Below are 61,355 nucleotides of genomic sequence, written 5' to 3'. Positions count from 1 at the left end.
ATCCTTCTGATGCAAGCAAAAAGCATGTTTTGTTTGTATGACATCAGTTATTTATTAAGTATTAGTCCTAGTCAGCTCCAGATGAGAAATATGCATGAGTTAAATCAGGGTTCCCACTCTTTCATGAACACCAGATTCAAGGACTTTCAAGGACTTTTTAAAGTACCATTTTATTAAATCAAGCACCTTTGAAATTCACACCCCCAGCAAATAACATGAAAGTCCTTACTGTACTTACCATTTCACTTAGCTACACTTAATATTTACATAAAGAAATGTCAGAGTAATAATGATGTTTTGAATGTGTAGGTTTTATAAATTTAAACCGTTTTAGACAGTCGTGTTTAAAGGACTTGAAATTCATTAAATTCAATACTGCTAATATTCAAATGCAGTTTCTGAAATATTGATAAAAAATGCATTACACTGGTTTTTGCTGTAGTTCTTGTACTAAATTTAAGAGTTTTTAAATTAAGAATGTCTCAATTTTTTAATTAATAAAAAGCTGCTAAATGTTGTTATAACATTTATTAAAATTATTTTGTAAATCTCTTTTTATTGTAAATCCCATTGAATTTGCACTTTCCCGGCATTGAGACTGATAGCCTAATTAGCACTGCTTCTAGCGCTAGGTTAATGCGCTAGACTTTGGGATTGGGTTCCCGCAGGACGCAAATCTCCGGTTAGGGTAAAAACCCCCGCTACGCGAGATTTGCCTATTTAAATACCCCGCATATTGATAGCGGCTCACTGATGTGCGAAAATTATATGCCATATACGGGAGCAGGACACACATTGCAGGAACGGTAGGGTACAACGGGGCTAAAGGCACACCTTAAGAAAAACTGTGCTATTCACTGAGCCTAAAATATGTTATATTTCAAAACAATAGGTCTACATACAAAATAATAAATACAAAAATATGTTTGTATTGACTATTAACGGAGCAACTGATTTTGTGTGAAAATAAACAATTCAAGTTATTTGTTTTGTTTAAAAATCCTATAAATGTATGAGGTGGCAAGAGGGGCCTTTTACCCAACACGGGGGAAGAGGCGCCCCAGCACGGGGTAAAAGGCCCACAGAGGACCATAGATACAATACCTTAAGCTAAAATAATGTTTTTTTTTTTTGTTTGTTTTTTTAAAATAATGTTTAAGTTAATACTTGTTAAAAACATTCACTTTAGCAGAGTTTGTACTATTTTCTGCACATTTTGAAAAATATAATTTATTTTTTGTTCAGTCTATGCATATAGGCGTTTTGTGGTATATCGCCGAAAATAACTTAAATTACACTTTCAGTTTTGATCGTACAGGTAAGAGCAATACATCAATAAAATCTGTAAAGGGTCTACTTTTATTTGTATACACACATAATGAGAAAAACTTGGGGCATTTATAAAAATAAAGAAAACAATCAGAGTGCGCTGTCTGCAGCCTTTGTCTGCGTGATCTTCATTTAGAAATACGTTATTAAAATGAACTGAAACTTAACAAATACTCTACAAAGAGATATGAGATATATTTCTATAGAAATCTTGACATGTCTACTTTTAAACTAAGCAAGTCTCATCGACAACAAATATTAAGTAATAAAGTAATCCATATGAAACCAACGCGATGTCCAGTCTTTTACGTCTCCCTTCACTAACTCTATGCGACCACGCCCAATACTGATGCGCGGGTCGGGGTTTTTTCCAACCCGCGGGTCCCGCTTTTATGAAATTATTTGGCCCGCCCCAACCCATCCCCGCAAATAAAGTAAAATTTCCTTACCCGCGCCAACCCGACCCGCAGGTTATGAGGCAGCCTATTATGATTCAGCTATCAAACTGCCCAGCTATTTCACTTCAGCACCGCATCTCACACACACACACACGCGCGCGCGAGGATTAGCGCATGTAGCCGGTGAAGTCTCTATCCACAAACAGACGTCGTACATCGTCTGCAGATATAAGGTTTTTCATTGCACTTTAACAAGTAATCTGAACGGCCTATATGTGTGCACTATATTAAACAAGCCCTCACTAACTGAGTTTAATGCCACAGTTAGTTATGTTAGAATGCATCTCATTCTTGTTTCTGTGGCGGTGCGTCAAGCTCGTCATGAGGCGCGTGGTCCGGAGCGTTGTATGACTGATGCATCAGTTCAATTCAACACTACCTTCAAACATATGAACTTACCTGTTTGTTTATGTCCAATATTAGTGTTAAACTGTTGGACTTCAAATGAAATCTACTCTTGATTTTCAACGTTCACTGACTTTGCAGAACATTTTAGACTTATAACTTCCGTGCGCAGATGCGGCAAATTTGTCACAGGACCCGCGATATGACAGTTGCGTCCGACTACATATGAACTAGCCATTTTAAATACAGTATTTTTATATTTAACGTTAGTTTATCGGTATGTTTGAAAGTATTTTTTTTTATTTTTATTTATTTATTTTTTTTATTATTGGTGATTCCGGCTCTCTCTCGGGCACCTGCGCGGTTTAAAACACCAAATAGTTATGCTATGACAAGAACAAAGAGTCTCTCTTGCTCCACCCATGCACGATAATAATATCGTGTATCGTCGATCTGATCTGATTTGAAAAATTACCATATCGCCCAACACTACACTATGTTTTTTGTTGTTGTTGTTTTGTTTTTAATGACCCGCCCCAACACGCCCCGCAAATAAAGTTACAATTTCTTTACCCGCCCCAACCCGACCCGCGCATCACTACGCCCACGCGCTATAGATATATAAACATCCATGTGAAGCGCGCGGCGCTTAAACATTATTAATATCATGTTTTTAAATATGATGGTTTCATTCTAAACATGGTGATTATCTCCAAGAAGGACACCCAACATAATATGGTATTTAGCATCTGAATCTAACCATATCATGTCAACAAATGGAAAAGTCAGCAGTCTATTAATTATCATGTTAATCACGCTACACGTTTTTGACAGAAGCACATATCGGACAATTTTAAAAATATCTGCATAAAAAAAAAAATGATTTCAAATTTAATTTAAGCACTTTCAAGGACCTATGTTAGTTTTCAAGTACTTTCCAGGCCTTGAATCCATATGTCTAAAATTCAAGTACTTTCAAGTACTTTCAAGAAGCGTGGGAACCCTGTAAATGTGCAAAAAACCATCTGATTAACTTCATAACTGATTATTATAATATTAAATACCCATCAACACTGAGTTTCTGTTTCTGAAATGACAGTCAGTCTCGGCCCGCCTTCAGTTTCTCTGTCATTGTGTCATCATGTTTGGATCCTCCCATGCACGGGGGGCTTTTGGCCAGGCTGGGGTTGCTGCTCCATTGCTGGGGCGTCTTCGCCTGGATGGCAAGCGCATGAATGCAGCTGCTGAGCTCCTCCTGCAGGGTCTCGTTTACAAGCCGATGACGCTGCAAGAGGGAAAGACCCTCAAACTGAGGACTCACCACCAGAACTCTGAAGTGGGACTCTGAACCAGCAGGCACAGCATGCATGTGACTCTCGTTTATGACCTCCAGATGCGCAGGTTTGAGGGTCTGGGTCAGTTTGGCCCGTATTGTGGTCTCTACAGGACCCATGTGAGGCCGGTGATGGGTCAGCTGTCTGGTTAAGGTAAGTGTGCAGGTGGAGGGACGCAGGCAGCGAAGAGCACTGGACAGCATCAGGCACAGACCAGAGCAGCTGCAGGAAAACATCAAAGATCAATCAGAAACTTCTTTTGGGAAGTGTTTGTTGAGGTTGTCATTAGGCACCCCAAACACAATTTGCATTCTTAAGGATTTAAGAACTAGAACTAGATGCTTAATCGTTCTGTAACATACTTATAATAAGTCTATAATAAAGAGATAAATCTGTCAATCCTTTTCCTGTAATATATTTCTATTTGGTTGACATCTACATCTATATATATATATATATATATATATATATATATATATATATATATATATATATATATATAAATAAATGCTTGTGTTGTAATTTTAAAGAAGTATTTCTATAAAAGAGTATTAAATACCAGGCTTTCAGAAATATGCTCTGTTCAAGCTCAAACATTTCAACTTGATTTACAAAATTGCAAGAAAATAAGCAGGAATAAAATAAAGATCTAAACGTAGCTTAGAAAGGGTTTTGGATTATTTATTATATTACATTATATTGTATTACTATATTAATTTTTGTGGTTTTATCAAAAAGGATGATTGTCTTTTAATTGAAACCAACCAGCTAAAACCTCAAAACATTATAATTCATCAAATCTATCCACTGCCATTAGTCCTGCCATATATATATATATATATATATATATATATATATATATATATATACATGATCAATCAAATACCGAAATCATTTCACGTACCTTTCACCTCCAGCGTGTTGTTTTTGTATAACGCACAGGAAGTGATTCCAGTAGATAGTCCTTCACTGTGTAGAAGGCGGGCGGCTGAGATGACATTACTGCCGCCTAACGGCTGGACAGAGAGTTGCGTCAGATACATGAAGGTGATGGCACTGTTCTACAGTAGTTATAAAAACAGCTTTATTTTATATATTACATAAACAACCTCGTTTTCAGAAAGCGCGCATTTTAATTTGGCGCCAAATAAACGTTCGAGAACAGAACTCGAATTCGATTGAGGGTGTAGCTAACCACAGCCGTTTTAATTCGACATGTCTAAGCATTGATTTCATAATATACTGTTGACAACACATAAATACTGTTATACTTTCAAATTTTGGCCTACATATCAGAAGTAAAAATTTTGATTTGTTGAGGTTGTCATCTGGCACCCCAAGCACAATATCCATTCTTAAAGACTTAAAGGGATACTCCACTCCAAAATGATAATTTTGTCATTAATCACTTACCCCCATGTTGTTCCAAACCCGTAAAAACTTTGTTCATCTTCGGAACACAATTTAAGATATTTTGGATGAAAACCAGGAGGCTTGTTGTGACTGTCCCATTGACTGCCAAGTAAATTACACTGTCAAGATCCAGAAAAGTATGCAAGACATCGTCACAATAGTCCATCTGCCATCAGTGGTTCAATCGGAATTTTATGAAGCAATGAGAATACATTTTGTACAACAATTCGTCTCCTCTGTGTCTTTCCACATCACTGTAGTGCAGCGTACGCTCTTCTGTGTCAGCTGTGCTGCATGGATGCGCTGTTTTCGTTCAAATCAAAGCGTAAATACAAATAGAAAACGTATCCTTGTGTTGCAGCTGACACAGAAGAGCGTATTCAGCGTATTCAGATATTCTCGAAAATGGCGCTACAGTCTATCTATCTATCTATCTATCTATCTATCTATCTATCTATCTATCTATCTATCTATCTATCTATCTATCTATCTGTTTTGTTTTATTTATTTTTTTGAGCCAGCAACCAAATGTTTTTATCTAGATGCAAACCAGGCCTCGGCTCTTCTGCAAAACATTGGTTGTGTTTCACAAACGAAAAAGCCATATGAGTTTAAAACGACATGACGGTGAGTAAAAAATGACAGAATTTTCTCCAGCATAAAGTTTGTCTGAGTGGTGCATGAAGAACTCCAATAATCTGTTCAAGCATTATACCATTTGTTTATTATTTGTATGTATGTTTTAAATCCATTGAGGGACAGTTTTAACTGCACAAGCGCAGTCCGATCCCCAGAATACGAGTCAAAAAACAAAAAGTAAATCTCTCACAAACTAATACAGAACCATTTTGGTGAGGATGGAATAGTTTCTATATTCAGCGATAATGTCAACATTTCCATTCTCATGTACAAAAAAACAAATCACAAAATGAACAACATACAGTAGTACTCTATTTCTCATGTTCAACATTTTTTCTTGTTGTTTTATTATTCCATATATTTATTCATTTACATACAAACATCTACAATCTCTACAGCACAGTACAATGATAAGGTGATAAACTCTCTGTCACATTGAAATTATGGCAATACACTGAAACTGACAAAAGCATCAGAAGACCTATGGTATATTTGTAGAGTACATGGATGTCGGCCTGTTTTCTTCCAGCTGCTGTTTCATCGAATGTGGCCAGCGGATATTTTAGTGTGCTTTCTTGCCCGATAGTTTGGAGGCAGAGCGAACATGTTTACCACTTATTGCTTTGATTTCTTTTTGCACACAAGATTGATTGTTGCTAAGTGAACACGTTTAGAAATACAAAAGACCCTGTAACAAAACCCAAAAGTCTTACAGCCAGTACGCAATCTTAAGTGAGGACCAAATCCAGGACTGCTTGTACACAGATAAGTCATAGCTTCACTGAGATTAGTTACTGTAATTCACAGAATACAACAGCAATAATGACATACTCATTTGTAATTCAATGAAGGGAACAACAGCTACACACTGGAGATGTGACCATATGAAGGGTTTCAAACTGCTGGACTGTCTGGAAATGTTTTCGATGGGCAATTTGGACAGTGACAAAGAAACAAAGTCCTATATATAACAGATGACTGGATGTGCGTACAAATCAAATCTTTAATAAGTTATCTTTTTCAAGCATTCTCTAAATTGCGAAGAGCTTTCGGCTTGTTTTAAACATTTGCAAGAGCATTAAGTGCGTCCCATCTGAGTAAAACACCTGATTGAGAGATAAGTCTCAAAATGGTTTGTTTTTCATATCCTTTTTTCTGCTTGGATCGCCACACCCTGCTAGAATGGCGATGTATTACAAATCACGTTTTTGTCTGTGCCGTGATGATGTGAGATCTGCCAGTACAAACCAGGAAGTACAAAATATTTGGCAATTAAAGATTCGCACGGTCACCACATGGCACATGTAAAGATTGTCACTACAGCATCTGTGACACTACTGGTGACCGACGGTCACGGCAGGGATGCTAGCTTCTAGAACAGTTGAATTTTTAAATTATGTGACGCGTGGCCCTGCGCAATGCCACTTTATCCAATTGAAATGCGCTGTAAGGCTGTTATAAACATTTTGAGCGCTTGAAAGTTACTATAGTTTGTGTATATTTAAATCTAAAAATGGTTGGTTGTATTGTGTGTCTACTCTGAGCACATAATATGGCTGCTATCCTACAAAATGGCAGTAAAGAACATTGAATGAAACCAAAAATTGTTTTCGTGCAAGTGCTGGCTGTTTACAAGCAACAGGGCAAAAATATAGCTTCCAGCCAGAGGGGGTTTTGTCTTGTCTGATTTTTTTTTTTTTTTTTGCTTCAGTATCTGGTTATTTAACCAGTTTTCCATGATACTCCATGGAGCTAATATTGATTGTGCTTGGTAAAATGTAGCAGAATTGGATAAGTTGCTTTTGCTTCCCATCAAATGTTGCTTCATTTAAAAAAAAAATAATAATAATAATAATTAAATCCATTGGGTTTTGACTTTCGCTTCTTTTTGATGCTATATTCAGTTTCTGCTACCAAGTCACCAAAGAACTGAACATCAGGTCAACAATGATACAGCAAAAAAATCACCCTGCATGTGGCACTACATCTGTTTCTACAGATACTCAAAGTAAAAAATACTATAAAATCAAACTCTCATAAACAGTTATATAAATAAATACAAATATTCAGAGAACACTCAACATTTCACATGCAAGCACACATACTTCCATACTAACACACACACACCCACACACAGACGAATAGCTCTGTTTCTTTACAAGAACACAAGAGAAAACGTGAAGGAGGGCATTTGTGTGTGCTGCAAATAAGTGTATTGACTTGTTCAGTCATTTTTTTATATATTTGCTTTGAGAAAAACAGATAAACTGTATATACATACATCAAATGGAATCTAAGACATTATGTTGATACTAGTTCAACATTTGAACATGTAAATATATTTTTTTATATATATATTTAATAATAGTTTGAGTGTTCAAACAGACAGACTTGAATTACAGCTAAATTTTATATATTTATATTCAATACATAATTTACATAATCATCAAAATAAAACTATTGTTTTTGACAGTTGAATCAAATCACTTTGTGCTTCATTTATTTATTTAGTTTTCCACATGTGTTAAATGGAGTTTTTGTATGAAAACGGGGCGAATGTTACGTTCGTCTCAATGTTTGCGCACATTCAAAAGCGACACAACTGAAGCTACTCTGTGGATCTCAATAGGAACACAAACAAAATATAAAACAATAATGCATAATATGAATAATGGCATACTAAATCATTCAAATGAAATCCCATCATGTCACTTAGCTCATATTTTACATCATGTCCAAAGAATCATAGGTAGAGTAGCATAATACAGAGCACTTTCATCAGTTATGTTCACTATCATCACGCTTCATTTCATGCACAACACCGTCAATAATCAGACATTTTGAAAGAACAGCCGAATTCTTCAGATGGAGTAAAACCAAAAATGAGCGAACCACTGTCTATAGTAATGTGATGTCAGTGTTAATGCATTAAAACATCTAAAAAGTGAGGAGTGCTTGCAGATAATTGCGGCATCACACACTTTTTAAGTTCTTGGGACACAACGGATTAGAGTAAAGCAACAACAATAACCATCACCTGTCCATTCAAATATATCTACCTACTGATTTCACGGGTCCTCAGTGATGGTTTTCAAATCACGTGATGGCTTGGATAAAGATTAAAGGGGAAAGTCAAGATTAACGTTAAATTTCACATTCATTCCATAACGCAAAGCTGGAATGTGTTTAACATGGCAGTTTTTCTACACACGCACACATACACACATGGTCTTCCTGTGATATCTATACATGTAGATCTGAATGAAATCAAATTAAAATGAAATAATAATACAGTTGCACATATTGGAGGAATGAAGATATCTGTAAATGTGGGATTTGTTTCGGCTGCTTCCAGCACTGCTCACTCACGGACAGGGTCAAACTCAAACGCCGCCACCTGCATGCTGGAACGCTGCACTATTGAAGCACCTGACCGCGAGTCTCAGGGAGCTTGAGGGCCAAGAAGCTTCCGACTGCCAAAGCCCCCGACGCGAAGAGGATGGGCACTGCTTTAGTGATGCCCACGAACGACTGGAAGATACTTATGCCCAAAACTGCAGCTAACTTACAGAGGGCGTTCAGAAACCCGAAGGCAGTAGTTCTGTGGAAAAAAGGAGAAAAAGAGTAAAAATGACATAAATTGGATCATATATTCATCCTTCTATCTATCTATATATCTACACTACTGTACAAACGTTTTGGGGGCGGACAAATTTTTTAAGATTTTTGAATGAAGTCTCTTATGCTCAACAAGGCTCCATTTATTTGTGCAAAAAAAAAGTAATATTGTGAAATATAATTCGAATTTAAAATAACTTTTTTTTCTATTTTAAATATATTTTTAAATGTTATTTATCTCAGACTAATTTTCCTCATCGTTACTCCAGTCTTCAGTGCCACATGATTCTTTAGAAATCATTCTATACTTAAAAAAAAAAAATAATGGTTCTGTATTTGTCACTGATGGTTCCACAAAGAAGCTTTAACAACCATGGAACCTTTCCATTACACAAGTGCTTCTTTACAGTGGAAAAATGTTCTAAGAAAAACATGGTTCTTATGGTTCTTAAAATTTGGAACCATTATTTTTTAAGAGTGTAATATGCTGAAGATCCATTTTTTGTTCAGGATTCTTTGCTAAATAGAAAGTTATTTGAGATCTTTCATAACACTGTAAACACTTCTGAAATATAACGGTTGTTCAGCGATTCAACTCTAAGGGGTGCTAAAGAGCACATATTGTTTAGTAGGCACTGTCAAAATATTTTCTTAGAAATAATGCATAGCACTTTGTGGCAAAACCACTGCCCTAAATTATGATGTATTTGATATGCACTGCAGTGGCAATGCAGCACAGAATTACTGACATTTGATCTATTAATCTTTCGAATCCTTTTGCACAGTATGAAAACATTTTCATTAAAGGAGAAGAGAATCTTGTTCTTATCAAATTCCTTGACCAATATATGTTGTTAAGTGTGGTGCAAGTCCCAAATACGTAATGAGATAACTGTTTAATACACATGTGCAGAGAGAAAAGGGGACAATGGTGATAGATGCACAATAATCACAGAAATATGAGCTTGGCCCACCTCTTGTCCGAGGGGTACAGCTCCACCGTTAGCACATCCAGGGCATTCCATGACGCAATGCTGATGCCCCCAAATAGACAGAGCAAGGCGATCATAGCGGATTCACTGTTTCCAAATGACAGGAAGAAGCAGCTGACACAGGAAATCACACTGGAACCCGCTGCACCAGACGACAAGAGTGAGAACAAATGTTTATTATTTTTAAAAAGAATTTATATTATTCTGAGCTCCAAAAATTGCACTGATGCAACTTGTTTTTCTTACCCAGCATTCTTAGACGTCCAATCTTGTCCATGAGCAGAGCTGACACAATGTTCCCAGGCAGGACGGCAAGTGTGCCAAGGAAGCTGACGAAATAGATCATGTAGGCGTTGTTTTCATCGCTGAAATCCAGCATACAGCCCTCTTTGTTATGCAGAAAGGTGCTGTTGATGAGTTTGCTGTTGATCAGCCGGTACTTGAACAAGTCTAAAAACAGATGAGGGCTCTTGTTAACCAATGCAGCAGCTATTCCTCCATTACACCAGTTAAAGTCAGTAGGCGTTTCTAGGTCAGACTGCCGTAAGAATCGATAGGGTGACCATACGTCTTCTTTGTTCCAGACATGTCCTTGCTGTGACTTCTAAATTGCCGGGGTTTGGCTTTGTTTTCCTGTTGACATGCTCTCTGCAGTTTTTATACATTGTATGTACACATATTTGCATTGCTTTGACAGTTCTCTGTAGATTCCACCTTTTTACATGCCATGATTGGTTGATTATGTACAATGCCTGAACACTATTGGTCAAACCACTGTTCAGTCATTACCTTCACAAAATATGAAAACCAAAACCTGGACATTTTAGTCAACTTAGAAATCACAGCCTAGACTTGACTGGGGAAAAGAGGACATATGGTCACCCTTGAATCAATAGATAGATGACATTTTATGCATGTGGTCTAATGGATTGAGCTACTTCATGACACAGAGGACAGAAAGAAATTGCAACTGCATTTTTTATATTTGCCTCCATACTAAAACCTTGTAAGCTGTCTACTGCCTTCAAATGGTCATTCACACAGGATATGGATATTATAGTCATTGCCATCTTGGATTAATTTATTAATTTAGCTCACTGCAGTGCATTCTGGGATTTGCCCTTACCTTTTGAAAAACAGCTTTTTGCATGCCTATGAACTTATAAAATACACCCTAAAGGAAAAGTCAAGTCACAAGTCAATGGGACCTGAAACTGCTTGGTTACAAATATCTTCTTTTGTGCTTTACAGAAGAAAGAAATGCATACAGGTTTGGAATGACATGAGGATACATAAATTGTGACAGTAAACTATCGAATCCAATGGAAGTCGCTTTGGATAAAAGCATCTGCAAATGCATTCATGTAAATATTACAATGCTGTCTAGGTGGGCAGCGTACTAGGTTTTGGAACAGAGCCTTTGTTTCTTAGTCTCATCATTCATTTGCAAGCTGCGCAGAGAAACAATCCTAAACGCCCAGTATGACTGAATCAGGAAAAGCAGATTGTCATTCCTTCACAGACAGGCAGAGGAAGAATCTGAGCTGGTGTTGCTAGGATACCTGAAACCTTTTTTAATGCATTCAATAGCTCTAGAAACTGGAGCCATTTTAACCAAAGAAAAACATAAGAGTCATACGAGTGTCTTCTTAGAAAGGATCAAAGCTTTGAACGACTACAGATGAAATCCAAATATTTTATACAACTGAATGTGTAAATCGCACTAGACATTCAACGACAGCACTATATTTGTTTATAGCTAGGAGGGTGTAACCTGTGGTCTTCTCACCTGTGTTGTAGAAGAGGGTGGAGATGAAGGTGCAGTTTTTGAAGAAGGTGTTGCTTGACGTGATATCCTCAAAGTAGCATTCCTCAAACAGGGAGTCTTCAAATACCATAGACTTCATCTTCATATTTAAGAACCTTTAATGACAAAGAGAAAAAAATACACAAAGAAATTGCTTAGAAGTATTCAGATTTCCTTTAGCTTCTACAAAGTGGCCCAAATAAAAATTGATAATGTAAATGTAATTAATGCTAAAGCTGGTGCAATCACCAACACACACATTTTGTTTGTCCTGTGGTAAACATGAAACATTATACATAAATAATATTAAGCACCAAAACAAACAGAGAAATACAGTAATATACAGTACAAAGCAAATAATAAACATAGCATCATCTCAATTCATCTGCCATCACATGATTTTTAGCAACACACTCTGGTATTGTCTTTCTAAAAAAGATACATTGTGTGATCAGGGTTGTTATTGTAACTAAATTTAAAACTAATAACATTTTTGTTAATTGAAATAAAGCTGAAATATAAATATTAGATGAAAACCTAAACTTAAAGTTTAAGCTTGAAGTACTAAAATGACTAAAACTAAAACAAAAATTAAGTTACAGTATACAAAAATATTTGAAAATATGAAATAAAAATGCAAAAAGTACAAAAAATGAATAGAACTTACATTAAAATGAAAACTGAATATATTAGAGATGCACTGATCATTTCCGATTTTTTCATTGAATAATGAATAGATAATAAATCATAAATTGGTTAGTCTTGACTGGCAGCACTGCGCTTTTAAATCATCAGTCACCGTTTACACAGAATGCAATAAAGTCAGAATCATTCTCGCACAAAATCTGAAAAGGCTTTAGTGCTTCACTTGTTATTTTTGCTGTTGATGTTTTAATCAGGCTTCTTTTCCGGTCGGGCAGGTAAAACTGTCTCTCACCTGCTCCTTTTTAAAAGTCTACTTGTCCCAGAATCGAGCCCTGTGGTTCCCCCACTGTTTCTTTTGGCCCTACACTTATTACAAATTGCAATCTTTGTGTCTTTTTCACTCACAGTGAAGAACTTCTACGTAATATAGTAAATTAAAAGCTAATTTACAATATTGCTAAATGGTATAGTAGTATATAACTGATAATAAAAACAACACTGCATATGCTGCTGCCTTAGATTTAGACATGAAGAAGTTGTATTCACACATATGATGCCTTAAATTGCTGTCTTGGTAGGCAGCTGACTAGGTTTTTGAATAGAAATAACATTGCATGGTACTAAAATGTTAATAGCAACCAATTTTCATTTTCCTAGTTGAATTCTGCCATAAATATAAGGAAAACAGAGACAAGACAAGGTTGTTATGTAATTCTATCATACTTAAATTGCATTTAATCTGGAATATGTCTTTAAAAAGCAAGCAAAATGCCACAATTCACCGTTTATACAAAGGTCAGGCCTATTTACTGAAATATGTTTGGCATACTGCCTATGCCAAACAACATGCTTACTTGTTGTTGAAGTACTCTCCATTCCGGTGGATCTGGTTCTCCAGGGTGAAGTTAAAGGTCACATGCTCCACTTTCTCTTTGATGAAGACCTTTGTGCGTGAGGAGTACTCTTGTTTCTGCAGGTATTTGATCATGTCAGGGAACCAAACAGTCAGCCCGTAGTAGCTAAAGGCAGAGAGCCACAAAACATGAAACAATGCAGAGGCACAAATCAATGGATGGGTTGGAAAATGCATGTAGTTCGGTGTAGTTTACCTGAAGGACATGGAAAACCACACAGCCATCATCATGTAGGTGGTCCTCCGGTACTCTGGATTAAACACTGTCAGGAAGTTGCCCCACACCTGAAAACCCAAGATAAACAATTGGAACACAGGATTTTAAGTTCAAAGTACTGTACTCACTTCATTGTTTACAATTTATGGAACCTATGCTGCAAATATGTGTCAATCAGAATTGCCATGTGTCACTTTTTTATGTTTTTGAAAGAAGTCCCTTAAGCTCATCAAGGCTGCATTTATTTGATCAAAAATACAGTATTCCTGTCTCTTGATCCTTCAGAAATCATTCTAATATGCTTAATATAAATTGCTGAGATTTTTTTTTTTTATTTTTTGTTGAGAAATTTTTCTTAGAGTTATTTTATTATTATTTATGTAGTGTACTATTAAAGTTTTTATTAATGTTTTAAATTAGCTTTTATTTTTATTTTCAGTTTTCTTTTTAATTTTATGTGCTTTTGTCTTTGTTCTTTTTAAATATTATTTAGATTTAATTTATTTATTTATTTCTGTTTTAGTTCAGTTTTAAATTTTATTTACTGTATTTCCAGTAAGTAATTTTAGAGCTTTAAAGTAAATGTATTTTAGTTAGTTGCCAAGGCCACATTTCTAATTTCTCTTTAGTTTTTCATGTAATATTTTATTTATTTATTTAGTTAGTTTTTTTTTTTAGTTAACAAAATTGGTTTTAATAGTTTTAAACCTTGCGCTGCTTAATATTTTTGTGGAAACCACTTCAGGATTCTTTGATGGATAGAATTTTCAAAAGAACAGCATTTAAATATAAATCTTTTGTAACATTATAAATGTCTTTTCTGTCACTTTAGGATCAATTATTGCATGTTTGCTGAATAAAAGTGTTAATTAAAAAAAAATACAAATCTTACTGTCACCAAACTTTTAAATGGTAGTGTACAATCAAATGATGACTTTTTGACTGATACAAAATAAAATGTGTAAAAGTATAGAATATGTACTCTGTAGATCATTTGAAATTAAAAGTTCATATGGTAGATGTCATTTTAGTGACTTTTGCTGTGATTATCGTACTCTACCTGATGGAAGAGGTTGGTCAGCTTGATCCTCCAGCGCTGATGCCAGGCTGTGGTCTCTCCACCCATGTCAACCAACTCATCCATCTGTTTCACCGTCTTAATAGTGGTGACCTGGGGATTTCACAGCATGCTTCAAAATGTGCCTTAATACTTCAGTGATATTCTCAGTTTTGTGTGTTAATTGGTTGGAATCTGCTTATGAATAGCCTATATTTACAACTTAACAATGAGAGGTGAGCCGTGTCTAATTAAGCGGCAATATTAAGATTTACAATGCTAATCACTGCAGATTTTAAAAGGGCCCATAACAGTTATAAAAATGTCCTTTACGTTACCAAAATAATTTACATCTAAATAATAACTTTATTCACCTTCATTAAATGTGCATGAACGCCAATTTGACTCCAGTTCGGTCAGATAAATGGAAACCCATTAGCGTGGCTGCATAATTAATTTCTAATTCATACTGAGAAATTTAAATTTGAGAGATTTCCACAGATCACTTCCGTTCTAATGTTATTGTTCTTTCTGATAGTGAATCATTTGGTACTCACAGAGAAAACCCTCTCCGGGTAGCCCTTGGCCCTCATGTTGGTGTCATGGACCTGTTTCAGAATCATCCATGCTTCATCATGTTTTCCGTTCTGTTAAAACACACACATTGCAGCAAAGTCATCTTTGATTCACAAACTTATTCTGCACATTTTTTTCCTACAGCATGAACCAAAAACACAAATGCAAGCTGGGATGTGGGACGTCACTAACCTCCAGGAAGAAGCGTGGGCTCTCTGGCATGGTGGTCAGCGCAGCGATAGCGGCGACAGACGGGAACGCACACACCAGCACAAACACTCGCCAGCTATGAAACTGGTAGGCTGAGCCCATCTGGAAACTCCAGCCTGGTTAAAAGGAAAGGGCATACATTACTCAACTAGTTACACTGAATCAGGCTCAGAAACAAACTTTTGCCCACTGGAATTGATTTCTGGGGCATTTTTTACCTTTGTAAGGGAAACTTTTACCTATTAAATATATCTGTGTTGTCTTTATGTGTAAAATTTCTATATTTATTCATTTATTCAGTCCAATTAATCAATTAAAATACTATAGGTTGTTATTCTCGTTAGAATTATTCTCGATATAGATTAAATTCTCGTTAGAATTATTATTATAAAATTATAATTATTAACACCAAGAAAAGTCAACGGTGGCACAGAAGCTGCATCTGACGTGGCATTTACAGCATGTTTAATGATGGTTTATTCTGTTAAAAGCTGTAATTATTGCATAATATTATTAGTTTAGTGAATTTTCAAACAGCTGAAATAAAGTATACAAATTATACCAATAAAAAACAGGAACTAAATGAAATGCCCTTTCATGCATTTTCACTTTTTCTTTTCTTTTTTTTACTTCATGACAGTCGTAATCGATTTCGTTTAATTGAGCAGAGGTAGTTTTTGTCCCAGTACAGTATCAAGGCTCCAGACAAAAAAAGTAGTTATGGAGCCACTGGCTCCTTTAAGAAACAAAATTAGGCACCAAATTACTTTAACATTTCAGTCTTGTGCTTATGTCTCATCTTTTCTTGTCTTTATTAGCATTTAATCCATATTGTAGATGTCCTGGGAACTAAGGTTCACTTAAAGTGGGAACTAAACGTCTTTTCCAAACTGAGAACTATGTACAGTAAAGTCACAAAGAATTGATTATTACACAGAATCTGTGCCAATATCAGGCCCATAACTATGTCAGCATCCTTTGTTCTTTGATTGTAGTTTGGGCTCCTCCTCAATGCATCCTATAAATGTTGTCATATGTCTTGCACACATCCAGTCTGTTAGCAATTTTATAGAAGGTGTTGAATTTTATCTTTAGCTCCTTGCATTCTTTCTTATCATGTAGTAGTAAATATGGCGCATAAATGCTCCTCTTTATAATTATTTTTTCTAGCTGACTGATAAGCTTATGGACGCCGAATGGTTATTCTGAGGTAAATGATTGTTACGAGGCATTGCTTACAAGCTTTACTCGTTTTCCGCGGTATGAAACACTGAATGAGGGATTACATGAGACATTTCAGTAAGATGTACTTTAGGTTATCTTATAATATACCTTTTGATGTCCATTCATATTTATTTCGTACTATACAGGTAGTAGTAAAGAGAAAGATATGAATGGTTCACGTGCCGCTTGAACTGTGGCGAAATGCTCATGCGTTTAATTAAAGAGTGCCAAAACAGTATTTACTGTTTGAATTTCATTATGAATTTGGCAGAATTTTAAAGCTGATACTTTGATAATTAAAAGTTAACAGAGCACAAAGCTTATTGCGATAACTGGATGGCAAGCACGCTACAAATAATATGAAGTTCACTCATTAACAAAACACAGCATGTAGACTAGAGATCTTGATAACAAGAAATCATATTAGTATCAATTATAAACAAGAATTGTTACCGATATTGTTAATGTCAACACAGCTGACAGTTTTACCTGTTGTAGTTTGTTCAAGTTGTTCATGAAATAGACTGCTTTTCTGCACTTTTACTTCACACGTCTCTCCGTCATTTTCGTTCTCTCTCATGCCACCACAACTGGAGCCTGCTTTTAGCAGGTGTGCCCTCAACGCTGTTGTTCGGCAGAGTTGAGGACTGTTTTTCCTCTAAAACTTTGATGTGCATCGTCTCGGTTTATTACATCAACATAAACAAAAGATGTGATCGCAAAACTATCAGGAAAAAAGGCATAACATGCACATTTTTGAATCATAACGTAAATTTATAGACATGCCAGTGACGATCTCAGCAAAAATATCACTCGCAATTTAATATTTTTGGTGGCAAATGTGACCGTTTTAGGCGCAGTCTGGAGCCCTGAGTATCTTGAATTTAGGGGGCATTTTTATTGATTTTGGTGCCATTTTTACCCCAAGCCCCTATTAATTTCTGACCCTCCACTGAATGCACATTTACAAAGTCTTAAAATATCAAAAAGAATTCAAGATATCAAATTGTTTCTTTTTTTTTTTTTGACTGTAAACGTTTTAAATAGCCAATGCTAAAATAACACTTAATTTACAACTAATAAATTATGTAGACTACAGTCTTTCTAATTATGACACTCAAGTGACTGACATTTCTGATATTCATGGCAAATAAGCATTTAAAATCATGCCATACTTTTGAAGATAAGCTGATGAGATTTATAACCACTTTTCATATGGTCCCTAAATCCTTAATTGGTGGATTTACTTTCAGTGACACCTGCATCTTAAATTACCGGTTCAGTCCCCTGTGGAGTAACCTGAAGTTAAAGCCCTGCTCAAGGGCATGGTGGTGATAGTCAATGTATCTACAACCTTCCAATTAATCATTAAGCTACAGCACACAACCTAAACAATGTAAGCAGGATGGTTACCGTAGTGGGGAATGATGGCCCAGGCCATGGCAGCAGCGTAGATGCCTCCAATCATCCAGAACATGCAGAGCCAGCTCAAGTGCTCACCACGCTTCTCTTGAGCCAGAAACTCAGAGTAATACGAGAACACAATGGGAATAGAGCCACCGATCCTACAGCATGAAACAGAGGGACTCCAGTATTAGGATATTGTGCATCATTTAGAAATAATTTAATATCTGATTTAATATTAAAAATAATAGTGTAATCTTTTGTGTGCCATTACAATTTTCCGAACTTGAATTGAGCTAGTAAAAATTCCAGGAAGTAGAATTAAAATAGAATGAAATAATAAAAAAAAAGGTAACTGCAGTTTTTATAACTGTTTTATTTTTTACGTTATATATTACCAGTAAACATGGCCATACACCTAGTATATATTTCCAGAATCATTAGATGATAGGTATATTAATAATTGGTGTTTAAAAAGCCACCTACAGAAATGTGTATTTAATTGATAAAATATAATATTTTAATAAATTATGTACATTCAGAAAATGTGTTCTTACACCATATTTCAAAATAAGTTTATAATATACCCTGGGGGAAAAAAAAATTGGTGTACAATTTAATTAGGATTTGCTAGTTATGAATCAATTTTCACTGATTTTTAAATAAAAAAAAATTACAAAGAAATGGCAAGTAAAACATTGAATTAAACATGAAATTTTGAAGTTGAAAGACTGATAAAGTATTTTCTTGTAAACATACTTCATTAACTTCAAAATATATATTTTTAGAGTGTATCATAGTTGTTATTGCTAACAAAATCTAAAACTCTTAAAAAAATAATTTTTGGTAACTGAAATAAAGTTGAAATAAAATAAAAAAGAAAAATAGAAATGTTGCCACTTGCCAGCTAATGGACATGTTTTTTTTATTTTTTATAATAATAATACATGTAAAACAGACTGTAGGTAGTGTGAAATGTGCATTTACCCCACACCGGAGAGCAGACGACAGAACAGAAAAGAGCTGTATCCTTGGACAAAGGAGGAGAAGAAAGCAAAGACACTGTTGATGGAGAGAGAGATAAGAAGGGTTTGTCTGCGGCCGATTCTGTCAGCCAGACCTCCCCACACAAAGGCACCCACCATCATACCCAGATACACAATTAGACCTGCGAGAGAAAGACACAGAGAGACAGGCCGATCAATAACCATACCAGCGTCCTGTCCCAATCAGACAGTAAATCAAAGTGACCGATGTTGGGTAAAATAACATTTCTGGAACTGGAAATGCTGCTAAGTTGTGCTTCTTTTATAGAATGGAACCTTTTCATTGTTTTGTGCCTGAGAGCTCAAATCCATGTTGTCTTTTGTTGGTGTGCGAGGACTTCTTTGGTTAGTGATTTCACATTAACAACTCTTTCACAGCTCCAGCACCAGGTCACGTGACTGCGGGTGTGAACACAGACAGGCGTCACCCGGCAGCACCACAGCAGACTGCTGGCACCGCTGGCATGGGTGTGCTGCCTGCCACGGCAATCAGAAAGCAGTGAATCATCCATGGATGCAATATGAATGACCCAAGGAAAATGATATTCCTCAGATATTGCTCTTTCACATCTGATTAACATCATTTCACACCTTGGGTCTTGTTGGCGAAGCTAGTTGAGTGCACCAGCATCCAAAACACAATGGCTCTGTTCCAAAATCTAGTGAGCTGTCTAACTGTCTGCAGCCTATATAGGCAACATCCTCCTAACTGAAATGGAAACCTCTATATTGACAATGACATAAATATTCTGCTCCTTATGTGATTTGCATGGGAGTAAATGTAGGCTATATTTTAAAATATACAAAAAGAATGAACAGAAATATATCACTAATATAGATGTTATGTATGTATTATATTATATATTATGTCTGTATTAGTCATACATTTAGAATTTATTCAGAAATATATATAAATATATAATTTATATTAGTGATATATTTTGTATCCATTTTGTCCTATAAATAGTCCAAAATATTTTTAAAAAATTACATTTTGCATTCACCCAAAAGACAGAAAATGTATTTTCTTGGCATTTTTGCCATTTGAAAGAATAGACAAAATACAGTATACTGTATATTAAATACTGTATATTTTCTTGTGTGCATATATTCTACATGTATTTATGTATTTTGGCCAGAAATATCATTAAATTATAAATGTATATATTTATTAACTTATCATTATCATAATATATATATATATATTTATATATATATGTATATATATATTTAAATAGAATAGATAGATAGATAGATAGATAGATAGATAGATTTTTTTAGATGTTTGAAAAAAAAAATCTATTTAAAGCATATTTCCTTATATATTTTAGCATTAGGATGAATAGATGAATTTTTTATTTTACATGTAAGCATTCATTTTTTACATGTATTTTGGCAAGAAATATGGCATTAACATAAATCACCTCTTTAAATGTTACGATAAGTATATATATAAACTGTACACACATATTGGGTGAAACATATTATTTTTCATTTTTAACTATATTGGACTACATGTAGTAATACCTTTCAGTATTGAATGAATTGCATTTATGAACATTTCTCTTTATTTCACCATCAGAACCAACAGCTATACTCTGATGAGCATCTGTGCTGGTGTCTGGTGTTTCTGCAAGATCTGCAGGTGTTTAAGATGGTGCTGCAAATGTTGAAGTAGCATTAAAGTTGACTTTGTGAGGCAGCTGTCAGCACTACTTTTCTCTCACCTTGGCCTCATAATGGGCCGCTATGGCAGACAGCCGTGATGATGAGCCTTGATAGGCATCACTGCAATGCAGCACAGGGGTCTGTTATCTCAACCCCTCCTCTCCAGGGCCCATCGGCTTACACTGCACAAACCCTGCACAGGACATGCCCGCGGCTCTCAGCACCTCTGACTGAAGCGTTGTGTCCACTGGGCAATGCATTTGCAGAGAGGAGTAACACTAAAATGGGACATTGGGATTGAAATATGACCAGACTGCTCTCTTATTAGCAGCAGAAAGTTGTGTTTGAAATCTGGGTTGAATTTGATGGGATAAAAGAATGGGTAATGAAAATCAACACAAAGACAATGGTGAATCTGTCAAAGCATTTACTGGCAAAAAAATGTGTAAAAGTAAAAATAAATGTTTACACTGCCAAAAAAGAAGAAAAAAAAAAATAAAAATTGGTAACACTTTACTTGTAGTCTTATATATAATGCATTAGGAAGTGTTTTTAAAGCATTAAATATGCACTGTAATGCACCTTATAATGTATCGTATGATCTATTTATTGTTACACCTTTAGAAAGTATTATGCGTTACCCTGCATTGCACAACACCTGCATTTTTAGGTTTTCAATTAGTTATATATGAAAAGATAGTTTTTTTTTTTTTTTGCATATTTTTGTTGTATTAAATGCTGTTTTAATTTAAAGAACAACTTCACATTATACAAAAAAAAAATAGTATTGCTTTGTTTAGTGCAGGGGTAGGCAAGTTCGGTCCTGGAGAGCTGCAGTCCTGCAGAGTTCAGCTCTAACCCTAATCAAACACACCTGAACAAGCTCATCGATGTCTTCAGGATTACTAAGGCTACAGGCAAGTGAGGGTTTTTTTCAGGGTTAGAGCTGAACTCTGCAGGACTGCGGCTCTCCAGGACCGAACTTGCCTTCCCCTGGTTTAGTGTATACTATAGACAAGGTGAAAGGATGGTCATATTCTCAATAATATTCCATAAACAATGTGTACAGTGCTTGAATTCTATTGAACTCTACAGCACTTTATTCTGAATTCTGCACTCATGCAGGCCTGTTTATGACCTTTATAGGCATTGATGCAGAGAACATTTGCTAGGGAGACCTGAACAATAGAGATGACAACACTGAACACATGTGCTGTGTGATTTCACACAACTCACTCACCTGACAGCATTAATAAACACGGTCGCACTCGCGGTTGACCACGTGTCTTGAATTTAAAGGAAGGTCTGTGTTTTAAGCTACTGCTGCTACACTGATGCTACACAACCCAGCCAATTAGGGCTAGGTGATGTTGAGTGGGCGGGGCCACCTGCATTATGTCACAGGGCTCTCAGAGAAGAAGGAGAGGGGATGGGCGGGGCAAGTGCCTAGAGACAGCTGACCTCCGCCTCCTCAGAGAGAGAGAGCAGAGGGGGAAGGGCGAGAGAGGAGGCTGTGATTCTCCCGCACAGTGACAGGAAAGCACACAGGCTCCAGGGTTGAGGAAAAAAGAGTGAGAAAGCGGGGGAGGGGCCGGGAGACTATTTATAGAGGCTTTTTTCCTTTCTGCGAGTGTGTCTATGCCTCACAGACGAGAGGAGCGCGATGGACTGTGGCAGGTTTGTGTATTCTGTTCTTCAGTTTCACCTGAACTAATGTGCCGTTTGGCACCCGGTGTACTGGTGAGAAATAGGCTAAATGTGTGCTGTCAAAGGTACAGCACCATCACCTTTAGTGCAAAGCAAAAGAGGCAGTCTATCTATCTGAGCCACTGTAGAATCCATCCATCCATCAATTCAATAAAAATCAATCAAACCATAGAATCTCCCTTACAGCTTATTTGTCATAACATTTAATATGGTGATTTACTTTCAGTAGTATTTTAATTAATAATAGTATTTAATCCATCTTATTTTCATACTACACAAAAGAATAATGCATTTTTTTCTCGTTTAGGCCTCATTCATAACATTTAAAGCCATCAGCAGAGAAACATGCAGGTTGGCTGCTGGATGCAGTGAGCAAAAACAAACCCTCCGCGGGCCATTTCATCCCACACATCCACGCTGTTGGATTTGATTGGAGAGTGTCATGTGCAGCTGCGTGTGCATGGAAACGCTTCAGCACTAGGACCCAGCAGAGATGCAGACAGCTGCATGAGTCAGGGCTGTTTTGTAACGGGAGAGACGAAGGGTCCTACTCCCCAATAACACTCACATACACACGCTCAGCTGAGACCCAAGCAGAGTATATATATCAATGAACAAGCACTAACATGAGCACACAAGCTCACATTAGAACCCAATAATATAACAGTGTGAACTTTACGAGAATAATCACATAAAAGATCATTTATTAAAAAGACAACATCAAGAAACATAATGAATATGGTCTAAGAACAGCAACACTTGTGTGCATGAATGAGCAAAAATACCTAAATGTTTGTGGACATTATATAATGATAATACTTTGTTTTTTGGATATGTAACATGATATTCAAGGACCAGAATATTGTATCATAGACCACAAGGAGTCATAACAAGCTATGAAAGCACACTGTGCTGTTCAACATGTCTATTGTCAGTTAATTATAGCTCAAATTGCGTCAATGCTGCGTCAGGTTCGACCAGGATGGAGAATGGTATATCCTTGCTGGATGGACTGACAGATGGTGAAATGGGCACAAGATGACAGTGGAAACTGGCCTTAAGATATAATTTGTTTATATGTTACAGAAACCTATTTTCCCATGACCACTGGACAGAGATCTTATACATTTCTATACCTAATCTGGTTTGCTGGTCTTAGTTAGTCTTCCAGCTTGGTCAGGCTGGTTTTACAGGAGTTTTAGGCACTTTTTAGACCAGATAAGACCACCAAACCAGCTTAGGCTGGTTTAAGATGTTGCAAAGAATCTAAACAGTAGTATTATTGGTTTTCAAAAATTAAAAATTGCAGGTTCTGCTTTCCATAATGCATTTCCAAAAATGCAGATGGTGATTTATATTGCCAAGCTCAAAAAAGGGCCATGAAATATCATCAACAGGTAAAATATCATCAGCCAATTTCGTTGTAAGGAAAAGTGTAACTTGGACCTTCTGCTTAACATTTCAATTTGTTTCACAGAAAAAGACAATCATAAAGGGTTGAAAACTTGTTAATTTTTGAGTAAACCAATCCTTTATCACCATGAAAATAAATCCATTGTCATTACATTTATTTGCAATACATTAAGGGTTTCAATCCTAAACATTTTCCAAAGTAAAAATAATTTAAAAAATAAATCAGCAGAAAGTTTACTTTTCTCTCTCTCTCTCTCTCTCTCTCTCTCTCTCTCTCTCTCTCTCTCTCTCTGTCTATATATATATATTATTCAAAATCTTTTAATCAATAGTTATTTAAATTTTCCATTGTTTTTATTTCGGTTATGCCATTCATAATTCTTCTTGGGATTGCAGTACTTTATATTTATGAATTTAGCAGACTTACAAAATAATCATAATATAGTGATCTTTCCCTTACCACAGTACACAGCTTTGTCTTTTTGTCTAATTTTCAAATACTTTTTTTTTTTTTTACTTAAATCAAATTTTGTAGTGTTTTGATTCACATTGTAACTGGTTGGTTTGGTTCATGGCTTGTAACTCTTTAATAAAGATATAATTCTGGTGAAAAGTGGATGGGCAGATTGGGCACTAAAGCACTTTATAACAGAAACCACAGATAAAAGCTAATGAGCTGTTTCGACTTACCCAGCATGCCTTTGTTGGGCTCAGACAAACACATGTCTTTCTCAGCACTGGGAAGTACGAAGCCCACCACGAAGATCTCCACACCATCAGCCATGAGAGCCAGACCCAGCACGAAGTACAGGGTCCACTGGAAGCGGCCGTGGCCACACTCCTGGAGGATGGTCTCGTACTGCTGGGCCAGCTCCTCCTGGTCCTTCCTCCTTTCCCCCTCATACTGCGCCTTGTCCCGGAACTGAGACTGTCCCACTCCATCCACCTGTCTGTCGGCCTTCTCAACAGAGTCATTTCTAGGGATGCCCTGGTATTCGCCCTCGTAGATCTCATCATCCTCATCGTGGCCTTCTGTGGAGTCGCTGTGAGCTCCTTCGTCGTCATTGGCCCTGCTGTTGCTGCGGTAGTAGCTGCCATCCTGGGCCTGCACGGGGTAATCATCATCATCGTCTTCCTCTTCGAAGCGGGTATAAGAGCGTTTGGTGTACTCATCAGTCATCTTGTCCATATGGCGGCCCACCTTTTTACCTGCTTGCTTTTTGACCACTTTTGCAATGTCCTTGGCACCTTTAATGAATGCCGTACGGTCTCTGTAACCCTCCTCCATGGTTCAAAGTTGTGCGTTGATGTAAAGAGTTCTGGAACTGGGTGTCAGGAGCTGCCTGTTAGCATGTAGCAGAGTGAAGCTGGGCTGAAGAAGTTCAGGACCTTGGACAGCACCTTCTAGAGCACAGAACTCTACACAGCAGTCTGAAAATATACAGGAACACATGCTGTTATTTAAGATGAAAGACTGATGTATTAAAGCATTACTTTACAACATTAACACACCAATTTACAAATATATCATACATCACATAAGGTGCCTTGTTATTAGGTATGGTAAAAATATGGTCCAATGGTCAATAATGGTAAAATTATTGGGCAAATCATCAAGTCTGTCATGAACATGTCCAGATAAGATGATAAGATAAGACAAGACAAGACAAAATATTTTTTATCAATTAATAAAAATCTAAAAAAAAAAAAAAAAAAACTTTAAAATGTATAAAGTATAAATAAAAAGTTTAACATTTTAAAGTATTTTTACATAAGGCTTTTAAAGCATTTATGCACATATAAATTAAAATAACTCATGGCATAACAGTAACTATTTTATGTGCTTAATTGTTATGAAAATAATGTAATAATGAAAAAATAATAATACAATAAGTAAAAAAAGCTTAATTGTCTTAATGTAAAATGTAACTTCAGCAAATACAATTATTTGTTTTTGTAAGATTTGTCTTTTTGATCTCACTCTTTACTGAATCATACAGGTAGTCTGTATATTCTGAAGGTCAAAACCAGGCCTATCAGCTGCTATTCTAGCTAATCAACCATCATTTTTCAAATTGACTTGATTTGTATGGCTTTCTGCTCTGTGCAGTTTATCTGTTCATAGCAATGCACTTTTCTCACAATATTAAATATATGATATACAAGCTAGAAAAATGGTCTACTAGGTCAGAAACCAGGCATCTGCTGCTATTCTAGCTAATCAACCATCCAACCAGCTTAAATCAGCTAATGACATGCTTAGACCATCTAGAAATTATGCGAAACCAGCTATTACACTGAGCTTGGCTTCGGCAGCATTTTCAAGCATTGATATTACCTGAATAAATTTGATTGTGTTTAATCAGCTTTGTGATAACAGCAAGAAAGTAATACACACAGAATTACAATTCTTGTAAACTAAGAGCACAATTACAAATGACTACATGGATAACACTGGCAGCATGTAAATAGGTGCAGCAGCTCACGGTGACCTTGTTTCGTCCAGTTTATATTCGGGAGGAAAACATTTAAGAAACCAATTGAGCCTCCCTGAAAAAGGGCGATTAAATAGTTCCCGAGGGAAATTCATAAAACCATCAGCCTGTGTTGTCTCATACAATATGTTGAAATTGGTCTGGATCCATTTATTGCATTAATAATCTAATATACATAATTGAGCCAAATTAATATTATCTCAGGGGTACTTAGGAGCTCTACAGCACAGATAAATATCTGTACAGAAATCTTTCACCGAACACACCTGAAAGGGATGAGATTCAGGGTTAGGAAACAAGAACCAGAGCTGATGATGACAACACATGTAATATGATTTTTGAACAAATAACACTTATGAGCTGGTTCTTTTTAACTAATCAGAATGAGTGAGTCAAAAAGATTAAAAATCATTCTTGTATTTTGAATTTTTGACTCACTGAATCATTCAGAGAGGATCCTGATGTACTCAGTAAATCAGAAGTCATAACTTTTTATCATGTCTAACTCTAATATAATATAATATAATATAATATAATATAATATAATATAATATAATATAATATAATATAATATAATATAATATAATATAATATAATATAATGTACAAATAACAATGTGGAATATTTAATTTTGCTGTAATAAATGATCAGATTTAATAATATTATATAAAAATATACATGTATTTAAGATATCTATCTATCTATATATATATAGCTCTCTTTCTTTATCTATCCATCCATCCACCCATGTATAAAACATACATCAGAAGAAAAAAATCTGTTACATAACCATATGTATAATAAAACCCATCAAAGAAATTGGAGGAATTTTGGAACATTTGGAATCTTTAATTTTGCTGTAATAAATGATCAGATTTATTTTAATAATATATTATAATACAATATTTATATACATAAAATAAATTAATGTTATATAAGTGACTAAATAAAATTAAGTGGAGGCAAAAAAACACACACACACACACACACACACACAGACATATTGTTTGGATATAGGCCTATGTATACAGAGTTAAATAACGATTCCCGTTCCTAATGATGGCACTCTTCTTTTTTGTTAACTAAATGTAAACAAGTCACATTCATTTTCACATTCTTATCTAATTTGCCTATTCTTTTCTCTCTCTCTTGTTGTGTATTCCTCTCTGAATAGAGCTCATCAGCTGGGCGGCCACCTCTCAGCATCCACATCACCCCGTGTCTGTGAAGATAATGAGCCGGCAAGACATTCAGCCTTCTCAGTGACAGACAAAAAAAGGCAATCTGGGATATCTGTCAGTACTGCTCTACTCAACACCTCGGACCAAGTCCTATTACGTTATCAGGGAACTGATAAGAGAAAACACAGAAACAGACCACGCATGTGGACTGCAGAGATGTAAATGCCAATAAAACAAATTGACGTGCTTCTCTTGTTACTCAAAGCAAACACTGCATAATAGAGAAGTTGGTTGTAAAGCTATAAATGTCTGTAAAGGTGAATCTGGGGTGCTATGAGCTCATCAACGGATGCGATTGGTCCAAGGGAGAAATGGCCCAGTTGGCGGCAGCAGGCATGGATCTGCCTTATGCTGTCCTGTGTAGTCGTTTCATTCTCACTCATACAATCCCTGCATGTTCTCTCTGCATGTGCACCTTTCTGCCAGTAGAGACCTGCGCTGCCATTGTGAATTTTTTTTTTTTTTTTTTTTTTTTTTATTTGTTGATTTCTGGGATTATTGAACTGCGTTTGTTTTGTGAATTTCCATGCAAGTGGGTTCTGATGAGTATTTAATCGATATCGCGCTGACAGATGAGGAAAATCATCAGAATCACTGCCACACTCAGGGAACTAAGATTTCATTCAAAATACACAAATATTCAAAATACATACATTTCTTTCACTTACTCAACATTTACTCAGACTCATATCATTCCAAACCTTTGAGACTTTCTTTCTTCTGTGGACCACAATGGATATTTTTGTAGTCTTGTCTTGGTTTTAGTGTTTATTTTATTTTATGTTATTGCATCTCATCTCATCGAAAACTGGTGGGGTCCAAACAACATTGGATTAATGGATTCCTTTCAAAATATGTTCCTTCTTCTTAAACTATCACTTTATTACGCATTTTTACTGCGTTAAATGGTTCAGTTCAATCTAAATTTAAATTTGGACATAATTTACCAGGGTAATTATTATTAACTAAAACCGTTAAAGCATGTTTTGCCAAATAAAATAAAAGTAAAACAGAAACATAAATATATTAAACCTAAATGGCAATAAAAAGAAAATAATTAAAATAAAAGCTAATATTAACAAACTATAATAGTACTGTATATAAATAATACTACAATAACACTGTCATTTACTAAATTTTGTATAATTCAGTAAAACACAAATTACAATGAAACTTCCATACAATGAACGTACTTAATGAAAGTACTGTAAATGTGGTTGCCAAGCTCCAAAAAGTACCACTAAATCAGTCAACACAACTTATTTCAGTTTCAACACAGCAGCTATTTAAAGTCTTCTGAAACCATATGATAACTTTATGTGACAAACAGACTGAAATTTGGGATGTTATATGCTCCACTTCTCAGCCATAACACCGTCAAAGAGATTTGAGAGCTATAAATGGGAGGTAAGAGTTCAAGTTTCAGTCCGATCCTCACACACATCTACCATAACCATTCTTCAATACATTCAGGTGAGTAAATGATGACAGAATTGTTCATTTATAGGTGAACTATCACTTTAGGAGCTCTCAATGACATTCAATGTCAAACCAATAAACCTTTAAATAAGCCGAGTAACTAGTCCTGCACAGGCAGAGCACACAGGCTATGCTGCAGTATGGTTTCACAGTTCACAAATACATCTCATCTCTATTCAGGTCTGAAGACGGGACACCAATAGCAGGAGCAGCGGTGTGTGTGAGATGGCTCTGCTCTTGGTGGAACACTTGCGTTTCAATTAGACTCGTACAGGAACACATGTCAGCGCTAAAGAACAGGGCCTAAAAGCTCAGTGAACCAAAGCCTGGCCCAGAGCTGTCAAATCTCCTCGCTGATACACTGCCCTGTGCAATATGAGATTAGAGGCCTTTTAGATGTGATTTAGGACTGCGGTAGATCAAAAATGGAGTAAAACACAGACAAAGTAGACAGTGCCCTTCTTAAATACAGTAATAAATGAAATTTCCTCTATATCTGCTATGAATCAAGAGAGATGGAACACTGCAAAAATACTTTCCTTTTATATTTCTTTATATACACACTATATATTATGGGAGCTTGTTTCCGCCAAGGAATTACATTTTTTTTTAAAAGTAAAAAAAAAAAAAATTAAAGATTGTGACTTTTTATCCCACAATTCTGCCTTTTTTTCTAAGAATTGGGAGATATAAATTTGCAATTGCAAGTTATGAAGTCCAATTGTGAGTAAAAAAGTCAGCTCATTTCTGACATTTTCTTACAATTGCGAGCTTATTATCTCGTTATTCTGACATTATAACTTAAAATTGCAAGTTCAAAATTATGCAATTCTGAGAAAAAGGTCAAGCTTCCATAGTGTTTATTTTTTTAATTATATAAATATTTAATTATTTTTGGATGCACAATTATTAAGCAGCATGACTGTTTTCAACATTGACTATAATAATAAATATTTCTTGAGTGGCAAATCAGCATATTATAATGATTTCTGAAGGATCATGTGACACTGAAGACTGGAGTAATGATGCTGAAAATTCAGCTTTGCATCACAGGAATAAATTGCATTTTAAACTATATTCAAATAGAAGATACTTATTTTAAATTATAATAATATTTTGGAATATATTCATTTTTGACTGCATTTTGAATAAAAAAAAAAAAAAAAACTTTATAAGCATCGAAATCTTACTGACCCCAAACCTCTAACAATACTAATAAATAAGTTTAGTATTAAATACATTTATTTAGTTAAACCCATTGTACAAGATCCAAATAGATTTTAATCTGACATTTTCTTTCTCACTGAACATCTTGCTGCACTTGGAAATATATTAGATAATGAAAGTAAAACAGGCTGTAAACCGTGTTTAATGTTGTAGTTAAAATTTAATTTTGAAGAGGTTGCGACACATCACTAAAAAAAATGTCCTACATCCTCATCTTTATTCTTAACATCTCTTTAGGATCAAGCTGATTGTGAATTAACTCTGATATAAAGGGTGGGCAATGGCTTCGCCTCTTGTTCACCAGTGATGAAAGACCCAATTATGTAATTCAGTTTTTGAAGCCGAGTCGACGCCAGCGGGAGTGTAGATCATCATTCAGTGAGAGATGACAGCAAAGCAGTGCATCAGCTCGAGTGTGAGGAGGCACACGGGATTGCACTGGAGAATCTCAGTGTTTGCCATAATAAATCACAAATGAAAACACAAACTCTAACAGTCCTGAGGGCCTCATTTCTGTTTTGTAGGAAACAGCACCGTGGATTATGAAGTCATCTTGTTTGGGTGTTTCCTGGTGATCTGATATTGTGCTACAATAATTCCATCAAGTGGCTAATGTCAATTAAAAAAACCCTCACACAGATGTTTAGAAACAGAGCACTGATGCTTTGCTGGGTCACATCTTTGACAGAATTTTGACATTCACTGAAACAGGGTTTGTCAACCCAAAGTGAAGGCTGGATTTTCTCTTTCTTTACCAAAAACATGCAAATAAATAGTCACATTAAGGATCATCTGCACCCATGACTTCATTCCCATAAAACATCAACCCACGTCATGTTTCTCTCTGCAAAATACACAAGCAGATGCCCATTTAGCATTTAGAGGAAATTATTATGCTGCCTTCTAAAATACCTTATTTTGACCAAATTCTAAAGCAGCATCTCATGCTCCTTTCACGGAGAATGCAATTCCGTAATGTCCTATGAAGAGCTTAGTAAAACATCCAATATGGCAGAAAAAACATGAAAAAAAAATGTTGATTTAATAACTAAACTATCAATAAAAATAATTTAAATTAAAATGCTCAAACTGATACAATAGTTCTGTGTGCTGAGTATTTGTATGCTTAAAAATAAAGGTTCTTTATTGGCATCTATGGTTCCACGAAGAACCTTTAATTCCATGGAATCATTCCATTCCACAAAAGGTTCTTTATAATAAAAAAAAAGGTTCTTTTAAGAACTGTTCACTGAAGGGTTCTTTGTAAAACCCAGAATTGTTCTTCTGTGGCATCTTTTTAAACCCCCCCTTTTGGAACCTTTATTTTTAAGAGTGTAGCCTAGCAACAGAATCATGCCCAACTCTACTGGAATCAACTGTTGAGATGAGACTGAAAATTGCTAACAAATAGTACTTTATTATATCTATACTGCATAGCACTCATTCTAAAGAAGGACTATTAGCCACCATGTGCTGCTTTAAAGGGTCACTTTGGCAGTCAGTTAAAAGCCAATGGTGGAAGGTTGGCAATGAGAGAGGAGACCTGCTCAGCAACAGGGACCTACAGAGCTGCAGAGAGAAGAGGAGCCTGTGCTCGCTGCCAGAGCCTCGTCATGACTAATGACAGGAATGCAAAAACAAACAAACAACAACAACAACAACAAAAACACTTAAACTTGTAAATGAATTTGTTTCTCCATGGGAACAGTTTTGGAGAAACAGCATTATATCACTTGTAATTTATTCTCTCATTCCATGGATCCTCTGCAGTGAATGGGTGCCGTGAGAATGTCAGTCACAAAAATCCACAAGTAATCCACATGACTCCAGTCCATCAATTTACATCCTGTGAAGTGAAAAGCTGCATATCTGTAAGAAAGAAATCCATCATTTTGACATTTTTAATTTTAAACTGTTGTTTCCAGGTAAAAGTCATATTCATAATATTGCTTTCACCATTAAAAATAAGTCATCTCATCTGAATCAGGAGAGAAATATGCAAAGATCAAACACTGTAAGCGAAAACTGTCCAAAATAGTTTTAATAAAAAATGTTGGTAAATTTTGATTTGAGAGGAAAACAGGGGATGGACTTTTTCACTGGAAGAAATATTATTATGGATTATGGACTCACGTTTGGCCAGAAGCAATGGTTTAAAGTTAAAAAACTTTAATGGTGAATTTGTTTCTAACAAACATGAAGCTTTTCACTGCACAGGATGTAAATTGATGGACTGGAGTGGTGTGGATTACTTGTGATCAGCTGTTTGGATTCTGACGGCACCCATTCACTGCAGAGGATAAGCAATGGTGAGCAAGTGATGAAATGCTAAATTTCTCCAAATCTATTCTAATGAAGAAACAAACTCATCCACATTTGTGGTGGAAATGATCAGTAAATAGTCTTTAAAAAGATAAACAGTCACAATGTTGGGATTTAAATCATGTTGGACACAAAACACTATGACTTTGGAATTTCACAGAAAAATAAAGGTCATACATATTTAGATTGGAGGATATTGATTTGTTTTTTGTCATTGGATAAAAGCAGGGTAAACAATTATCATTATGCAAAAGCATTTGTAATCATAAACATAAAGATTTCAGAAGAGAAGAAGCACTTAAAACTAATTTGTATAATCAAATATTCAAATTAATGCATACATTACTATTCCTACAGTAGCAATACTATTAACCGATACTTGTTGTTAGTCATTTTTAGTCTGTAATTTACATACAAGTCATTATAAATCCTATGTCATCCCATATAATAGCCCTATTAATACACTTAATGTGATCATTAATTATTCATTTAAATAATCTGAAAAGCAATTTCAGCATTAACAGTTTGCCCTTCAGGAACAATACATGCTGAGTCACTTGTCTTATCGGGGTATTGAAGCCATGTTCCACATTGTGAACGATTATTTGAACAACATTTAAAACAAAGCTTTATGTTATTCACCAGACAGATGGAATATGTGCACAGTGGTCACACACACACACACACACACACACAGGACAAACATGAGTAGGCCTATACAACATCCACGACATAACAATGACTATAACAAGATGAAGCAGTAAGCCTGATACAAACAAGTGAATTTATCTGTAAGTGGGTGAATCTCAACCAAACCTGTTCAGAACACGTTCAGGGCGTAATTCAGCCAATGGTGTGAGTTTGAGGAGGGAGGGACTATCTGTTTGTTCTTCCAATGGAAAACTGAGAGAGTGTTTAAAAACAAACATTGTTTTTGAAATTTCATTAGGTTGTAATGGCAAAGAAATCACACATTTCAGCTGTAATTTAGGACCACTTTTAAGGATCTCATGATAATTAATAATTGAAAAATATTCACTAGCATTCAAAAGGCTGATGGGTCTGGGAATGAGTGCAGTGGAACAGAGGGAGGAGAGGAGGATGTTAGAAGAGTCTCGACAGTGGTCTCTCAGGAAAGGACAGAGCCGCTGTGAGTCACGTTAGCCCTGAAACAAATCTCTCAGTGTGCACTGCTGTCACCATGGCCACAGTCACTCCTGCCCTCTGCTACATCAGCACCACCAGCATCCTCTGCCCTGCCTCCATTTTAGCCCAAAATACATCAGCACAAACAGGACTGAGCCACATTTATTTTGTTGCTATAGTGCACATGTGAATTGCCACTAAAATGTGAAAAATATTTTCTGCAAAGATTATTTTCAGAGAAATCATCATCCTTAAAGTCAACATGAAATTAAAATTGGCCTTATTTGATTTCTTAATATGTTCCTGATCTCATTGTGCATGATTATCATTAGCACACATTATTCTACAGAAATGAGACATTTCATCATTCATTATTTTGTATTCACATTATAAAATAAAATATTTGAAAACAATCACTGATCACTGATATGGCAATATAAATTAAAATCAACCCTATTTAATTTAATGACTTTGAGGTTGTACATAAAACAAAGATTATTGTAGCAGGTTTAACTAGAAAATACTATTTCAGTCTTTCTACTGCGATTTCATTTAATTCAGTATATTACTTTTTTTTGTGATATTTACCTGCAATTTCAGGTTAAAATTGTTTCAAAGTACTACACCAGAATATTTTCTGTGTATTTCCTGAGGAAAAAAATGATTTAATGTCATCCAAATGTAAGAATTTCTTCTTCCTCTGAAACAAATTTCCTTTTCTGCCGATGTCACATGATAACTGACAGCAAAACCGGCCTTCGATCTAGATCTATCTACATTTCACAATTCACTCAATTCCAGGCTGATAAAACTAACCTTGACTATATTACTTCTTGACAAATATCCTGTTTCAGAAATATATGCAGAAAACGGGCTGCAAATGGTTTCAAATTCTGACTTTGACTTAACAGTGGGACATGCAACTCAACAGGTTTAAACAACAAAAGAACAGTCGTGACATATTCTGCATGTGGTGTATATAGTGAAGTCCAGGGGAAATGATAGGTCCCTCTATAAGAGCTCATATTCTACCGCAGGGATTAATGGGTGAGATATTACCGTATGATTCAGTTATATGCGGACTCATGCAGTACACTAAACCTAAACATATTGCAGTTCCAAAGACACCCCTCACCCTCTATTTGCATCATTGTGAAACTGAGGATATTTGGATGTAACCTTGAAAGAAATCACACATCTATACTGACGCCACTGTTGTTTGTTACACCTCAAAGATGTCTACAGCCTTTATCAATCTCTCTCTGAACACATGCTGGGTGAGTAATGTATAGACTTCCCTCTGTGTGTAAAGTTACATCTTATGAGATTCTGCTTCAAATTGGCTGCCTTTGATTTCACTCTGAAAATGTACTATTTTCAAGTGATTTTACAAAAGACTAACAGATGGAAAGTGCACAGGTATTCAAAGACACAGGGGAAAAAAACTATAAACTATTTACCAAAATGTTTCGTTTGAATTAGAGAAAGGGAAAAAGGAAGAAACGCCAGTAATATTTCTTATTAAATTGCCAGGTTTTTTTTTTTTTGTTTGTTTGTTTATTTTTCATATTAAAGGTCAGTACAACACATGGAAATATTACATTAAATCAAAAATGTTAACCCAAGAAATGAAAATCTGGAGAAAATATACTCAAACTCAGGCAATCCCAGATGCAGATGAGTTTGTTTCTTCACTGAAAGAGATTTGAAAGAGAAATTTACCAAACCTAATGACATTTTTTCAAACCGTCGCTTCCAGCTAAAATATGAGTCCACTATTCATAATAATATTGCTTTCTCTAGTGACAAAGTAATCTTGTCTGAATCAGGAGATAAATATGCACAGATCAAGCACTGTTTACAAGTGAAAACCGTTCTAAACAAAGATGATGGTGGATTTTATGTGAGAGGACTACAGGAGATGAGACTTTTTCACTGGAGGAAGCATTTTTATGGACTATGGAGTGGTATTCTGGCAGGAAGTGATGGTTTAAAGTTAAAACCCTGTAATAACGAATTAGTTTCTTGCAAATATGAGGCTTTTTACTTCACAAGATCTTAATTAATGGACTGGAGTGGTGTGGATTACTTGTGGATTGCAATGTTTTTATGAGCTGTTTGAACTCTCATTCTGACGGCACCCATTCACCGCAGAGGATCCATTGGTGAGAGAGTGTTGTAATGCTACATTTCTCCAAATCTGTTCCCATGAAGAAACAAACTCATCTACATCTCGGATGGTCTGAGGGTGAGTGCATTTTCAGGAAATTCTCATTTTTGGGTGAACTATTCCTTAATTTGCTAAATTGCAATATTGTACTAAAAGAAAACTAATCTTTGAAAATTTGAGTTTATGTAAAATATTTTATCCAAATGTGACATGGACATGGAAATGTACTGCACCAGATTTTAGTGATAATCCTATTCCTGATTCCTGAATGAGTTCTGAACGATAAGACATCAGCACCGGCACAGATCAATGATAAACACTCCTGCCGTTAAACCCTGTTTCTGACCCTGTTCTCTCTCTTCCTCCTTTGCCACATCCCTCCTCTGAGGATTCCTCTCAAGGTTACTCAGAAAAGAGCACTGCAGCGCACAGAGCACACAATGATTGAGAAACAACTGCAATCCTGAGCAGCACCACCGCTGACAGAGACACCAAACGCTGTGTACCTGCACAAACAGCCTGCGAATCAATTCGCATTAGGAGAAACGGCTTCTCTCAAAGTCTTGCATGTGTGTTTGGCTACTTTCAAACGGATCGGATCAAAGTTACGATCTAGAAGTATTGAAAACACAGTAGGTCATCCTACCAATGATCTGTGTTATTGCTCATCAAACTTTCAGACATCTGTATATCACTTTTTTCTGTACCAACATAAAGCTTCATAATGTATAGTATCAAATACACAGCTCTACATATAATATCAATACTAAGTAACATAAATCTCAACATACTTATACTATCAGATATAAAACACTAATATCAATCCTACAATTCAAAGATATGCATATAGGGTCTACATAAAGCCTGCTATCAATACAGTAATACCATCGGAAATCTCTGCATACAAACAGTCCTAACAATATACAGCTTTGCATATTCCATCAAAACTGACAAATATTATCTAATCTCATATATAGGAATTGGTAAACAGCACAATTATAATTTTTCGCATGCAACAGTGCTAGTTTGTTATTTCCTGCTCAAAGGCGTGATTTCACTGAAAAAGCAGCAGTGATACATGCACATGTAGATCCAGAACATCACTGTGAATTCAGCCAAACCAAATGCAGTCAGCGATGGAATAAATCATCGAGGAGATTCACACACACATGCGTGCGCGCGCATGTAGCAGATTTCCATTCTTTATGTCTGTTGCAAGGTCATTTTGATGCTTTAAGATATCACGCGCTACAAATCTAATTTTAATCTATATTTCTCATGTTTTATTAATTGTAGCAAATATGAAACCCGATACCGGCCCAAAATCAGCCAGTGATGAAAATGGAAAAGCCTAATCAGTCTTATTCTGATGAATATGAGGTGAAGGGGCGAGGCTTAAGGTGCCGTATGTCTCTATGGGAATAGGGCTTTTATGAATTACTCTTTTAATCTATTCTTTATTTACCCATGGCAAATATAGATTAATATACATACAGGAAATAAGCAATAACATATCGTTCTGGGTGCAAAATACAGCGCATTTCACCGAGAAAAAAATAAATAAATCTTCTCACCAAAAATAAATAATTTTAGTGTCTCGAGATGATGCACGATCCGTGTTAAATGATAAATGCTGCCTTAAAAACAGATTTTACCTAATTTACGTAAAATTTTAAAAGATGCATTTTTGATCAAGATTACGTTTGCATCCATCATTGATGAGCGCACATTATTTTCCAAATGAATGAATCTCATGCATCAAATATGGAATCATAAAATTCAACATTTAACATTAAAACACTTACTCATTCATTAATGTGGTATGAGGATGAGCGTCTTAAATCACATATACACACTAATTATAAATTAGCTCCAAAACACAAATTAATTAGCCATAAACGTCACTTACCTGTGCGTTTCGGTTATTATTTTCCCCAAAATGCTGGAATAATTGTACATAAGACGCGGTGAATTTTTAGTCGTGATGATGAGGAGGACTGTGTGACATTGCCTGTATCTTCACCCTTTAACGAAGGCGCGTGTGACGTGTAACGGGGTGCAAACCTACAACACAGCCAAAATCAACGATTCCTACTATGGCGAACGCTTGACTTATTAATATTAATCGGCACGCTGACGTTGCATAGTAACCTTCCTGGAGCGTCCAGTTACGTAATCTAATTAGTATTCCTAGCCAAGCCTCCTCCGTACTAGAATTCGTTCGACTAGCGCTCCATCGCCAACTTCTACCTTTCAGCCAATCAGTTGGTCGAACGTCACGCTACGTTATTAATATTCATGAGACAAGTAGGATCCCTTCATTCTCCAGCAGACTTGCTGTCTTTACAAAAGTCTGCCTTTCAGCCAATCGTTTAGGTTTACGGAGAGACCGTGTTTTACGTAATTAATATTCATAAGCAGAGCCGTCGCCATAGTAGGATTAGCTAATTCGCATCCTGAGCGAGTCCTCATCTCAAGCGCATCGTTCTCCAATGTGCGAGCGACCCGAAATTAATAGGATATCGCCATCACCAATACTACAACTGAAACGCGTTTTTGTTATGATTACAAAACGTTAAAGTATGTTTAATCCACGCTAAATTCAAGTTTTATGAAAACGCGTGTTTTTTTCTCGAACAGTTCAGTCGTGTTTCTTTATAAATTAACGTCATAATGTGTGTTTTACATATAAGCCTTCATGCAGTGAGTCTGAAATCACTGGTCTGTGCATGATTGCACACGTGCTCTAACTCGTGCATATAATTGGCCAAAAGGACGGAACATGATGCGCTTTTCTCTCCATCTCCATGGACTGTTAATGTAAATCCGACGCAACCTGCAGCTATTAAAGGTTAAAAAGCTCTTGCCAATTAATAACTGTCTGCTCGAGGTAAGGTAGGATAGAGGTTTTTCAATCGTTTTAGATGTCACGGACCCCCAAATATGATCATCATCCTCGTGATAAAGCCTCCATCCTAAAATTTCAAATGCAGATATGTCTTTTCATGTATAAAGACTCAAATTTATACTGTTAAAATTTAATAAATATAATATTTAGTGCTCACTATAGTACTTTTGTACAGTACTTGTCTTATTGATTGATTGACTGATTTAAATCAAATGAATATTTATTTAGCTTAATTATATATACTATTTTTTACACTGTTTTCCACCAATCTTTTTCGCCAGTTTGAAAACTCCTGGGATAGTGGACTAGTATCAAAACAGAATCACATTCCCTTCTAAAAAACAAGCCAATATTTATCTCAAGAACCTCTTAGTGGAAAGCCACAAGGCTGTAATCTTTGACAGTGACAGTGTTTTGCAGTGACAAGTCAGATATCAATTATTTGTTTAATGATACTAGCATTAGACACAGCAATATGATATAAGACAAATATTCAGTAACAATTACTATTATAATACTAACAAATACTATTTTTTCTGCCATGTAATTCATAAGTCTAATTATTTACGTATGTCAGATTTAGAGCTGGAACTGTCAAAAGAAACAATAAGTGTAACTATTATAAAACAAATGTATCTTTAATTGTTATATAATTGCCAGCAGTTTCCTAATACCCATGATGAGGTGCTTTGGTTATTAACTACAGAGATGCTGATTACGACCTCATTTATAAAAGCTGTTGTTTTCAGTACACCTCGTATGAATCATGACACCATCTGCCAGTAAAGATGGAACATGAGCACCGCAAAACTGGAAAAATCTGGTTCCACATCATTTTGGGTTATTTGTTTTGATTGTCTGTCTGTCTCTTGTGGAATTAGTAGGTGTCTGCGATGTGAAACCTGCACTGCAAAAAGCTGTTTCTGTCAGACGTAGTTTCAGAAGTGCCAGTATTATCGGTCATAATGGGCTAATGCAGCGCTTAGCAACAGGCAGTATGACCATGTGACTGGTTTTTCAGATAAGGCTGTAAGTCACCATTCTCCTGCTGACAACAGGAGCATGATGTACGGGTTTCTGCCCTTAGCAAAAAGTAGTATACTTCAAGTTTATTATATTAAGTATACTTAAGTAAAGTTCAAGTATATATTTAAGTATACTTTATGTAGCAAGTATACAAATCTCAGTGTTCTAGTAGTATACCGTTTCAGTACTCCTTGGGACTAAATTGGCCCACATTCTAGTATATAAAAGTATACTTTTAAGTATACTTTAAGTATAACAGTAGCAAACTTTGAGTACACAACTACTTTACCTCTAGTTTGTAGTTTGTACTGCAATTATACTAAAAGTGAACTTATAGGTATACTGATAGTTTACTAATTAAATACTTTGTTCACTTTGAAGTATAGTCTCAGTAAACCACTAGTTTAGTAGTTTTATACTGCAAGTGAACTCATAAGTTTTCTTTAAGTGAACTTTACATCATACTTTAAGTATACTACTATGTCCCTATTTAGGTTTTAATTTGTGTATATTTTGTTATATGAATATCTGAACATACAAAACATCCAAACAGGTACCTGCTTTTAAACAATAACATTTTATTCTAGCTTCATGCATAATTTTTTTTAAACACTTTAATGTGTGTAAGTTTTATTAAAAAAAAAAATAAAGAAATAACATTTTGAACAAAAAGCTGAAAAAAGACTATGAATTGGATTCAGAATGATAATCAAAACGTAGATGGAGTCGATCAACACCCCAAAGCTTGACTGTAATTATTACCTCTTCATCGGTCAACATTTTATTCCATAACGTTACAGTTTTGATGCTGGTTGTTTCTGTTTCTTCTTCACTTGTGTTTTTTTGGAAATTCTGTACAGAAGATGTGTACTTGCGCCCTCTACCATATAACAATGAAAACACGGATTCTAGGGGCACAAGTATAGTTCAAATATATTTAGACTTTTTGTAAGTATAAGTCAAGTACAGTATACTTAAATCTCATTTTAAGTATATTTCTGAGAAGTATATAAAGCCCATTTCTGAGGAGTACATAAAAAGTAAACTAAAAGCATAAGTTCCTATTTTTAGTTTAAAAGAAGTATACTAATAGCACACTTGAATAAACTTATTTTTCATAAGGGTGAGCAAATACACCACAGTACCTCAACAACAAAACAATATGCAATGAATTATTCATGTTTCATTTTTACAGCCTCTATGGCCTAAGGAAACAATGACAGACAACTGACAGGTGGTTTCAGTTTTCTTAACCCTGTACAACCTGACATATGAAATAATAGTCAGAAAAAAAAACAAATGATTTGGAATAGAGCAGTCTATTGATTATTGTTGATTAACAGTTAATTGCATTAGCACTTACGGCTCATATTGTGATATAATGAGAATACTGAAAACGGCAAAACTAGAGGCCAAACTGAGTAAAATATACAGTTTGGTTCAGTTGCTGATATTTATATGACCAAAAAGTAAGATGAAATTCTGATAGCTTGTAATCAATGAGATCTTTATAACAGTATAGCAGACTGCTTGCAAAAAAAGGTAATAAATTTCAGATATATCTCCCAATGATATGTCTTAGTATGATATTTAAATCATATTTAATATTTAAATACATTGATGATTGACTTTTCCAAAAAAAAAAAAATATGGATAATGAATTGAAGTTGCTTCTTGAATCTTGAAATATTACTAACAATATAAAAGTTATTCTTTTGTTTACTTAATAGAAATCAGTAAAGATTTCACAGCAAAAAAAAAAAAAAAAAAAACACATAAACCTTGACCTGAAAGGGGACGTTTTTACAATGATACCAAAAGTACTTAAAGTATAAACTTTCAACTTCAAGTTTTGATCATGTTGATAATTTAGAGGCCTTAGAAATTTGCGTATGAAATATACAAAAATACAGTACGGGTTAATCATAAGGCTGTCAAGCAATTTGTGTTTGCTGTTATTCCATCTAGACTATTTATTTTACAAAAATATCTCCTAAAACCTCAATCTTACAGCTAGGCTAAACAATTTTAAATTGCGCATAAAGTATTTTAAAATAATAATAATAATAAAAATGTCAGCATGAATTTGGCCTATTTACAGTGAAAAAGTGAAAGTGACGTGACATACAGCCAAGTATGGTGACCTATACTCAGAATTCGTGCTCTGCATTTAACCCATCCAAAGTACACACACGCACACACACACACACACACACACACACACACACACACACGCACACACACCATAAACCCACATCCGGAGCAGTGGGCAGCCATTTATGCTGAGGCGCCCGGGGAGCAGTTGGGGGTTCGGTGCCTTGCTCAAGGGCACCTCAGTCGTGGTATTGAAGGAGGAGAGAGCACTGTACATTCACTCCCCCCACCTACAATTCCTGCCGGCCCGAGACTCGAACTTGCAACCTTTGGATTATGAGTCCGAATCTCTAACCATTAGGCCACGACTTCCCCCTTGCAGGTGCATCTCAATAAATTAGAATGTCGTGGAAAAGTTCATTTATTTAAGTAATTCAACTCAAATTTTAAAACTTGTGTATTAAATAAATTCATTGCACACAGACTGAAGTATAGTTTAAGTCTTTGGTTCTTTTAATTGTGATGATTTTGGCTCACATTTTACAAAAACCCACCAATTCACTAATCTCAACAAATTAGAATACTTCATAAGACCAATAAAAAACATTTTAAGTGAATTGTTGGCCTTTTGGAAAGTATGTTCATTTACTGTACATGTACTCAATACTTGGTAGGGGCTCCTTTTGCTTTAATTACTGCCTCAATTTGGTGTGGCATGGAGGTGATCAGTTTGTGGCACTGCTAAGGTGGTATGGAAGCCCAGGTTTCTTTGACAGTGGCCTTCAGCTCATCTGTATTCTTTGGTCTCTTGTTTCTTATTTTCCTCTTGACAATACCCCATAGATTCTCTCTGGGGTTCAGGTCTGGTGAGTTTGCTGGCCAGTCAAGCACACCAACACCATGGTCATTTAACCAACTTTTGGTGCTTTCGGCAGTGTGGGCAGGTGCCAAATCCTCCTGGAAAATGAAATCAGCATCTTCAAAAAGCTGGTCAGCAGAAGGAAGCATGAAGTGCTCCAAAATTTCTTGGTAAAACGGGCGCAATGACTTTGGTTTTCAAAAAAAACGACTTGGACCAACACCAGCAGATGACATTGCACCCCAAATCATCACAGACTGTGGAAACTTAACACTGGACTTTAAGCAACTTGGGCTATGAGCTTCTCCACCCTTCCTCTAGACTCTAGGACCTTGGTTTCCAAATGAAATACAAAACTTGCTCTCATCTGAAAAGAGGACTTTGTACTTGTTTTCAAAATTAAATTTATTATTCTCCTTAGCCCAGGTAAGACGCCTCAGGAGTGGTTTAACAAGAGGAATACGACAATTGTACCCAAATTCCTTGACACGTCTGTGTGGTTGCTCTTGATGCCTTGACCCCAGCCTCAGTCCATTCCTTGTGTAGTTCACTCAAATTCTTGAATCGATTTTGCTTGACAATCCTCATAATGCTGCAGTTCTCTCGGTTGGTTGTGCATCTTTTTCTTCCACAGTTTTTCCTTCCACTCAACTTTCTGTTAACATGCTTGGATACAGCACTCTGTCAGCTTCTTTAACAATGAATGTTGTGGCTTACCCTCCTTGTGAAGGGTGTCAGTGATTGTCTTCTGGGTAACTGTCAGATCAGCAGTCTTCCCCATGATTGTGTAGCCTAGTGAACCAAAATGAGAGACCATTTTGAAGGTTCAGGAAACCTTTGCAGGTGTTTTGAGTTGATTAGCTGATTGCCATGTCACCATATTCTAATTTGTTGAGACAGTGAATTGGTGGGTTTTTGTTAAATGTGAGCCAAAATCATCACAATTAAAAGAACCAAGGACTTAAACTACTTCAGTCTGTGTGCACTGAATTTATTTTATACCCAAGTGTCACAATTTGAGTTGAATTACTGAAATTTATGAACTTTTCCACGACATTCTAATTTATTGAGATGCACCTGTATTTTCCTAACACATGTTTCTGGCTACTGTATATTGTGCATGACTTAAAAAAATGGATTGGAAACTGCATTTCATGATGACTTTAACAGTATGCAAAGCACTCAGTTATGTTGTAGTCCTTTAGAAGTGGCAAAAATGTTGAGGCCAAGTAAACAATTAAATCAAGAACATTGTGTTTTATATGATTCTGTCTTATGCGAATGCTAGGAAAATGAAGAAACCAAAGCACCCATATGCTGCTACATCCTTACAGGGTAATCATCATCAAGCTGTAATATGCCATTAGAAGAGTACAACAAAATAATTTGTTCTATTTAATTCCACGAAACCATGTCACAACAATGGATTACTTCATTAATGCTAAATTACACCTCTCTGCCTCATGAGGATACGCAGCACCTTTTAGCTATTAAAACAGAAAACCTCCAGCTCCAGCAGATGCTCCTGTGCTGTGTGCTTTGATCATGCCATCATTCAAAAGAAAGAAGATGTACTAACTATTGTTAACTGCTCCCTGCAGACTGGATTTTTAGTGCCTTAAAAGTGCCCTGCCGCTGTCGACAGGAAAGCAAGCTGGATTTTTCTGTTCCAAAGAAATTCTCACCTAATATTCATAATTATTTAGCAAAATGCATGGATGAAATGTAGTAAAATGACTCTGAAATCTCTTCTCTCAATCTCTGACACTGTTGGCACGGCACTTTAATATTAGTATCTTAATTTAGATCAGTCTCCCGACCAGCAAAATACAGCATGTCTAAATGAACACCTGTTAGAAACCAGAGAGATCACATCAGAACTGTTCCAGCAGTACACAATTAAACAGGAAGTCTGCAGTTTAGACTTGCATAGCATCTAACTGATATTCTGCTATAAAATTAAGCAAAGAAGAATCATATCCTTTGAAAATTTTAACATTGTGATGACATGTTAATTATAGCTTCCACTCTATTTTTTCCTCCCATTTTTTTTTATCTATATTTGAGACATAATACTGAGCCAAAAGCATACACGTTGCATTGTCCCACAATAACACCAGACTGGCAAAAAGAAAGGAAAGAAAGATTTAATTGTTATTTTAATTAAGTTAAATTTCTGTCATTATTTATTTAGATTTACTTATATAAAATACAATTACTTTATAATTATATAATTTTACACATTATATAATTATATTTTATAAAAAAATTACACAATTTATTTATATTATATTTACTTGTAGTTATATTTACTTATAAATGTTATACTTACATAACTGTATAGTTATACTACTACATGTATGTATGTATATATATATATATATATACAGATTTCACTGCTGGTTATATATTCTCTATATAATCATGTATGTGACGAATGAAAATCTTGAATATATAGACCCCTTAATCGCCTACGTCACTGTGACGTCACCGCTCTAGCTGGAGGCAAAACATAAGGAAGAACTCATCATATAAATACTGTATACCGAATAAAGTGAAAGAAGTGCACTTCAAAATTTTGCATAATATATACCCTTGTAATGCATTTTTGTCTAAATTTTGTGATGTAGCTGATATATGTACCTTCTGTAAAAAAGAAAGTGAAGATATTTGTCATTTATTTTTCTCATGTAATGTTTCTTCACTCTTCTGGAAAGATTTGAGTTTCTATTGTTTTTCTAAAATTAACGTGAATGGTGTTTTTCACATTAAGGATATTGTTTTTTTTTTTTTTAAAACAAAAACAAATCTTTAGAATCAACAGTTAACTTTCTTATCCTCGTGGCAAAGTTCTATTTTCACAAACAAAGATTTCTTAAGAAAATACCTACTTTTATAGAGTTCTTATGTGAAGTAGAACATTTAATTAAATCACTGAGAGTAATTAATAACAAAAAATGTATTTCTTTTTTGAAGAGATATGATGAGATCTTTCATGTAACGTGATTAATACTTGTTTTGTTATTTTTATTTATTTAATTTTTCCTTAGAATCCTCTTTTCTTTACTTGTTCCGTTTCTGTGTTTTTTTTTTCTCTATCTGTTCTCATCCATTTGTTCAGATGACGTTGGATGTATTGATGATACATTTCGTGTAATGTATGCATATTTGTTTTTCATTAATGTCATCTTTGAATTTGGAATAAAAAAAGATTATATTTTTTGTAATATATTTGGGTAGTTGTTTTTGATTGATTTCTTATTTTTTTTTGTTTTGACTTTAAAATGTCGTCTTGTTGTGTTTTTGGCTGCTTTGGTTCAAAACTAAAGTTTCACCGGATCCCGGCCGACATTCCTTCACAGAAATCAAGAAGACAATTGTGGTTGAATGCAATACGGCGTACAGACTACCCAGCTAACAGTTACGTCGTGACGATGTAACTGGACCAGACCATATTCGTCGCAGCGACGTACCAAATAACGTTCCAGTGACGTAACTTTGTGATTTCCACATCCGTCGTGGCGACGTTATTTGGTACGTCGCTGGAACGTGATGAGAACGTCCTAACGACCAAACTGGCACGTTATGAGGACGTGGCTATAAAGGACCATATTGGTCGCAGCGACGTACCAAATAACGTTCCAGCGACGTAACTTTGTGATTCCCATATTCGTCGTAGCGACGTTATAGTCGAACATCGCTGGAACGTGATGAGTACGTCCCAACGACCAAACTGGCACGTTGTGAGGACGTGACAGTACCGGATCATATTGGTCGCAGCAACGTACCAAGTTTGTCCTAACGACCAAAATACCACCTTTATTTTTAATATTTACACCTCACCTTTAGTCTGGGTCCTGATGTGCTCCTACCATTACCTTGAAATACATAGAACTAATAAACTCAAACCTTCTCTGGTGCAAAAAAATAAACCTTATACAATCTAATAGTAATCTAATTATAGAGATTTATAGTAAATACATTCATTACATACATACATGCAATGCAAACTAATACAAAAACATTAAATTGTAATAGAAAATAGACAAAAACACAATGCATTCATTCATGAATCAACATTTATTCAGTGCTATTTTCTACAAATACTAAGCCAAAACATTTTGAACCTTAAACCCATTCTTTAACCATGCAAAGTGTTACCAAGTCATGAGCACAGAAAACTGAACACATCAATTCATAGATTACACAATATAATCAATTGAAAAAGTTTGTCTTAAGGATGGACATAGTTAATTATGTTATCAGTGAAAATTATTAATAACTACGAGTAGTCTCATTAATACAACTCTCCATAATTTGGTGCAAAAAATAAAGACATAATAAAAAGATATGAAACAATTCAGTTGATACTTCATTACTTTTTTGCAGAAGAAAAGTTCAATTGTTTCCCGAGCGTCCTATATGAGGCACCTGCTACAAATGTCTGGTGATGTGATACTGCTTTACTATCAGAAGATAAACCTTAACAATATTACAATTACCAAAGAACCATAGTTCTTGAGCTTCTCAGAAGATAAAAGACATTCATTCATAAAGAGTAAAGATATGTAAAACAACAATATGGAGATTTCTAGCATCTCTCCTGTATTATTTGGCCCACTTCAAAACACAAACAGTTTTTAGAAAATGAGCGTGTTGAGTTTCTCAGGAGAATGTGTAATCTCTGATAACTGACTGTGTAGAAGACTCTTTCAGACAGTGCTGCGGAGGCAGAGTTAGGTGCTGGACATCTGATAGAGAAGAGGAAGAGTGTCTTTCTTACCCCAGCAGCAGAAGACAGGCTCTTCTGAGGGAAGGACAGGAGGCTTGATGCAGTGTTTTGCTGTAGAACAAGGCTCCTTCTCAGCACCTGATCTTCTTCAGGAAAGAGTTCCTCTAGTGCAGAGTCAGAGACTCCAGATTTATTGCAAACTGGAATCTTTTAATAACATTTAGCATATTATTGTAGTCAGGTTTATTGTTTTTATTTTAACACATGGCAAAGGTATGAGAAAATTGTTAAACGTGTTCTTCCCCCTCTTCTTCATCCTGAGCCTGCACCGTCAATATCCTTCTCTGAGCTGAAAGGGAGGATCATCTTGTTAATGTTGCTAATGTATGTACACAGCCATTCAAACATTTTTTTTTTAATGTTTTTCGAGAGAAGTCTCTTCTGCTCACCAAGGCTATATTTATTTGATTACAATCACAGTACAAAACAGTAATATTGTAAAATATTTGTAAAATTTAAAATAACAGTTTTCATACTCTTTTTTGAATACACTTTAAAATGTATTTCATTCCTGCGAGGCAAAGCTGAATTTTTCAGGAGCCTTTACTCCAGTCTTCAGTGTCACATGATCTTATGTCATATACTGATTTGCTGCTCGAGAAACATTGCTGATTATTATCAATCAGTGCATTTATATGCACCTAATCAAATTATTGCCTCTCTAACCAAAGCGTGCATGTGCTCATGACGTACATTAATGACATCAGGTAAGTCCATACTCTGATTTTTGGAAATAATCACATTATTTGTGCGCATGGAAACAGTTGTGCTACTTAATATTTCTGTGTAAATCTTGAATTTTTCCTTCATGATTATTATATGAATACAAAGTTCAAAACATAAAAAAAAAAATATTTTGTAAAATTATAATTAAAAATTAAGTCTTTTCTACCACTTAAATGTCTTCCCAAAGAAAAAAAAAATCACCTTTTGAACTGTAGTGTGGACAAAAATATTGTGCAGCACAACTGTTTTCAACATTGATAATAATCAGAAATATTTCTCGAACAGCAAATCATCATATTAGAATGATTTCTGATGATTATGTGACACTGAAGACTGGAGTAATGATGCTGAAAATACAGCTGCGCATCACAGAAATAAATTATACTTTAAAATATATTTCAAACTTTTGACCAGCTGTGTACATTGCTACATTTAAATGAAAACCACTTGTGATAAACAATGCACACATTCTCAAAAAAACAAACAAACAAAAAAAAAACACTTACATTCTGATTATTACTTCCTTTCCTCACTGTTGTCTTCTTCAGTTGTTCCCAGACTTCCTTATTTTTCATCTTTCCCTTTAATTTACAAACATCAAACATAAACAAATAAAACTAATTAAACAAATAATTTTATAGACAATTTGGATAAGTCACCTGAGAGTTTTTTTGATGGTGGCCACAAACTGTGAATCTTCCTTTTGAAATATTAAGTGGTTCTCCAGCTTCTAAAGAAAAGGCAGATTCTGGGGCCATTTTCACAGAGAATTTTATCTTACTACTAGGTGTCCTAGCTAGGAGATTTAGCTTAAAACCTATTAACAAAACTCTCAAGGGTCTACAGTAACTAAAAAAGAGAGTTGAGTCATTGCAATGACCTTTTTCTTTGTTAAATTTCCAAACTTGGAGCTCTTAATATTGAACTCTCAAAGTGCACCAGATAGACGAATTTAACTTTAAAATGTACGCAATTTCTTACACGAGACCATGCCCCCAGATCCCCCAAACAACACAAGCCTCCATAGTCTCAAAAAAAATAATCCTGTGGGAAATACAGCAAAGTGATGTGGTTGTGTATGATTTAGGTATAGGGGAGATCCTTCACATTGGTCAAATTTAGGCCAACTCCAATATTTTTTAAACATTTAAAAACGGGAGGTTCTCATAAAGGCAGTGGTTTACAATTGTGGTCCTGGGGACCCGCAGCACTGCACACTTTGTATGTCTCTCATTAAACACACTTGATTCAGATTATCAGCTCCTTGGGAAAGAGCTCCATGAACTAAAGTAAACTTGTGTCAGTTTTTGGATAACTGGTATCAATTTCAGACAGGTTTGGTCAATAGTTTGCCAGGTCTTCTTAAGTAAAAGGAAACCCTATTTAAAGAGGTTGTTCCACATTATTAAGCAGGTCACAGTTCTCATGAAATATGGTGAGGAAGAAAGATCTTTCTGAAGATGAAATGTATGAAACAATGCAATGTCTTGAAAAAGGCATCAAAACAAACAATATTTTGTGAAAAGCTAAAAGAAATTATTGAACTGTCAAAAGATATGTGAGTGACTTAGAGTACAGAAGATCTTGGTCAGATAAAGATGAACTGTGTTGTAATGGTAGGTGTAAAAAAGCCACTGCTGAGCATCAGACTGGTGTTTGAAACTACTGGAGTCTCAAGATCCTCTCAATGTAGACTGACAGTTGTGTGTAAAGCTGCGTTTCAGTCACTGCTAACCAAACCTCACAAAGAGAAACCTGCACAGTGGCTGTAGAAACAGATTTTCAAACTGTTTAGCACAATGGTATTTATGCAGCATGGGTGTGTTATCCTGCATGAAAATCCTTTTATTTCTGAGAGGACTATTCTTCATTTTATACCACAGCAGAAAATGGTAGTGCAGAAGTCATTTTGACACTTACATCTCACTTCCCAATATTCCAACCCAAATCATCACCCACCGCCTCCTTGCTGATGTTTCAGTCTCATTGGAATAGGATGACCATTCATCAACTATCAGAAATCCATTTATCTGGACCATCCATTGTACTGCAGCATTCGTAAGTGAATAAAACTATTTAAAAACAAGTCTTCATGTGTTTCTACAGCCCTGTGCAGGTTTCTCTTTGTGAGGTTTGGTTATCAGTGACTGTAACGCAGCTTTACACACAACTGTCAGTCTACATTGAGAGGATCTTGAGACTCCAGTAGCTTCAAACATCTGTCTGCTGCTCAGCAGTGGCTTTTTTACAGCTGCCATTACAATACAGTTAATTTGTTTGACAGAAACTTTGCTTAATAAATCTTTATCTGACCAAGATCTTCTGTGCTCTAAGTCACTCACAAATCTTTTGACAGGTCAATAATCTCTATTTGCTTTTCACAAAATATTGTTTGTTTTTCATACTTTTCATCTTCCTCACCATATTTCATGAGAACTGTGACTTGCTTATTAATTTGGAACAACCTCTTTAAATAGGGTTTTCATTTACCTAAGAAGGCCTGGCAAACTATTGACCAAACCTGTCTGAGATTTATACCAGTTATCTAAAAAGATGTGAAAAACCACAAAAACAAAAATCTGACTATTTATTGTAACAAAACCCTATTGATATCACTTGCATAATAATTTGGAACTCAGTGTTATATATAAGTATCGTGATAGTATAGTGTATCGTCCCAGCTCTAGTTACTACAGTCAAAACAATAAAACTCTTCAAGAGCACACACTAACTGAGAATTTAAATCTGTAAAAAGAAAAGGCTCAAAATATTGCACAGATATAATACACTACACATCAGTATCTCTTCCTTTGGTGTTTTGAACATTTCTATGTGTAGTGCTGAACGCTGTGACTCTATGTGGCTTCAAGCACGTCATTCTGTGCACTGGTTGCGCATAAGCACTATGCGCTGTATAGGAGCCATACCCTTTCATATTATAATACTTCAGCGCAATTAAAGATTATTAGTCTTTCTTGTTCTGTCCTGTCTATCACATGTTGCTGCCTTCATTACTGTGCTATATGTTAAAAAGAAATGTCCTTTAATTTTATAGTATATAATTTATATATATTAATATATTTATGCTACTTGTTTTTCATAAATTTATTTTACAACAATATAAAGAGCAATGTGTAACATTTTACCAGATTTAGTCCTACACTTATTAACTTTTATCCTCAAGATGTTTTGTGAATATGGGCCCAGGTCAACACACAGAAATATAGAAATTCTACACTGATTTAAAAAAAACTGCACTGGTATCAGATCGGATCGGAATTGGCAGACATTACCTGTCTCTCCTCCTGAGCCTTTAGTCGTGTGGGTCCAGAAACGCTGTTTGTATATCTGGATACTGCTGCACAAATCTTTTAACCATGAGAAATGCAGTTTCAGCATATCCTCACGTCCAGGACAGTAGAATGGTCAGGATGACCTGAAACATATAACAAACTGAAATCAATTTAAATGTATTTAGTCTTGCCTGAGTGATGCTGAAACAACCAGGTTTATTTTTTCACCCAGGATTCACTGCTTCCTATGGAACAGTCTTCATGAAGAATGATCTCTTGATCCTGGATCCTTGCTGACATCCACTTGGAGATGATTTAGATGATATGTGGTTGTGTCTAAAGGTTAATGAATCAATGTTACAAGAATACTGATAGCAGCACTATTGATCCTGTAGCTTATATCATTCTTTTCAGTATTGAACAAGTCAGGAACCAAATTAGTACCAGTTTTTGAAACCCGTCTCTATTTGTAATAGTTGTCTTGTTGCTGCTGCCCAGACTGTCTCTCCACCTGATGATTAAATAAAAAGTATGTTAGTTTTACAGCAATGAATAAAACATTTAAACTGCTAGGTGGCAACAAATGAATATCTTTTCTTATAAGCAACTCACTGAATCATTGACTCAACTGGTGGCAGTCAGGACCTAAAAAAAGTGAACCATTTGTTTATTAAATATTTGTTGAAACTAAAGTATCAGATCTATTTGAGAATGAAACTAGCATAAAAAAGTATGCATGTGAAAAACACCATTAACACCAATAATGAGCAGATGACAGGATTTACAGGCCTACCACTTGAGGGAGAAAAGGGGAAATCATTAATCCCACATACACTGAACATGATTTCGGCAGCCTCGGTCTAATTAACGTTAAACTTTATACAGCGGTTTATATTCAAGTTCACAATATGACTAGCGTGAGCATCATCAAGCGCGAGCGGCAGACATTCAAACAAACTAATTAACGTTACTACGGTTAAATTTTAAAGAATTAGAAAGTGAATATTGTATAGTTTATCGTGTTAAATGTCAAATAATTTAAAACAGGTATAAAATTGTATCTCAAGATTTTAATAGTTAACGTTATCTTAGACCGCCTCTGAGACTGCTCTTAAGCTAACTAACCAAACAGAGCATTTTATTTATTAAACTGAATAAGAAAACCTACAAAAATACAAAACACTACTCCTCTTTGGTGACATCTAACTTTATATCAGTAGAAACTATGAATAAAAGTAGATTTATAGCGCTTACCTTTTCCTCCGTGTCCGTCCGCTGGAAGTTGACCGTTAATGACGGGCACGCGCACTTAACGTTACAGTACTCAGAAAGTGACGCGCGCTGCTAGTTTAAATGTTAATTTGTCCCGTGCCCTCTTTCAATAAATCTGTCATTAACGAACATTATCACCATTTGCTAAGCAAACTATTTGTTATTTGTTTTGTCGTTAATTTGATAAATGTTTTATATATCTAAAAATATAATAATAATTCATGCCATCTTTTAAAATTCTTGATGAATTTAGTATATTTCTCAAATAATAGGCTATTCAAATGGTATCTTAATAATAATAATAATACATGCAGTGGAATAATATGAAAAGTTATCTGGAGACCAGCTGATCACGTCGCTACAACGTCCCCAATGGGACTACCTAGCGACGTCTTTTGAGGACTTGCCCACGACGTTTCTGGGATGTTAGCCGAGCTCCTAAAAATGGAACTTTACCACGAAGTCCTCACAACGTTGCCATAAAGTAATGTTGCGTTGACCAAATGACGACAAACTGGCGACGTCCTCACAACGTTCTGTGTTTGCTGGGTAGACAGAGACGATCATAAATAATGCTCGTGTTTGCAGTGCAAACTTCATATTAGGTAAAATAATCTATGCATATGTACTGGTGTGTTGGTTTTATCTAGTACAAATCAGCAAGTTTATGTTTTATAGGTGAAAAGTCGCCAACCTTCAGCGCACTAGCTAGCTTAAATGTTAAACAAACATACAGCGATAGATGTGTGTGCCATCCTTTGAATGGTCTCTTAAAATAATCCACATTGCTAATCATAGTTAGCCGCGCGATAGGTTACATTAGACAATAAGCCTTGACAAAATTCCCCAAACCACACAAAATAGTAATTCATATGTTGTCTAGGAAATATCCAAAACCTGGTTAAAATGTTTCCAATGAGAACAAGATACAAGAACTACACCAGGCTTAGCTAAAAATAAATAAATAAATAAATTAGGCTACTGTAATGTTATCCACTCGTCATTATAGTTTGGTCAGATAACCAGTTTGGTCAGTGAACTGAGTGATCAACTAAATTAATTGATAAATGTATCCTAACTCCCACTTTTTTTATTATAATTTTTTTTTGTCACGGTCCCGCAGAGTCAGTGACTGTACATATTCGGACAGTTCCGAACCTTCTTCTGCGTCCATGTTTAATAAATCCCTCCTAAAACGTGCTAGTTTACGCTTGTCAACATTGTGTCCGCGCCTCTTTTTGCCTCCAGCTAAGCCCCGCCCACCCGGAGACGTTGCAATGTTTACAAACTTTTAAGGGGTCTATATTTTTATATATATATATATATATATATATATATATATATATATATACACACACACACACACACACACACACATTTACTTATAGTTAGGATAGTAAAATAAATAGGTTTATCAATCCTAAAACAGAGAAGAAAATGCTTACCATTTCCTTTATTGATGACGTCACAATCCGTGCATCCAATCAAACTCAGCATTTTGGTGCAAATCAGGGGCACGTTCAAGCTCACACCGGTGCGCAACGTTTTGCTACGTTTTCCGGGTTGAACGACACGTTTCCTGGAAACGGTGTGCAACGGTGTGCAACGGGTTTGAGATGCGTTTTCTCTTGTTTGGTGGGTGTGTCAGAAATGTCGGCCCAATCAGCGGTAGCATGTATATAAACCACGCGGTATTAAAGAGACACCTCGCACAATGGGTCCTAGTAAAGTAGTTTACAAATGTGTCCGCTGCAGCTCGGTATATGCAACAATTGATGCATGTTTATTTACATTAAAGGCAAAATAACTTAAATAATAAGAGCACAAGTATAGATCTAGAACTTCTTTAAGTCTGTCTAAATATTTATTAGTAATTGCAATGTCTTCTGGTCTATTTTCTTTCCTTAGGAAGGTGTGCTAGACACTGATTAATGTAACAAACATACTATACATTTTTATATTGTTAACCTTTCCTGTTTCTGTTTCCTAACCGTGGTTGGGATACACAGGGGAGATCCGTCTTCTCCAGGGCCGGAAGTTCTCCTCCCGGGGTTAACTCCCTAAACTTCACGCTGCTTAGTGCGATGGTAGCATAAAAAAACAAAGAGGCCGTCTTGGCGAAGAATTTAGGTGCTTTATTTTGCTGGCTGCACTGAGATACGCTACACACAGCTAACTACCTGCACCGGTCACCGTCTCCCTCTCACACACACTCATCCGCTGCTTCGCGGGGGAACAGACAGGAGGGGGGGGGGAACAGACAGGAGGGGGGGGGCGCGCCTCGGACACGCGCACTCACTCACTCTCATTCACACAAACACACTGAGCTGTCCTAAACTAAACACGTTGAAGACACATCCCGCAACACTACCCCCACCATGGACTGGCAATTAACACTAATTCCATTCCATCTAAATGTACTTAGCACACACTCTCTATATCTGTAGGCCTAAAACGTGAAGAGATAGCTGTGTCCCAAATAGTATGTTAATTCAAATGGGTAGGTTATACTAATTTAACAAGTGTCTAAACAGTGCTTAAAGTTTTAAGCTCATTCAACAGTGAACACAGGAGTGAAAAATGATTAGAAATGCAATAGTCTCTAACAAAACATAAGAGTACATCACCTTTTAAATCCTATTCTTCGGTGACCGGAGGTAGAACTGTCTAATACAGTAATAATCAAAACATACATTGGATGCAATAAAGTGCAAGCACGTAAAAGCATTTAAAAACTCTTCAATTTTTTTTTTTTTTTTTTTTTTTTTTTTTTTTTTGAAAAAAGTATGATTTTTTTATTTTTGAAAAAAAAATATAGAACAAACCAGACTAGAGTCCAAAAATGTGAACTATAAAGTCTCTAGTGCGAATATAACTGTCATGGGTGACTCACTCAGTGACCCAGTCCCCATACCGTAGGGGTCCTCGGCGCTGACGTTGGGGCCGAGGTTCGCGCGGAGACTGGTGGTGTGGCCCTCCTACCGCACCCCCACCATGGTCAAGTACAACATGGGAAGGAGTGGGTGGAAGAGACCCAATCATGTGAGTGTTAGTAGCAGGTGGGGTGGATGGCCGGGAGTCGCTGGGGCCATCACTCGAGGCAGTAGAGTAGAGGCTGTGCAGGCCGAGATCCTCCCGGTCTGCTGGGTGCCCGTCCACTGCTGGTGGCAGGATTTCAGAAGGGGTCCAGTTCTGGGATTGGTCCAGGACCCAGGTGTTGTCTAGGGGCTCACGGCTGCGGTAGCATTTGAGTTGATCATGGTGGACGACTTTGACCTTAGCTCTGGGGCCCTTTTGGATCCGATAGACTAGATCGTCTAAATGTCCCATAACAAAGTAAGGTCCTTCATAGGAGGGGAGGAACTTTTTGACTTTGTTTTTGACATGACGTGTTCCTTTGATGAGATACCACACAGCGTCGCCGACTTTGTACTGTGTGTGACAAGCGTTTTTGTCGTATTGTCTTTTTGCACGTGTGACCGACTCACCAAGGGCTTCTCGGGTGATGTTGTGAGCCAGTTCAACCGCTCACGCATTTGTTGCACATATTTGGGGGCTGAAGGTGCATGGTCAGAGTCCGGGGGCAAACCAGCCACAAGGTCCACTGGCTCACTTATTTCACGACCGAACATCATGTAGTTAGGGGTGAAACCAGTAGCGCTGTGCTTGGTCGCTCTGTAGGCCATAACTGCATATGGAATCATCAGGTCCCAATCCCAGTGACAGTGTTCTGCAGTAGAGGCCAGGATCTTTTGGAGTGTGGCGTTGAAACGTTCAACTTGGCCGTCGGACTGCGGTCTGAATGGCGTAGTGTGGGTTTTGTCGATGCCAAACAAATGGCACATTTCTTGGAATACCTCTGATTCAAAATTGCGTCCTTGATCGCTGTGCAGAGAGTGAGGCATTCCAAAGCGACACACCCATTCAGTTGCAACAACGTTTGCTACTGTCACAGCCTTTTCGTCAGTGATTGCGAATGCTTCAGTCCATTTTGTGAAATACTCCTGTATTACGAGTATATAACTGTTTATTTTTTACGTTCTGTCTCATGGAGTGGGCCCATAATGTCCAGTGCAATGCGCTCCATGGGGGCTCCAACTCTGACAGTTCCCATGGGTGCTTGTGGAGTCTTGTGGGGTCTGGCTCTGCATGCGCAGTTTGTACAAGTCCGGCACCAGAGGGCCACATCTTCTCTCATGTGGTACCAGTAGTATCTGGTTTGAAGTCTGGCCACAGTCCTTTCAATACCAAAATGTCCACCTACTGGCCCTTCATGCATTTGGCGCATCACATCGGGTTGCATTTTGCGGGGAAGAACAATTTGAGGATAGAACTGTGTGTCATCTAAACAGTAAAAACGGCGGACCAGTACTCCATCTCTGAAGTACAGTCTTCTCCATTGACTCCAGTACGTTTTGGTGGCTGGGCTGCATGGGGAGACTGTGACCCACGGGGGCCGCTCACTACTGGCCTCTAACCAAGCTCTGATTGGTGCAATGTCTGTATCAGCAGCTTGAGCCTGGCGCAACTCCTCCATAGTCCAGCCAGTAAATAGTCTGGTCTCATTTGTGTTTGTCACATAAATAATCTCTGTTTGTTTTAAAGTGTCTGTGTTGGTAACATTGACAGCACTTACCCCCACCGGACTCAGCAATAGGGAGCTGGTGTCAGAGTCCAAATCACACTGAATTGCTTGGTGACTTGTGGTTCTCCGCTGCGAGGAAGGGTCCTGCAGATTACAAGGACAGGACTGGCGGCAGGGCCTGCGGGAGAGACTGTCAGCATTTGTGTGTAAGCGACCTGGGCGATGGATGATTTCGAACTCGTACTCCGCTAGCTTCTCAAGCCACCGGGCTAACTGACCTTCCGGCTCTTTCATTCTCGTGAGCCAGCGCAAGCTGCTGTGGTCGGTTCGTACCCTGAAAGGCCTCCCAAGTAGGTATTGCCGAAAATGGGATGTGAAATCGACAATGGCTAGCAGCTCCCGTCTCGTAGTACAATAGTTCTGTTCAGCTTTGGCTAGTTTGCGGCTGCCGTACGCCAACACCCGCTCTGTGCCACCCTGCATTTGCGACAGAACAGCGCCGATACCTGTGTCGCTGGCATCGGTGTCCAGGATCATTTCACCATGGTCCAGAGGATAGCCTAAGACAGGGGCTGTGATGAGGTGGTGCTTGAGCGTGTTGAAGGCGGCTTGGTGTTCAGCGTGCCACTGAAAGTGTGCATTCTTCTTTGTCAGGTTATGTAATGGCTCGGCAATGGAGGCAAAGTCTTTCACAAACCTGCGATAATAGGAGGCGAGGCCAATGAAACGTCTGACCTCTTGGACTGATGTGGGAGTGGGCCAGGCTTGGACCTTGTTGACTTTATTGGGGTCAGTGGCCACACCGTGCTCAGACACAATATGACCTAGATAGACAACTTGGCGGCGGAATAGGCAGCATTTGGCTGGTTTCAGTTTGAGATTCGCCTGTTTAAGTCTCTGGAACACTTGGCTCAGTCGCTGCAGCATCTCGGGCACATCCTTGGCCAGCACAATGATGTCGTCCAGGTAGACGAGGCAGGTCTCCCACTGCATGCCAGCAAGGACGCGGTCCATAAGGCGTTGGAACGTCGCCGGGGCGTTACATAAGCCGAACGGCATAACGTTCCATTCGAATAGTCCATTACGTGTGCAAAAGGCGGCTGCGCGGCGGGCTCTTGGTGTTAGCTCAACTTGCCAGTAACCTGAAGCAAGATCCAAAGTGCTGAACCATTTGGCGGTGGCGAGAGTGTCCAGCGTGTCTTGGATGCGGGGAAGCGGGTACGCGTCAGTGATGGTGTGATTGTTGAGCGCCCTGTAGTCTATACAAAGGCGATAAGTCCCATCCTTTTTACGCACCATAACGATCGGTGAGGCCCAACTACTGTGGCTGCGTGTGGCGATGCCGCTCTGGAGGCCCTCACTGATCTGCTGTTCTGCGCTTCGCTGCTTTTCCCCAGCCATACGACGAGGAGGCTGCTTCACCGGAGGTCCTGGCCGGGTTATGATGTCATGCTGCACAAGACTGGTCTGGCCCAGATCACCAGGTCCCCTGGAAAAGACACTTGCATAGGCACACAACAGGTTAGATAGTTCAAGTTTTTCATTGTCATTAAAGTCAGTGGAACTCTGGGCGTAGAGCTCCTGGAGGTGCTCTGGAACTGCAGGGGGGCTGGCTGGAAAGTCTGCCGCTGTGGAGACACTGGACGAGGGCAGAGCTTCAGCGGGCTGGAGGAGGCCTGCAATGGCACCTTCTTTAATAGTCACAGCCTTGTTGCCAGGGTTAAAGAGGCGTAATGGAACGATGTTGGTGGGCTGTGCGTTGACTAGGGCTCTGGCTATGAGTACTTTGTGCTTTTCAACGAAGCCTTTTGTGGGGCTAAGCATCATGTCTCCCTGAGCGTCCCTGCAAAAATGCACGTTGCCCTTGACTAGGTACTCTTGTCCCGCTTCAACCACAACAGTTCTGGCTACTCTTACAGCGTGTGACTTTGGAACAGTTTCTGGGTGAAAGTAGGGCACTTCTTCTCCAAACAGAATTATGCGGTGTTTACCGAAATCAAGGCGGGCCTCAGCTTGGGTTAGGAAAGGGTGGCCAAGCAGCACCTCATTGCCCTCTATATCCGCTACAAGGAAGTCCACTTCAACTTGACGGTTGTTGATACTGACCGGTATTTTGGCCTCACCGAGCACTGGCACGTCTCCTGGTCCCACCCCGAGCAAAGTCTCTATGGTGGATGACTGAAGCGGTGGTCTCACGTCTTGGTGAATGGCGTTGTATTGGTGAAGGGGCAGCACGCTCTTCCGCGCTCCGCTGTCCAGGACTGCACATACCTCCAGCTCAGATATGCGCATGTGAATATTCATTTCACGATTCTGGCCTTTAATGTGGAACACAGTGGCCAGCGGGCTTTCTTTGGCAGTGCTTGCAAGAAAAGTCTTTGTATTTCTTTGAGGGGACGAGCACTGGCTCTGTTTGTGACCCCAACCATTACAGTTATAGCAGCGAATGTCACCCCTTTTAAAGTTCTTGTGCTGCTGTATTGTTTTAGAGGATGTGCGTGGGGCAAAGTGATTGGGTGATGGGCTAACTACAGAGGTAGTGGGAGTCATAGTCTCATTTTTGTCTCCTTCCCTGACAACAGCGGCCCGGGGCCTGCGTTCAGTGAGGTTGCGGGCCCCTGGCTGCATGATGCTGGTGACATAGGAAGCAGCTCTCTTGGTAGTGTCATGACGGTGGGCTATCTCGTAAGCTTTAGCTAGTGTAGCTGGACGTTTCTCTAACAGTCTTTGAACTAGCTCTGCATCACCCAGGCCGTTTGTGAAAACTTCAACAGCTATAGCGTCTTGCTCAGCCTCTGACCAATCACCATAAGCTACAGCTACTTTTCCATAAATGTCATCTCTGAACACATGAAGTGCCTCACCAGATTTACGCACTCGTTGCCTCAGCTCTACTGCTACAGCCGCTGCATGATCTGAAGAAGGGCCATAAGCAGTCTCGAGTTCCTCCAGCAGGCGGCGGTAGTCCCATTTGGATGAACGAGGGTTTCTGTGGACGATGGCGCCTGCAGCTCCGGTGAGGCAGAATTTCAGCTGAATGGCCATTGTTTTGACTGACCAGTGATTTGCCTCTGCGCAGCTCTCAAACCTGTGCAGAAACTCTCTCCACATTGTGCTCCCGTCGTAGTGGCCGGGACGTAGAGTGGGGACTCTCTCTTTGGGGTTATAGTCCTCATCACTGTCCGACAGAGGAGGCTGACGGGACGCAAAGCGGCTCTTACGTGTTGGAGATGAGGGACAGGGCTGGTGCAATGGGAAATGTCCATGTTTTACAGTCATGTCAGGATTAATAAAAGAACATGGCATGGGAAGTGTACTGGCTTCAGGTTTGGATATAGCGGGTGTGCTTTGTACAAAACTTCCAATGTGAGCATTGGCAAAGGGATTTGTGACCTCATAGTGCCCCTTAAACGGCATGTCTGGAGCGGAATATGCGAAAATGTGACTGTCTGGCCTTCCCACAGAGCCATGGCTTTGACTGTTGCCTCTGCAAAAAGGATTTGTGGGCGAAAAATGGGCGGGGCTGTCGAACGGCGCGAACAGATCTTCTCCATTAGCAAGCGTGTTAGTGCAACTTTCATCACACAGGAATGGGTTATAATGTTTGTGTTTTCTCTCCGCCTTGCGTTCATAAGCTTTCACAGTACCGTGACTGCTGTCCTCTACATTGGTTAGCGACATGAACGGGTTTGAGTAGTTGGTTTC

General features: G+C 37.1%; 2 protein-coding genes and 1 long non-coding RNA gene across 6 annotated transcripts; all 3 read right to left on the bottom strand.

Annotated features, from left to right (window-relative positions):
• Positions 1 to 32: 32 nt before the first annotated feature.
• On the bottom strand, positions 33 to 4,488 carry LOC122148039 (bolA-like protein 1). The gene is made up of 3 exons (XM_042773160.1): positions 4,371 to 4,488; positions 3,144 to 3,688; positions 33 to 105 (listed from the first exon to the last, which is right to left on the bottom strand). Exon 2 carries the CDS (start codon positions 3,667 to 3,669, stop codon positions 3,232 to 3,234), a length of 438 nt encoding a protein of 145 aa, XP_042629094.1. The 5' UTR covers positions 3,670 to 3,688; positions 4,371 to 4,488; the 3' UTR covers positions 33 to 105; positions 3,144 to 3,231.
• A 2,915-nt stretch (positions 4,489 to 7,403) lies between these two features.
• On the bottom strand, positions 7,404 to 38,163 carry LOC109104762 (synaptic vesicle glycoprotein 2A-like). Of its 2 annotated transcripts, XM_042773159.1 has the most exons (14): positions 38,005 to 38,160; positions 33,596 to 33,682; positions 24,706 to 25,446; positions 19,169 to 19,349; positions 18,191 to 18,342; positions 15,536 to 15,669; positions 15,325 to 15,414; positions 14,771 to 14,881; positions 13,690 to 13,778; positions 13,435 to 13,599; positions 11,918 to 12,051; positions 10,375 to 10,578; positions 10,111 to 10,270; positions 7,404 to 9,119 (listed from the first exon to the last, which is right to left on the bottom strand). In XM_042773159.1, exons 3-14 carry the CDS (start codon positions 25,301 to 25,303, stop codon positions 8,936 to 8,938), a joined length of 2,202 nt encoding a protein of 733 aa, XP_042629093.1. In that variant the 5' UTR covers positions 25,304 to 25,446; positions 33,596 to 33,682; positions 38,005 to 38,160; the 3' UTR covers positions 7,404 to 8,935. The 2 variants fall into 2 exon arrangements, with proteins under 2 accessions (XP_042629093.1, XP_018973584.2); XM_019118039.2 differs by lacking the exon at positions 33,596 to 33,682 and having other exon boundaries at positions 38,005 to 38,163.
• Positions 38,164 to 47,634: 9,471 nt separating this feature from the next.
• On the bottom strand, positions 47,635 to 53,641 carry LOC109094221. 3 transcript variants are annotated; one of them, XR_006162031.1, is made up of 7 exons: positions 53,048 to 53,641; positions 52,406 to 52,438; positions 52,238 to 52,304; positions 52,022 to 52,129; positions 51,794 to 51,936; positions 49,007 to 49,081; positions 47,635 to 48,063 (listed from the first exon to the last, which is right to left on the bottom strand). It is a non-coding gene; the product is annotated as an uncharacterized LOC109094221 (long non-coding RNA). The 3 variants fall into 3 exon arrangements; XR_006162032.1 differs by having other exon boundaries at positions 51,794 to 51,953; positions 52,406 to 53,641; XR_006162030.1 differs by having other exon boundaries at positions 52,406 to 53,639.
• Between the last annotated feature and the right edge of the window lie 7,714 nt (positions 53,642 to 61,355).

Source organism: Cyprinus carpio, chromosome A16 (genome assembly GCF_018340385.1).
Source record: "Cyprinus carpio isolate SPL01 chromosome A16, ASM1834038v1, whole genome shotgun sequence".
Classification (NCBI taxonomy): domain Eukaryota; kingdom Metazoa; phylum Chordata; class Actinopteri; order Cypriniformes; family Cyprinidae; genus Cyprinus; species Cyprinus carpio.
Note: the sequence above shows the minus strand (reverse complement) of the source record. Positions and strands in the feature narration are given on the sequence as shown.

Coding starts and splice junctions, on each gene's coding strand:
- LOC122148039 (XM_042773160.1), bottom strand. CDS start 3,669: ATGCTGTCCAGTGCTCTTCGCTGCCTGCGTCCCTCCACCTGCACACTT.
- LOC109104762 (XM_019118039.2), bottom strand. CDS start 25,303: ATGGAGGAGGGTTACAGAGACCGTACGGCATTCATTAAAGGTGCCAAG. Junction 15,670..18,190: donor GGCCATCATTCCCCACTACG/GTAACCATCCTG, acceptor CCTTTTAACCAG/GCTGGAGTTTCCAGATGGGC. Junction 13,779..14,770: donor TGACCAACCTCTTCCATCAG/GTAGAGTACGAT, acceptor TTGGGTTTTCAG/GTGTGGGGCAACTTCCTGAC.